This window comes from Centroberyx affinis, unplaced genomic scaffold (assembly GCF_046629955.1).
Source record: "Centroberyx affinis isolate AG114_WGS23_722 - 3 ecotype Tasmania unplaced genomic scaffold, CSIRO-AGI_Caff_v1 ptg001104l_1, whole genome shotgun sequence".
NCBI classification, from domain to species: Eukaryota; Metazoa; Chordata; class Actinopteri; order Beryciformes; family Berycidae; genus Centroberyx; species Centroberyx affinis.
In genome coordinates this window covers 134,330-206,418 of record NW_027279647.1, presented here as the reverse complement: position 1 = coordinate 206,418, position 72,089 = coordinate 134,330, and the positions used below count along the sequence as shown (strand labels likewise).

At 41.9% G+C, this 72,089-nt stretch overlaps 1 protein-coding gene across 1 annotated transcript; it reads left to right on the top strand.

Annotated features, from left to right (window-relative positions):
- The first annotated feature begins 12,483 nt into the window (after positions 1-12,483).
- pcdh17 (protocadherin 17) lies at positions 12,484-67,953 on the top strand. Its single transcript, XM_071523688.1, has 4 exons — positions 12,484-15,164; positions 35,511-35,569; positions 36,163-36,335; positions 66,607-67,953. The coding sequence occupies exons 1-4, from the start codon at positions 12,669-12,671 to the stop codon at positions 67,308-67,310; spliced, it is 3,432 nt and encodes a 1,143-aa protein (XP_071379789.1). The 5' UTR covers positions 12,484-12,668; the 3' UTR covers positions 67,311-67,953.
- The last annotated feature ends 4,136 nt before the right edge of the window (positions 67,954-72,089 follow it).

The window sequence follows — 72,089 nt, the reverse complement described above, 5'->3', positions numbered from 1 at the left end:
ACCACAGCCATCAAAGAAAAATTTTAAAATGTAGAAGTAAAAGAACTCTAAAAAAACAAACTTGTTTCAAAAGTGGAAGGACCTGAGCTTCACACCGTATTTCATAATGAAATCCTTAAATACTGCCCAGGGATCAGTGAGATGATTATTTTGTATATGTACAAGGTACTTGACTGACACCTGGAATAACACAATCGTATATCCTCATATATAAAAAAGCAGACACATTTGACCCTTAAAATTACATTGGCATCTATGTAAAGAAAAAAACTATGGGCTTGGTTTACTGCAGCATTCAAAATTCAAGAATTGCAAATCTCTCATTGGAACAGAACAGACTGTACCACAACACAACACAACCAATATCAGAATCACATGAATACCCTAACCACACTAATTAACCCTCATATGTGCATACATAACAACTAATTATTCTTGCTCCGTGGACTTCTAAGCATTTAACTCTAAGCGTTTGGCATGAAGTCTCTTACACAAATTAATAGGTACTGACTATTAAATCTACAAGCAAAGAATGTGCAATTAAAGATGGATGCCGCAAAACCAAATACGTCCCAGTGGGAGCGGGGCTGGGCTTTAGCATTCGCCCAGCCTTATTCAATATTTACCTTGCTGAACTTCAGTCTGCAGCTCATGGTCCTGTTGGCATAGGCACACAACCGAATTATAACCAAAGAAAAATAAAAAGCTGTATAAAAATGATACTGGAGAGAATAAACAAAAACCCCCAAAGGAAATTAGAATCATGCAGACATGAAGATAGACAACCAGACACAAAATTCAGAAAATCCATAGCAAATTACAGGCGTAGAGCACAACCTGGCCAAAGAAACAGGCTGTCACGGGTTGACAGCTTCTCCGGGAGGAAAGGTTGTGCTCGCCCTGGATGTCCTCTAGAACACACCAGTTGCACCAGATTTATTGATTTGATGACTAATTTATTGTTTCATTTCCATTCTTATTACCATATTGTCAGAAGTGTGCAATATTATATTATTTGTTTCACATTCTTGATTTGGCATTGGCAGTGAGTATTTATATATTTCATTCATAATAATATATTTCATTTAAATAATGAATAATGAATGAGGCAGGGGGGGAGGGGTCTTGATGTTGGTAATACACCCTTACAAATTGAAACTGATCGGTTATTACATAGAGTTATAATGGTTTTTTTTTTATAGAATAATGCATTGTAAACCATTATATTGTGTTTTTAAATAGAACATGAAACACAAGAATGCCATGGCAACACATAGAATGTTGAGCGCAGAAATGTTAGATATTTGCTTTGACATTATTGATTTAAATGGTTTGGAGATTCATGGTTCATGGTTAAAGGCTTATTAGTAGCAAATTGTTATTCTGGCAAATTGTTATTCTGATCTATTTCACAGAACATGAAGCCACCAAACTGACAATGACATGAACATCATGGAACCGATTTCAAAAGTTAGTTGTGTAGCCTTTATAAATAAACATGACTAGACTAAACCATAAGTTACTTGACATTCAGAATTCATTATTTTCTGGTTAATTAGCTCTGCTTTGCGATTTGTCTGTCAAAGCACTAGATTGGTAAATGCAAGGTGATGGTGAAACAGTATCAGTCAAAACTCACAATTCACTGTGCTTTTAAGGAAGTAAATAAAAATGTAATTAGGCAGATAGATGGATTGATCAATAAATTCATAGATAAACATGTTTGCATACATACATGCATATATAATGTGCTAAGTTTTGACTATACATAAAACTTGCTAAGTAATATTGACTGAATGCAAATCCAAGTGTTCAGGCTGACTGTGGACACATGATGATCTGTGATTCTCTTGGTAAATTGTTTTGGTGGTTGAAGCTGTAATGTTATGATGTGATGCTAAGACAGAAATGACATGATGAGTCCATACATTAATAAAATACAGGTGAGATGATAGATTTGGACAGGCAGGCTGTACTAATCTTACCACTAGATGGCGGTAATGTGTTTCCCACCTCCTTCTCTGCAACAGATGAATGATCTTTTTGTTATGCTTGAACCACTTAAAGTTCTATACTTACAGTTTTTCTCAATTGCTAACAAGCATCGGTCAGTACTGAAGCCACTTTTTCAAAACTCTTCATACAGTCTGCAATACCAACATGCATCTTGGCCAAACAGTTAATCTCACCTCCAAAACTCACTCAAACCACCAAAACACTTCATACATGTCTCAAAATAAGCTCGTTCAACCATAACACTGGCAACAATTCTCACTCAGAAAGCATACACTGTCACTCATAACACACTGACCTAAAAAACACTAACAACAGGGAGCGTTACATAAATGATTAACTTTTATCTTTGAAGTTTGAATGATTTTTCACATAAATCAGTATTTCATTATAGAATAAGGAATAACACCTTTTCACTTTATTGACTGTACTAAAGTATATGTAACAAGAATGAATCAGAAATGCAGCAATTTACTTCAATATCCTTTATTTTTTCTTTATCTTTGCATATAGTAATTTAATTTTTTTTTAAAAGTAAAAAGTTGAAACCAAAAAAAAACATTTCCTGAAATTCCAGGGCTGCAATAATACAGTAATTACAAAAAAAACCCACTTCAACAAGATGTATAGTTTTGTCTGTTTGGTAACGAGACTAAAAGCTTTCAGCTGTGTTTGGAATGATTATTATTTCATTTTATTGTAAATATTCTTTCTATATATGCTAAGATATTTCTCTCTCTCTCTCTCTCTCTCTATATATATATATATATATCTATATATATATATACCATATTGAAATATGGTTACTGCAGAAATGCACAAAATTTGCCATCATTCTGTTTGAATGTGTTTTTAACAGTTTTGAAAACAGTGTGTTAGCATTTGAAAAATGTGCTGCAAAGATTTTGCAGGTGGTGGAGTATGAATGAGAAAAGAGTTCATGGATTTTGGAAAATGTGGTCATTGAATGCATTTTGTGTGAAAGCAATGAAAAATGATTCACAGTTTGGTCCACATAGACTTCTGTTTCGCTGACTGTGTGAAGAGTTTTGACAATGTGACTTCAGTTTTGACCAATGCATGTTAGCAATCGAAAAAAACTGTAAATGAAACACATTTAGTTAAAAAAGGCTTGGATGAATTTCGTACTGTAACAAAAAAAGAACAAAGAAAAAAAAAACATTTCAAAGGCCCAGCTTAGTCTGGGCTGTGTGTTTCATCTGAAACCACAGAAGAAAGAGGAAAAAAAAAAACGAGTGGGATGTTGCCATGGACACCTTGACATTAAAGTATAGACTGCAAATGTTTTATTTTTGTATGATGGATGATGAGCATATGGTTTAGAAAGAACTTTAATCATGAATGGAGTTGTGATTTCCAATGGATAATAAATGCATCATGCCAGTAGTAAGCTATTACTATACTTCTTGTTCAAGTCAGCTTACTTCAGAACAAACAACTAACATCCCACGGATAACCATAAAGCTTGTGGTAAATATACTGAATATAGAGGCCGCAGCCCACATTTTGCATGTCACACATCCGTGCATGTTAATGCAAGAAAAACCTGTAGGTGCTTGATAGTGTCGAAAGGTTGTCTCCTGCTGTTCTGTACATCTACTTATGAGCGTAGCCCATATGCATACTTCAAGGCCTTGAGAGTCTACAAAGGCACACAGCGGCTCTGAGGGAATCAGGTGCTGCACTCTCAATTCAGCATGAAACACATCTAAGCACAGGCACCGCACCGCTCTATGGGGATGGGTTGGAGTCTTTGTTTAGCTTTCAACCACTTTGATATCTCCTGGTGAGGGGGTTGGGGGGATGGTGGTGGCAGGAGTTAGGAAGTGAGAGACAGAAAAAATACAAAAGTGAGAGAGAGAGACTGGGAGAGAGAGAAAGAGAGACAGAGCGAGGGAGAGGGAGAGAGAGAAAGAGAGACAGAGAGAGAGAGAGAGAAAGCAAATCTGGTGGGAGGGAGGTTGCGGGGTGTGACTGCTCTTGGGTTGATGGGAGACAACACTTTACATCCTGTCTTGCCTCTGATGCCCAGGGTAATAACGGGGACAGCGATGGATTACTGGTTCAATACATGTGTTGGCTTGTTGCTATTTATATACTGTGAATACACAAGAGACAGCAGAAGGTGACATAATGAATGAAAAAATATAGTTTAGTGTCACCCTACTGTAATCCTAGAATATTAAATGGTACTTACTTTGACATTATGCATCAACTGTAATAGTCTGCACCATAAATTAAAACAAAATAACTTTAATTAAACAATCTCAAACTTGCCCTACTGTTTTAATATGCAGAAAAGAATCTACAATTATAAACCACTACCACTAGTGCTGCTGCTACTACCACATGCAGTGCGTGATGTGCCATATGATGTACGATGATGTGCTATAAACGCAGCTTTAAGTTGATATGTAAGAAAGCTTCACATGATTCAAACTGAGATACAATATGGAATTCTCCCTGAGAGTGAATAGAGAATCCAGTCAATTCTTTAACTGCTGTTTTCAGAATGGACTTATTCCTGACACCTCTTGAGAGCACAGAGGCTTGATGTGTTGAAGGAACCAAGCAGAGTCACTCTGCATTAATCTGCATGCCTGCTCACTGACAAAAAAAGAAGATGTCTAGAAATTTTCAGATTATGTCTGGAAACCTGGTCACCACACTAGCGCACTGAAGTGTCACTTCTGTCACCTTTAATGAGTGAGGGAAGGTTACTGTGTGTGTGTGTGTGTGTGTGTGTGTGTGTCTATATGTGTGGTGTGTGTGTGTGTGTGTCTACTCCCTGACATACGAGCTGACCAAAGAGACTGCGGACCAGATGGACCCTGATGCGGATGGCTTGATCAAGCGGAGCGTTATCAGACCACCCACTCTGGCTGACATAAGCTGTGAGGGCTAAGCGTATTAGGAGGCAGGGGGTCCACTGGGACTATGGAGACACTTCAGAGTAATAAACTCATCAGGAGAGAGACAGATACACCTGTTCACTACAGGGAGACTGAGACAGAGGGCACCAAGAGGGAAGGAGAGAACGGGGAGAGAAGGAGGAGTGGTTGGAATAATCCAGGGACAGTAAGAAGGAGATAGCAGCTGAGGAAGGGCGAGACAGAGATACTCAGATATAGAGGGAGAGACCAAGCCTGGAGACAAAATCACCTTGGTCAAGACAAACGGAGCTGGCCTAGTTCCAATCTAAGTCAAGCCCAAGATCAAAGGGGAAATCTCAAGGCCCTTACCATGTAGCATTCCTCTTGTCTGAATGACAACGCTACTGTTGAGTAAATGAGAACCAGGGAGAGTGTATCTTATGATTTCCACATGATTAGATGGAAGATTAGTCATCAAAATTGAGAGAAATAATAAAGACAAGACCTCGAAAAATCTACTCAGGGTGTGAGACAAGTGAATGTCTTTCAGAACGCAACTTCAAGAGCGGACTCATCTGAGACCAGAACGATACGGGTCCGGGAAGCGGGACAGACAGGCAGTCAGCCAGAGAATGAAGACTAAAGTTCAGATATAAGGTGAGATGAGAAGTGAAATAGAGGGAGAGAGAGACCAATCCACTCCCCCCACATACAGTAGGCCCAATGCAAGACAAATATAGACACTCTACTAGGTCACCTATATAAAATTGGTTGGTAATTTTCAACAATCCTACAACACTTGTTCTTTCTGAATTTCCAGAAATAATGCAGTGACCCAATATGATTCTATCTCCTCTGTAGAAAATCACTTTGACCCATTTTGATGTAAAGTAGTCCATGCTCTTATTTCTGTCTTTTATCATAAAAATGAATGAATTGGAGCAAAACAGAGGAACTATTATCTATATGCCTTTATAGACAATGTACATGCAGTGTCATTCTCCAAAACATTTTAGTATTCTCACTTGTAAGTAAGAGCCACATGAACTGGTACTGATACTATACTAAAGCATCATAAATCCTTGTCATGTTTAAGGCTTGACTAAATGCACAAGCTAATTACTCAGTTGCAACAGTTTAAGAAAACCCTGATATTATTTAACACTTCTGTGGAGGTGCTGAGGCTTTTAAACACAATCAATAATCACACACATCATGTTGCCAAGTTGCAACTCTAGCCTACACATTACACATAAATGTAAATGAAGCAGACTTATTCGATGAAAGACCATGTATAACACTGACAGCATACTGCGCTTCTAACATAACATACATTTGTGTTGCACCTTCACACCTCAAATGAATACAGCTTAATTAGTGATTATGGTGTACTTCTAAAGCAAAACAAGGAAATCTAAAGAGAAAATCACAAAGTATAGTTGAAATTACAGTTGAAATAACTTGTTTGCGGTGGGTTTGCAGGAGCACAAGGGGAGGAAGGCATTAACTGTGTTCCAAAGAATAGAGCCTCTAGTCTTTGCTTAAATGGATGAACATATCTCACCTCACATCCTCAGGATATGTACTGATGGAACCTACAAAATTGATTTGGGTTTGGGTCCTTCAGGAGTTATTCCCCAGTATTGGGCTAGCTTAAACCAGGAAAAACTACTATTGTGAGAGAAAGCCTTTTTTTTTCATTATCGTAACATAAACCATTTGGTGGATCCTTTCATTCAAAACCATTCAAGACCTTACAAGTATCATGGGTGCATCTGGATCAGATGCTCAAATAGCAAGAAAACCCCTGAGTCTGGCAGTGTTAGTATCATGCTCTACCCATTGAGCTGCACAGGATCACAACGGAATGGTGTAATGCACTGTCCTTGGTCTGGAAAACTCAGATATCTAAATTTCAATGGGCAGATGAGTCTTTATTAGACAGAGTTGTTTCCCATTGCCAAATTGAAAAGAACAGAGCTAATAATCCTGGAAATAAGTGTTGATGAAAAGCTGTTGTCTGTGTGTTGTTTCTCAGGGGGCTTCCTCTGTCACTTTGGTTAGCCCTTTTCAGTGTCTGATAAACACCTCTGTTTGTTGCTTTAATTAATCTCTCCAACATTAATTAACAAAACAAAAGCATTGCAAGGAAAGGTGTGAGTGGGTGCCAATACCAATCATTGCCCAGGCTTGAATTTTTTTCCCCGAGTTTTGAAACTGACAAAACAATAATTAGAAAGTCCCCATTGGAGCTTTATCTTACACCTTCTGGTAAAAAAAAATAATAATAATGTCAACGGTGTTGAAAATCCAACAAGTAAGGATGCAGCACTTTTAAAGGGAAGTACGATTCACACTGGTCTGACCGAAGAGAGGCAGGGGAGGACAGATGGCTGATGGAGATTTTAAATGTAGTGGACGGTGATCATAAACTGTGTGCGTGTGTGTGAGTGTGTCATTTGGTGCCAGGCAAAAATTTTAAAACCCGCCAATGCCAAAGAGAGGTGTAGGTCTCAGCTCCCACAGTCTCAGCCCTGTACCTGGCTCTCCAGGTGGGAGAAGAGGTGATTAAATGCATCTCAGGATGAATAAAAACACATTGACAACATCACAGGCACGCTTCTTATTACCGTGCCATTCTTCTGTGTCCAGCCTCAGCTGGCCCAACATGGGTTGGCTCACTGTTAGCCAGGTGATGCTGGGAAGCCATAGGTGGCAGCTGAACCCATCTCTCACTCTCTCATCTGTCAGAAGAGAAGACCGCCATTCCACTGGCAGCATGCTGTGAGGAGCAATGCATGTATCCAACTCCAGCATTTCATTTAATTCATTTAAGGCCTCAATGTAGAAGGCACACGTCAAGTCTTTTCCAGGAAATTCGCTTGTGAAAAGCCAAGGCTGACAACAGTGAAGCTTATTTTTTTTTATATAATCTCTTTATTGGTTTTTGTGTACAAGCAGATCAACTTATAAACATCTTGCTGACACAAGTCAACAAAGACTTGCACTGTGGTAACCCAACACCCAGCCCTCCGCCCACAGAAACCCAGCATCCCTAAAGTGAAGTGTATTTTGAGGCAGGATCTTTAAGAAGGGGAGCATTGATCGAGGAAAATTTCTCGGGACATGCAAGCAGTGTAGATCTAGTAGACACAACACACACACACACACACACACAGAGTTGATGTTGAACAGAAACATCCGGTCCATTGACCCCTATGAGTAAAGCATTGTTTTCTTGAGGCTGGAGGGAACTGCTAAGCCAGGTCATGGATTTAAGGCTCATCAGTTTCCCAGCTGCTCTGTTGCAAAGATAGCAACAAGGGAGAAGGGTTGTATTGTGAACTTATACTGGAGATAAATTCCTGTGGCTGGAACTGCAAACCCCCACCATGCTCATCAGTGCATACCTCTCTTAGTCACGTAGTGCTCCAGTCTCACTCTCAGTACCATACAACGGCTGCTGCAGCTAAGTTATGTCTTTGCAGAATGAAAGCTAAAAATCTCTTTACAAATTTCCACAATACCACTGTAGTTCCAGCTCTCACACTATGGAGCGAGGAAAAGAGTTGTAGTCAAACTGTGTTGGAGCCCAATATTTCATTTCTACTGAACCACAGCAACTGAAGTGAACCATGAGGTGCTGCCCTCACTTTTCCTCCAACATAATAATTGAACTGTGTGAGGAGGAAGAGGAAGTGCAGATTCAGACGGCAAGCTGGAAACATTTGTGTGGCAAACAAACCGCAGGTGAGTGCCGGGCGGCCGCTGTAAATAGGAGGCAGTTGTGAAAGTGGTGACAGCTCTCCTCTGCCATGAGTAAAAGTCAGCGCCGACTGTATTCCTGAGCGCCCAGACAGAGACGGTAGAGAAAATGCTCATGAAAAGGACACTAAAACTCAACAAAGTCCTTCCCTTCATGGCTTAAATTTCTTTATGGTGGAAGAGTGAAACACATTTTTCATCGCTCGAGGGAGGACAGAGTGAAATCAGAGAGAGGGAGTAAGAGAGAGTTCAAAAATGGGTTAAACAGTGTAGGCAGGAAGAGGCCCTCTCTCTCCTATTACCACCTGAAGAAAGACCATCGCCATTAGATTGAAATTTAATTTACGAAATAGTGTTTTAATGCAGCTGTTCGCCAGCAGCCCGTTCCAAATACGCTTTCTGTCAGTGCATTTCCTGAGGGCCATTTAATTGGGCTAATGAAGAAAGCTGCTAATGGCTGGGTTTATCTCTCGCAACACTGGTGACATTTCATCAAGGCAGGTGATTTTCCAGCCATTGTTTAAGCTTAGTGTGTAGCATACGCATGGTTGGGGGGAAACAAGCTAATGTGTTATTTGGCAAAATGATCAAAGCCTGTGGCGGGAATGATGTGGTCTCGAGGAAAAGGATAATTCAACTTTATTCAAGAGCAGATTGAATTATTTTCTGATTGCTTCCACACACGCTGCTTACCATATTTGTAAAAATCATCTTACTTAAAATATCTGGCTCACTGCTACCCAGCACTTGGTCTAGTGTTCTGTAATTCTGGGAACACCCGCACAACTTGATAACTTCTTCAGAGGAAGGTACATAGATACATACAGTAAACATCTAAATAGACACACAGAGATGCACAGACAACAGGCACACACATACACACACACACTGTATGCAGATGTAAATAGTGATGTGACATTTAGCTTCATCGGTTATTAACGTCTTGACATTAATAGATCAAACCTTCTGGTTAATAATGAGCTTTGGTGGCCATCTGACTAACAGATGATCCTGACACTCCTGTCACTCCCTCCTGTCAGAGAGAAAGGTCAGCAGGAAAGTCAAGGAGGCTGAGACCCAAGTTTATACATGGCTGGACTACGAGATTACATTGAACAAAGCTGACTTATGTTTAAATATTCTTACCAAATGAAGGGTGCTGTTTCAGTCTGCCACTTAATTGCAGAGCAATGACCAAATAACAACCATACAAGTCAATAGTGGACTATAGACACACAGACAGACAGACAGACAGACAGACAGACAGATAGATAGATAGATAGATAGATAGATAGATAGATAGATAGATAGATAGACATTAAAATTAAGTTTGCAATGTTTTTAGTATCATTTTTAAGAGGAAGAGAGTACTGGACCCCACTGTCACGTCAAATAGCTGAATGGAATCATTTTGATTGCAAATTAACATGCAATTTTCTATAATTCAATTTACCCAGTTATTAAACCTTTTTAATTCGGTCGGTCATAAGGCAAACCACCGTCAGTGTAAACAAAATTGATTATTTTCAGAAAAGCATGAATCTATTTTCATGTAAGGTACATGAGTTTGACTCTGCTTATTATGATGTAGCCTATTCAATGAGTATGATCAGCCTAAAATGCCCCCAAATAAAAGTTGCACTAATCCCTGAGATGAGTAAGCCCATACATGCCTGAATACATGAAATATAGTGAATTAAAATTAATTGAATTGATTTAATTCATTGTATTTTTATTATTGTTGAATATTTATGTATTCTTTTTATGCATTTTAATTCTGATTAGTTATTCATTCTCTTCATTCTTATGGCCTACACTTCATCTCTTTTTGTTTTTTCATGTAGCCTATCTCATTCTCTATTTCTTATCTAATGTCTTACAGGCTATATCTTGCGTAAAGCACTTTGAATTGCCTTTGGGTACGAAATGTGCTTTTAAAATAAACTTGCCTTGCCTAAATGAGGGAACTGACATTTCAAACGACTTCTACTGGACTCCTATAGCCTCTTGGCAAGGAGTCCAACGCATGTTTGCTTTATTCCGAACAACAATGAAGTGTGATATTTGAAAAACAGCTGCACCACCGGTGAACCACGGGCCACCAATCATTTGTAGTCTGCACCTAAAGCGGCTTTTGAATCCCTCCTTCTTTCCCCACCTCTTCAAATTCATTGGTTGGCAGAGGAGCAGCGACAATGTTTAATGCACCATGCGGTGTCCGGAGTTCAGTCAGTGAGAGGAAGCGCTCTATGTGGTGAAGGCTGTCCGACGTGCACAAAATACCAAAATACAGCTGTGTTTTATATTCACGAAAATAGCCCTTTTTCTGACAGCTATAAAGAGACCCGGGGCGGAATGCGGCGTGGTTGTTGACCACCTCTTCAGCTACTGTCGCTCTGTGGACTTTTACGGGGACGGCGGACAAGGACAAAATGCCACTGCTGGAATCAGTCACCCAGCGCTGTTTCGGCTGGGATAAAAAACACTGACCGCTTCTCCGATATCCTCTTTGGATCTACCTTATTCCTCATCTGGATTTTTTCTTTCTTTCCACATCGTATTTCTCCAAACAATTTCCTTCCCCCCTGAAGAACGGTGACTCACTGCAGGCACCAGGCGAGCCGCTGCATCCTAATCAGACAGCGGAGAGGACTTGAGCTCATTGACATTACAGTCATACTTTTCTGGAGCACTTTTTTATATTTCCACTGCGCTGCACTGTAGCCTGCGTGTGCATCGGAGGCTGGTGGCTTTTTCCCTTCACAGAGAGGGGAAAGGGGATACGGGTGGCACTGAAGTGGTGAGGGAAACTCTCCCTGAACCCCGCTGGAACTGTCTCTTTTCATCTTTAGCATTTTTTTTTTTTTACTATTACGGCGGTTTTAATTTTTTGGTAAGTTCATGCTTTATCTTTTCTTTTTCTCTTGGTCTCTGTTGTTTCTGTTAATGTACCACTGCGAGCCGTGTCTGGCTCATTTCTAAACGGTGGTTATTTCACCTCCATCCCTATGCATGAGGATGCAACAGCTTCTCCCAAGGACCATTGTATCTTGCAGAGAGAGAGAGGGAGAGAGAGGATGAGAGGGAGACACAGAGAGCAGCAACAGAGAGAATTAAACGGCTGTGCTGAGATGTTGGCAGCTCATTTTTGAATTTTCATAGGGCTCATTTTAAATATCCGGATTATGCGGATTTGTTAATGCGTGTAAGAGGCTCATTTTATACACACTTATTCAAATAGCTGCCACAATAGGCCGTCTTCAGTTGTACGTCTGCAGTGTTACCACGTTATTAAAGTTGCCCTATTACAGTTTCCAATCAGCATCCTCGTAATATCTGAATGGGCTATTATCGCGTTTGGGTCAAGTCGCCCGTTGCACAACAGAGATAGATTAAAATACTGTATGCTGAATGTTGTGCTCATCATAATGTAGTAAATAGCCTACAAGAGGAGTCATTATTGTCCTGTGTATCAGGGCTGCGCCGAGTCGCTTCCCAAGGTTAACTAATTGACAAGCTTCCCCCATAATTGTGGAGATGAATTACGCATGAGCTGTGTTTCATATTGGCTCAGCGGTGGATCTGATTTCTTACTGGCAGAATGGCAAGTGTAGCTCAGCCTCTTTTTATTTGTTTGACTAATCGACATATATATTCTTTTCTATTTTCTTTCTTAGGTGGTATGAGTGAACACTTACAATGACTATTCTGTTTGGTGGAGACCGGATTGCGATTATTGCTCAAATGAGTCTGGGCGCTCAGCTGAATATAAATTAGGTGCTCAGCACCACAGATTGCTGGAAGAGAGAAGGATACAGAGACACAGAAGGCGCAAAAAGACAATCCGCGAAGACGATTACCAAGGCCTCACATGATGAACAGAACTGTTCGTTTGATCATGAATAAAAGAAATACCAAATTTGGTCGGCATATCAACAGGTCGAAGGAAGCGTAAACACATCACAAATTATAAGCGCTCTTAAACGGAACGGGGGGATGTATCTTTCTATTTTCTTTTTCCTTCTCTTATGGGCTCAAGCCCTGACGCTGAAAAACTTGAATTACTCTGTCCCGGAGGAACAGGGTCCGGGGACAGTGATTGGGAACATTGCCAAAGATGCCAGACTCGGACTCGAACAGACGGGGCAGGGACAGGGTAAGAAAGCCAACTTTAGGGTGCTGGAGAACTCTGCCCCGCATCTCATCGACGTGGACCCTCAGAGCGGACTGCTGTACACCAAGCAGCGCATCGACAGGGAAACACTGTGTCGGAGAAACCCCAAGTGCCAGCTCTCCATGGAGGTGTTTGCCAACGACAAGGAGATCTGCATGATCAAAATAGATATTCAGGACATCAACGACAACTCGCCCACTTTCCCCTCGGATCAGATTGATATTGACATTTCTGAGAACGCATCGCCGGGGACGCGCTTTCCCCTGACCAGCGCGCACGACCCGGATGCAGGGGAAAACGGCCTGAAAACCTATCAGATAACGCGAGATGACTACAATCTATTTTCTTTGGAGGTAAAATCCCGCGGGGACGGGACTAAGTTCCCCGAGTTAGTTATTCAACGACCATTAGACCGAGAGGAACGGAGCCATCACACACTTATTCTGTCTGCTACTGATGGTGGGGAATATCCGCGGTCAGGGACCATGCAGATCAATGTTAAAGTTATTGATTCCAATGATAACAGCCCTGTGTTTGATCAGCCCGCATATGTTGTGGAAATCCCTGAAAATTCACCCCCTGGTAAAGTGCTGATCGATTTAAATGCCACTGATCCTGATGAGGGCAACAATGGACAGGTAGTGTATTCTTTTAGTGGCTATGCCCCAGAGAGGATCCGGGAGCTCTTCTCCATAGATTCCAGAACAGGGGTCATAAAGATTCAGGGAGAAATTGACTACGAAGAGAGCCCAATTATTGAAATTGATGTCCAGGCGAAGGATCTAGGTCCCAATCCAATCCCCGGCCATTGTAAAGTCACCGTTAAAGTGCTTGACAGAAACGATAACTGGCCATCTATAGGCTTTGTGTCTGTGAGACAGGGGGCCATCAGCGAGGCAGCACCCCCAGGCACTGTCATTGCTCTGGTCCGTGTCACAGACAAGGACTCAGGCAGGAATGGGCAGCTTCAGTGCAGAGTGCTGGGTAATGTCCCCTTTAAACTGGAGGAGAACTATGATAACTTCTACACAGTGGTGACAGACAGGCCCCTGGACAGAGAGGTGCAGGATGAGTACAATGTCACCATTGTGGCCAAAGACAATGGCATCCCTCCTCTAAACTCCACAAAGTCATTCACCGTAAAGATTCTGGATGAGAATGACAATGTTCCTCGCTTCACCAAGTCTGTATACCTCCTTCAGATCCCAGAGAACAACATCCCCGGGGAGTTCCTGGGTTCAGTTCTAGCCCACGACCCAGACCTAGGCCAGAATGGCACAGTGTACTACAGCATTATCAACTCCAACGTGAGTGGAGGTGATGTCAACACCTACGTTAATGTGAATGCTGCTAATGGAGCCATCTATGCTGTGAGATCCTTCAACTATGAGCAAATCAAATATTTTGACTTTAAGATCCTTGCTAAAGATGCCGGCTCTCCTCACCTGGAGAGCAACACTACGGTACGCATCAGTGTTCTGGATGTAAATGACAACATCCCCGTCATTGTTCTGCCGCTACTCCAGAACGACACAGCGGAGATCCACGTGCCTCGTAATGTAGGCGTTGGTTACATTGTTACCACAGTGAGGGCGGTGGATAATGATTACGGTGAGAGCGGGAGGCTCACCTATGAGATCTCAGATGGCAATGAAGAGCACCTTTTTGAGATCGACCCGGTGACCGGGGAGGTGCGAACAGCCCACCCGTTCTGGGAGGATGTGAGCCCCATCGTGGAGCTGATCATCCGGGTCATGGACCACGGCAAGCCAACCCTCACCGCTGCCGCCAGGCTCATCATCAAAGCTTACAACGGCCCTCTACCTGGTGGAGAGCCACGCATCAATGAGGAGAACCGCAACTGGGACATGTCCCTGCCTCTCATTGTCACTCTCAGCATCATCTCCGTCATGCTTCTGGCTGCCATGGTGACCATAGCAATCAAGTGCAAGCGGGAAAACAAGGAGATCCGTACCTATAATTGTCGCATTGCAGAGTACTCGCACCCACAGCTGGGGAAAGGCAAGAAGAAGAAGATCAACAAGAACGACATCATGCTGGTGCAGAGCGAGGTGGAGGAGCGAGATGCCATGAATGTGATGAATGTGGTAAGCAGCCCCTCTTTGGCCACCTCTCCTATGTACTTTGACTACCAGACACGCCTGCCACTCAGCTCACCAAGGTCAGAGGTCATGTACCTCAAACCCACTGCCAATAACCTCAGCGTGCCCCAAGGCCACGTGGGATGCCACACCAGCTTCACAGGGCCAGTCACCAGCACTACAGACACACCTACTAACCGCATGTCCATCATACAGGTAAGACAAAATACATTCTTCTACTTGACTATTTAAAATGTGAGACCGTTTCAACATCGTAACCCTCAGAAAACTCCAACAATCTCCTATATCAACTTTCGGCTCTTATTTTGAAGAATGATAAAAAAAAGAGAAGAAAAAAACAGATTGAGAGAGGCAGAGGAGCTCAGAGAGAGAGAGAGAAAAGGAGGGAGGAGGGGCTGAGCATTAGAAGGATTAAACAGTCATTCAGTAGCTCTCATAGAGCAGAGCCAGTGACATCAACAAAAATCAGTTATCTTTGAAATTTGGGAAGATGTATGATGTCACACAACCGACATCAGATATTTTAAATTAGTTTTAATTCAGACGTTTTTATAAAACATAGAATTACTGTCAATTCATTCCTGTGGAAGAAAAAGGTCTGCAAGGGGCTGAGTTACAAGTAGGCAAGTGTGAAACAGCAGGGAGGTCTTGACAACTGAATATAAACTATTGACTGCTCCCACAGAGGTGTTACATTATCTTATAATATCATGATCCAACAATTAGCTTCTGTGGTTAAAAATATATTCAGCCATGCTAAATCTAATGAAAGAGCTCAATCAATAAAGAACTTCAAGTGTTTTCTTCATATTGCATATTTTCCCTCTTAAACCTTGTTAGTATTCCGTGGATTTATTCAGTCCTTGGTAGTTGATGAGTTGCAAATCTCCATAAACAGAGCCATATTGGCCATGCTAATCATTAAGAGTGAAGTTAACACCCATTCCTATTTTGTTGCAAAATAATGCTTTGTTTGCATTTTCACGGGATGAGAAGCTCACTCATCAGATCTGTATTTAAATTGGGTTGTTATGACAAATTTTCCCAATTATTGTAGTAAAATTCAAAAGGTATATTGTAATTAATGTGCTACAGTGATACATACCTGTACACATAAATAATGTCAGCAGTAACATGAGGTCATTCACAAAATTATATGGCTTTAATGATTTTTGTGGCTAGTTCTGGTGAATTTAATTCCTAGAGATTAGCAGATTATACTTACTTTATATGTCTTTGTGGGGAGTACTTGGGTGTATAAGCCTTAACGTGACAACTTCTGTGTCTCTTTGGCCTTAAGCCCATTAAAGTCTGTCGTGTCAGACTAGGATTGTCCTACTTAAGACAAAGTGTACACCACTAAGTATGCAATATTTGAGATAAAGGGCAGTTGGAGCCTGCTGAGCCCTTTGTCTTATGTCACCTGTTGTTCACAAATAATATAATGTTCTTAATGTAATGTAACGTGATAAAATAACAGATCTGTGGTCACTTATGTTATTCGGTTCTGTCTGTGACGTGATATTATTTGGTAGAACTAAAGTATGTCATTCTTTCCAATACATTGTGATGGACTGTATCTATTAGCTTTTCTATTAGGCTCTCTGCTATCTGCTATCTTATCCCACCATTTGCTCTGGACGTGGATGTGAGGATGACTGTGATCATATGTGACATGTTCCCACCAGGGAGGAAGGCCACTGTCTGTTGTTCCCACTCTCAGTCTCAGCCCTGCTTCTATTATGAGCCAGCTGCATAGGGCAAGGGTCAGCACAAAGACCGTTAAGGCTTCCTAATCAGAGGGACAGAATAATTGCTGGTCCATTCTGCAGGCTGTCTCTCTCCTAATGTAGCCATGATGAATTAGGCTGTGTGAAGCCGCCGTGCGCCCGTTTTGTGCACTTCCTTTTCGCTCCTCCTTCAGACAGTCAAAGGGAAAACAAGTAGGAGCAGCAACAACACATTCCTTGGTGTCTTGTTGTTTACAGAGGGTCCCCTCGACGCATCAGGCGCGCAGGGTGCTCTATTGTATTATTCAACAGAAACCTGTGTAGAGGGAGATGGCCTGGGGCATCAGATTTCTTCTAAAGACGTACAGAAGCGTATCCGTTTCCTCCCCCCCACCCTGCTTCTTTCCCCTCTCTCTTCGTGTGGACAGTAAGTAACCTGAGTCAGAGAAGAGTGGCTATGGGAAAAATGTCAGGAAACAAAGACAGAATTCCCCTTCCATCGATCCCAAGGCCTCTCAGCCTATCTGTCACTACAGTTGCCAGGGGAGGAGAGGCTAAATAGGAAAAATAAATAAAGAGATAGATAAAGCGAGAGAGCATATCCCCCGCTCAGTCAGTTTCACAAGGGCACCTTAGCGTTGCTGTCTTCATCTGCACCTAGTAGGGCAACTGTAGCAGCATGCAACTCCCAGTCTCTCTCCACACGGCTGCTGGCCTCTAATGATGTTTTATAGTGGTGCACTGGCAGACAGGCTGGGCTTGTGCTCTAGCTGGGAGAGGGGAATAATAGGAACATATCAGCAGAGCTCTGCTGGCCTTATCATTGTCACCACTGTGCCAGCACCAGGCCCAGTGGAGAGCTTCATTTCATTTGTAAAGAGAATTCCTGGGGTAAGGAGATGGATGATACGTAATGATGCCTAATTCCGCTTAAGGCGTTGAAGGGTATTACTTACTGTGGAATCAAGGTTAAAACCAATCCGGTGCAAAATTCCTCAATGCTCAGGAAGAAGGGATTTCAGTAATTCGCTCCAAAGAGTGAGCCTGCGCCCACTCTGTCTCGAATACGTTTGAGGATTTTGTCCCGCATTACGTTTGGCTTCAGCAGCTGTGCCGGGCGGGCTGTGGCCCTCCGACTGGTTTATAAGTTTCTCCTTTGCTATCTTCAGAGAGAAGCTGCCCTCACGGTACACACTCAGTTACCAAACATAGTATGGCTTCTGTGTCATGACATTTAAATGGCCCCTAAATCACCACATTGATTTGTTTTGATAAGAGTGTTGTAATTTGATTAGGTACAAAACCCTAATTAAACAGAATCCTGTCTCAGTGGGAGACCATCCATGTTAATATGGTGCAGGTGGTACAGAGGCAAGGGAAAGACAGAAAGGCTATAAAAGCTTCCTTTAGGTGGCGACAATCTGCCTTGATAGAGTGGCATTGAGGAGAGGGTGTTAAGGAGAAAAGGGGTTCTAGTCTCTCCGCTGACTTAAGAAGGTTCTTACTGCTCTAGTGAAATACAAATGTCAGAGATAAATACATAAACTGAAGACATGAAATCTACACTAACTCTTTCTTGAATTCCCTGCCTCTTTTTCTCCCACATGTTGTGAATGGCATTGAATCACTGAATTTATCAAGACAATTTTTTTGATCCTATGTTATCCATAATTCTTTCATAGTGTCATTGCATATAAATTACAACAGTCATGCAGAAGTTGCATATAACACTTTGTAATAGATTCAGGCACTGAAATGACGGTTCTCAAATTGACTGGCAGCCAAAAACCCATTGTCTAGATTTAAACAAGGCTGGAAAAAGCAGCTAAGATGTGTGATTGTGACCATTTAAGCAGCGCTATGCACAATATATAAGATAGATTTTTCACTCCTTTGATCTGTTTAGGTTGATCACATGCATGCCAACAATGCAGCTTGAGCAGATGTTGAATATGGATGCTTCCAGGAATGGTCTTACTCTGCATAATTTAGGGAGATTGTGATGTGTGTACATGTGTGTGTGTGTGTATGTGTGTTTGTGTGTATGAAGTCATTGTGTATTCCAGGCATGTGATTTAAGCCTTTAGCTGGCAGTCTCCGTGACAGAGCCCCTCTCTTCTATGAGCGTGACAATCTTGCATTTGTCCGAGCCTTGAAACACCCTTCCTTCAGCGCACACACACACACACACACACACACACACACACACACACACACACACACACACACATACAGAGACACACACTTATCTGGGCTTGGGCTGTTTTTAAGGATCCTGCCGAAAGGACTTATCAGAGCCTCTGCTCTATATTGTATTGAAATTGCTCCCACACTTCAATGGCCATTGAGGCAATGAATAGAAAAGCGCTCTTTATTTCATTTTTCTCCCTCTCCCTTCATCTTTAGATAACTCCACTGCTCTATATCTTTCTATACAGTGAGTTTGGTAAACCTGTATGTACTGGAGCCTGCTTGCAGACGGGGCTGAGCAGCGCAGGAACTCAGTGCACAGAGTCATTTATAGAAATGAGAGACAGTTCAAGAAGGCATGTGTAATTTGTGTACTCTGTCCCCCAGTCGAGCTCTTCTGGGCCACTAGGCCAGATTTGTTTTATTTTAGCTTGCCAGTACATTAAAAAGACTTTATCGGCTAGCCTTGGGGTGTATCTTCATATTTTCTCAAATAAACCTGCTGCTACTGTACATAACACTACACGCTGAAATTCTGAATTATTAATGGGCAGTTTTATTTTTCTTCATCTCCCCTAAGCTCACATGATAGATACTACTGAAAGGGAAGTGCAGTCAGGCCTCCAAATGTTGCTCTGGGGACCAGCGGTGAATTATGTTATCTCTATATAGCCAAAGCAGAAAAATTTTGTCGTTGAATGTTTCATTTATTAGCAACCATTATTGTTGTCGTCGTTTTTTTTTGGCTATGGTGTTTGCACGGGTGTTTGTCTCTCTTTCAGTACAGATGCACCAGTACGAGCAGAGTAGCGCAGAGCACAACACAGCAGCTATATTTGCTTCCCCTTCCATTAATAAATCATAGCGTTTAACAAATCAGAGGCAAGTGGAAGATGTCATGATAAACATCCGAGATCTTCTGCTACATATTTGTGAACATGGGGGGAAGAGGAGGGCAGAAGACAGGGTAAGTGGGAAACAGAAACTCCAATATTAAATAACCAGAATATGAGCATTCATCGTTCCATTTTGCATAATCTGCTTTTCATGTTGATGTTTTTCCACCGACTCTTCTTCATTTGCTTTCTTTGCTACTACAGACGCATCTGTCTAACAGAATTTGCAGTGTGTTATAAGAGAGAGAATTGAGAGATGTCCTGAGCGGAGATGAAACATTTTAAATTTCCGATAGCAGGACAGAAAAAAAAATCTCCTCTGGTAGAAATAAACTATATCGTCTTTCTGTTGTACCCTCACTTTTAATCTTTAATTCGCCCTGCATCCCCATGGAAAAAAGTGAGACAGGCTCAGGCTGAGAATTCAGTGCACTTCTTCCAAGATTTTCACAATTAATAGCCCATTTGCAGATACATAGTGCAAGTACACTGAAAGTTTGTATGAGATTGGAGGCAGCAGTGGAAGTGAATGTTTTATTTATTACAAGTTCTCAAAATCCAAGTAACCCTGATGAATAATTGAATATAAAGCATGTAGGCCTTTGACTATCCCCACCACCAGACAGACTTCTTCCTGTAACACTTAGCAAACTACTGTAGGGTCAAACTCTGCAGAGGAATGACTGAATTGACAGATGGATAGATACATACATTGATACATGCAAAAATACACAGATAAATACATAGATGCATAGACTCAATCATTCAGTAATTCACTCATTCCTATAGAATGTATAAAAGTTAGACAGAGTGAAAATTTGACAGCCACTAAAAATAGTTTCAGCCAGCGCTGTTGTGCATTTATATGGTAACAAAGCCGTATCTGTGCTGTGTAGTTCACATATTAAATTATTTGAACAGACCTCCCGACCTTTTAACAAAAGAATTCAGTTTTTGCAGTGTGGAGAAAGAGGAACAGGATATGAGACCACAATTTGACCTCTGAGATGGCCAGATTGGCCAGGCACATTAAACCAATTTGCTTGGTCAATAGGAGGCAGTGTATTGGAGATGACATGGGCACTATAATAAGACTGTGGATTTTCAGCGCGCATTCACTTTTGCATTTTAATGTGTGTGTGTATGTGTGTTTGAGTGTGAGTGGTGTGTATGTGTGTGTTGTGGTGAGGGCATCAGACAGAAAAATGGTTCATCAGGAATCCGCTGAAGAGTCATTTGCCTGATTCACTGATACCAGAGCTTGAAATTATGTCATTTTGTTTGATTAGAAGTGATGTTTAACTCAGTTTTCGTTCCACAGGCAGACTGGCATCCAAAGTGGTTTAGAACCAAGTCCTTATCTGAATCGTAATTATTTCGGGTGGATTTATCCATTACATTATTAGAACACTGTTGAAAGCATGACTGCTTTTGCTACATTGCCAGGCATTTTGTCTGTTGTGACTGTTTTCTTATGTGACAGTTAGTCTTGTTTTCCTGACCTTGCTGATACTGCGAGTTGCACACAATTCTGTAACATTGCAAATACCGCCTACACCTCAGATGGATATGTACATTCTGTACTTGACAAACCTTTCACTGTAGTGTGTTTTCTTTCTAAAATAGATCCATTGAGAATGCTCTGTTTTCTAGGAAAATGTGCAGGAATCTACCTCTAATCTACATAGAAAGCAACTTGTATATTTTTTGTGCACGGCCCTCAGGGGGTTTTGAACCTTTTGACCTTGGTGGATCTGGCTCAAACAACACGCACAGGGGCCAACCTATCATCAACAGAGGGCACAAAAAAACAGAACAAAATATTACCTTCCAGACAGTGGAGGGATCCAGCTAAGATTCAGCCGCCATGTGTCTGTGTATGTGTGTACGTACGTGCACACGCACACATGCACTTGTCCTACCACCAGCTGTGCTCTGAAGCACAAGCCTCGCTCTTCCTTTAGTCTTGAATGGGCCTCCCCGTAGGGGCCACATACACCCCGAGGGCTCTTAGATGCCCCCTGGGGTCCTCAGACTTACCGCTTTGAGCAGCAGGGTGTTGGATTCAGAGCTGTAGATGGGTGCAGATAGGACCGACCTCATGGTAATATGCACTGAGAGGCACCGCACAAAGAAGGCTACATGGGTGTACATGGCATGGCGATGTATTCTTTGAACTGCCAGCAGCTGGGTCTCCTTGCTGTAAATCAAACACTTTCAAAGTCAAACAAAGTGGAACTAGCTCTGCTGTGTCTTGGCGCCAGTCCAACCTGAGAGAGCTTTTATTTCTGCCACATCCTCCTTCACTGTGCCCCCTAGGCATGTGCTGTAGAGACAACACAGAGCTAAAAGAATGAGTTATGTGAATCTCCTCTCACCTTCTCCCTCATTAGTATGATTTCTGTCTCTCTTTCTCTCTCATTCTTTCACTTTCTCTTTGTCTTATACAATACAACACAACTTCAGCTTCATTATTATGTGATTAATTGATCAGAGGAATATACCATGAATACCATCTCATTTGGTCTAATCTCATCTAACTACTTGTCAAAACAAAGCATTGTAAAACAGGTTTAATGCCCCCCAAAATTACCCAAACATTAGATAACATTGCAGTATCCAATCTGGATGGAATAGCAATTTGAGGAACATTTTCTGCTCAGTGTATCCTACCAGCATGTGTGTTTGTGTGTGTGTGTGTGTGTGTGTGCGTGCGTGTGTGCGCGTGCGTGTGTGTGTGTGCGCGCACACTGCTGTGTCTGAGAAGGCCTGTCGCTATCTAATAGGAGAGATCCCACTGCCTCTTTTGTTTCCCCTTATATTTGTAGCGCAGTTTGAAATCTGACTCCCGTGTCTCAGGCCTTGTATGTGTCTGAGGGGAATTGACAGGCACTGTGTTTTGCGCCGGCTGTTATCTGTTTGTGGCAACAGAGCAGAATGAGTCGGCACTCTCAGACGTTGTTTCCTAAACAAAAGGCTCACTAAGTGGTGGGCACACATGATCTGTCGTCAAATCGTTTGGCTGTGCCTGCTCTTCAGGGTACTAGTGGTGATGCCGAGTGCTAATGCCATATTGAAAATAGTATATTTGGCTGGTCTAGTCTCTTTCTATTGTACTACACAGTTGTGCTCAATAGGCCCCTCACTGGGTCTTCGTCTTGGAGAGAAATCTTTTTGGGGCCTTTAGCATTCAGATCAATTGCTGGTCCGCTCCACTTCTTATTGATCTAAGCTCTGTTTGGTGCAGAAATATTTTATTATCTATGGCTTTGAGCATTATTTGCTGAAAGAACTCGGGTACACTTCAAGCAACCCCCCCCCCCCTCCCTCTCTCTCTTTCTCTCTCCCCCCACCCCTCTCCCTCTCTCTCTCTCTTTCCCCCTCCCTCGCCCCCACTCCTTTCCTTTTCTGATTCCCCCTCTTTCCTTCTGCTCTTGTCATCTCAGATAAGCGTTGCAATTGCTCATGTTACTGACGACCCAAGCCAAATTCATGATGATGAGATTATCTCGTCACCAGTGCAGAGTGTATATGTCTGCTGCATCGATCCGCACGCAGTCTTAATAAATGAAGTACCACGATGGAGGCGTCGGCTCAATGATAACTCTGAACAGATCTTGCTATTTATACACACTCAACGCTGTTGACATGATGAATGGAGCTCAAATATTCTGCCCTTATCCTCTCCTATCCTTCTCCTTTTCCCTCTCCTCTCCTCTCCTCTCCTCTCCTCTCTACCTCCTTTTCCCTCCTCTCCTCCTCCTTTTCTCTCCTCTCCTCTCCGCTCCTTCCCCTTTTCCCTCTCCTCTCCTCTCCTCTCCTCTCCTCTCCTCTCCTCTCCTCTCCTCTCCTATTTCCAGATTGATGGGGTGAAATGAACCCCTCTCTCACATTGCCTCCATGCGTTGTCTTTGAGGTCACACTGACATGCTGAGCTGATGTATTCCCAGGTGGAGAGACATGGGTGCTGCTGTGGGAGGAACCAATCAGATGGGCTACAGGGGAGGGAGAGCAAGAGAGAAGTGAGGGAGAGCAGAGAGGGAAGAAAAAAACAGTCTTTAAATGACTGAGGTTTGAAGGGGAGTTTATCTGTGCATTTGAAGGGAAGGTCAGTGGGGTTTAGAGCTTGAGATTATGTGCGATTGTTTCTTCTGTGGGCCCTCTGATTAATGCTAAAGCTAGCCTGACAGATTCTTAATGCAGCATGGACACACTTAAAAGAGTTTGAAAGGAGCTGGCTGCCCAGCGCTTTGACAACACAGCATTAACCCAAAGCCTTTTCTGTCAGTTTTTACCCAGGTGTACGGACACAATCCCTCCCTTCCCCTGTCGCTCCTGCGCCTGCCCCCTCCTCTGCTCAAATACCTCATCACCACTGACCCGATACACACAGATAGGTCACCTTGAAGTGAAACCAGACGTAGTCCATCTGCTGCTGTGTATGTGTGGGTGTGTGTGTGACAGAGAGAGACACAGAGAGAGAGCGCAGGTGTGTGTAGATATATGAGTGTATGTGCATGTATTGATATTAAACATATGTGTGCGTGCATTCTGTGTGTCTGTGTGTGTGTGTGTCAGTGTCTAACCTCTCAATTCTGGGCTTTTGGGAAATATCTGAAATCCTTTCATCCATGGAACTGTGCTTCCTGGAACAATTCAAATGGAATAATTTTCTTCTTTTATCTTTTTGTTTATGAGTTCTCTCTGTCTCTCTCTGTCTCTCTCTCTCTCTCTTTCTCTTTCTCTGTCTCTGTCTCCTCTGTCTCTCTCTCTTGTTAGCCCACAAACTGGAGCACTTTTTGTGGATGTTCTTATTTTAACACTACGTTATGAATCGCTCGCTTCACTAGTCAATTTTGATACAAATGCTAGATAAGAGGACTAAATAATATCAGTCTGAATGGGCAGAAAAACTTAAATGGACTGACATGCTCACTCAGATACTTGAATTGCTCCAAACAGTGAAGGGCACAGGCTCGCTTTCAAATTAAAAATCTTCTCAAATGAGTGAATTATTTGTTTGGAAATTTGTTTGATCATAATATTGCATTAAGTCATGAATCTAATTATTTGTATGCCTCCGTGCCAGCGACAGCCGTGGCCGGAGGCATTATGTTTTCGGGTTGTCCGTCCGTCCGTCCCATTCTCGTGAACATCTCAGGAACGCCTTGAGGGAATTTCTTCAAATTTGGCACAAACGTCCACTTGGACTCAAGGATGAAGTGATTAGATTTTGGTGGTCAAAGGTCAAAGGTCAAGGTCACTGACCTCACGTCCGTCCCATTCTCGTGAACGTGATATCTCAGGAACGCTTGGAGGGAATTTCATTACATCTGGCACAAACGTCCACTTGGACTCAAAGATGAACTGATTCGAATTTGGTGGTCAAAGGTCAAAGGTCAAGGTCACTGTGACTTCACAAAAGACGACAACCAGGACAGGGGGCCTCCTGTTCTTCTGGTCCACCACAAGCTCATTGGTTTTGCTGATATTGAGCTTCAGGTGATTGTCTTTGCACCATGCGATGAAGCTCTCTATCAGTCCTCTGTACTCCTCTGTAAAAATAGTCTCTAAGTGAAGACAGCATGTTTCTCACTGGAAATTATTCACTGGAATACATGAAAACTGAAAATACATATATTTTATGAGTCTGGACAGACATGGATGTAAACTGCAACTTGACTTGTTGGTGGAGGCATACAACCACGAGGCGGTTATTTCTAGTTTTTTAATAAATCCATATCTAAAGAGGAAAAACATAGTAGATCTAACAGATGAATATGCTTTTTTTCATTTAGCTTCATTTTTATTATAAATGCTTCTTTTACTGAAACAAAATCGTTAAGTGCTGCCTCATTCTCTGATATTGTGCACACAGGCAGTAATAGGTCATGAAAAGATTGCTGTAGATCAAGTGCAGTGGGCACCAAACTGGCAGAATAGCTAAAGACTGTCTAAAAGAGACTAGCCATCAATGAAGACTGGTACTGACATGTCGCAGATGGTGTCAGATATTAGGATAGGCTTGTGTTCTTCTGTTTCTTCAGTATAAATCCATTTTGGAAAAACAATCATATCGGTAAAAAAACCCCCCAAAAAAACCCCAGATCATTGCATCCTCCAAACGTAATTATTTTGTTACCAACGTTCTTAAGATATATAATTACCTCAATAAACTCGTTGGCTAAACTCTAAAATGCATGATGGTCAATCTGAAAACAAGGCAGTATTTTTTTCTCAGTTCCTGAAAAGCAGATATTTGGGAGATGTGAGGTTTTCATCCGACAGTGACAATATGCGTGTTTATACAGTATGTGTATGATTAGGCATATTACCTCTGTAACAGCTTTGGTTTTTACATGCGCTGAGCTGGTTTTGGATTAATTAGGGTGAAGAGAGGTCAACGCTGACTCAAGACTATGGAACGGCAAAGCTGTTGTAGCTATCAACGAGCAAAGACCTTATGATTAGTGTACACACCGAGACCACATATGGAAACCCTTTCTCTCTTTATCCCTGCTTTCCTCACATTTCCAGATATATACAAATTATTTAAAATCAATTAAAGCCTGTTGTCCCCTTTCACTAAAGATTAAATTTTTCCTGTACCAATAATTCCACACAGGACTGATCCCAGTTGTAGCTGCCCAGACCAGCTGGTTAAATATGTGTACACAAAACGTCTCAAGAAGGGGGGAAAACAACAGTGCTATTTTAGGAGAGCTGGCAAACTGCTGTGTTAGGGATTTTTGTGTGTTGGAATAAATATCTATGCCAAAAGCTACATTTATCATTTACCCCTGGGGCCAAACCGCCACAGATATGGATCGTGTTGATAGGAGAACAAACGCACTGTCTGTCGCCCCTCCTCTTCACAGCAGAAAAGTTTCCTCTGAGCTGGCTTCAGAGATGGCAGCTGAGAGTGAATTGGCTGGCGAATTGTTGTCTCTGTGTTGCATTTTGAAGAGACAAAGCTGGTTGGAAACGCAGCCATACCAAAGTAATATCACAGATGATAATTTTGCAACTATAACAGCACCTAGGAATCTCTGCGAGTCAAATTAACAGACGTTAAAAATGAGGAGAGGAGAGGAGAGGGAATGCCTCTTGCCCTTTTCAATTTGGGACCGAGCAAAGGGGTTTTTGAAGAAACAAGATCAGGACCTGTTACAGCTGTCCAGTGGAGTGTGATTTAGGAAGATTTCTTACTTCATCTCCGAATCCTGTTGTGTTTAATGGTTTCTGTCCTGGCATATACCCTTGAATTTGCTCATTATATTGCATTGTATACAGGTGCCACTGCACATAATAGTAATGGCTTAGGACACACACACACACACACACACACACACTCACGCAATGTCACTAATGTACATTCATGTATGTTTGTGTCCTTAAATAAGCATATCCGATTGTGTGTTCCACCTCGGAGCCGCTTGAAAATTAATGAAAAGCTGGTGAGTCATGTTGTTCTCGCTCAGCTGTTTCGGAGCGTCCTCGTCAAAGACGGTTCTATCGATTCACTTCACTAAATGCCATCTCCAACCTGTGCGCAATACAGAAACATCCCCTGTTCGACCCGCCGTCCGCCGTCACCCCCCAACACCCACACCTTGCCGCCAGTGACCAATTCCTCAGACCGGTAGCGGAGGATTATGGCGGGGTTCTCGCTCACTTCTTAAACCCCCAGCCAGCCATGTTTAATATTTGGGACTAATGTTCAAATATCTGGAGGTTATATGGATTTATACTTAATCTGCAGTTTTCTTTTAAAATATTTTTTTTCATTTCTTACTCTTTCAAACTCGGAGCTCTTTAATGAAGTTCATTCTTGGGATTGGTAAGCCTTTTATGTGGACATTCCATTTTTGTTCAGTTTGTCTTCATTTTTTTTTTTTTTTAAAGATTGTTTTTCCGGCGTTTCTGCTTTAGAATATAGCCTATAGCCTACAGTACTGTCGAGAGTGACAGGATGGGTAGGAGAGACAGACGTGACATATGACAAAGGTAATGAGCTGTTTTTGAACCTGTGGCATTTCAAGTATTATTTGCCTTAACTCACGGTGATTAAAGGAAACTCTAGTTTTCCTGTCATCAATCCAGCAAGGATAAAAATAGGCTTTGGTTAGAAGGGCATTTCACCCACAGCATGTCTGAACTTAATTACATCCCTGTCTTCACTGTAATTGTTTGTTCGAAGAAGATTTTCACCAGTCTTTAGTTCATTAGATATTTTGGCATAATTTGTTTTGATTTAATTTAAAAAGCCCTATGCAGCGTGCTAAGTAAAACAGCTTAACACGTGAAAACTATATTTTTTCCAACAGTATCCCTCCTTGAATGTTTAGACCACAATGTGTTTTTTCATTCTTACCATTTCACTGAGATTTTAGTCTACAGCTAAATATTGCAATTGCACCAAATTGTGCCAGTGCTACAATTATGAACTTGAAATTAATTTTGCTACTCACATGCTATTTTATTGATCTTCAGATTCAGCTTGCCTGACAAGAAATCTAATTGCAGGTGGTGAGCAGCCAGTTTAAATTTCCATCCCTGTATTGTGTGCTGTCATACTGATATGGGTTCCGTAATGGAAACGCTCATCTAATACGGACAGAATAAAATTTGCGTTATTTACAAACAAACAAAATAAAATCATTTGACAGGTTGCTGGAGTCTGGAGCCACAGTTGTGTTTTCAATGTGGCAGCGTATTGTAATCTTTCCCTTAGGGGATGGTGGTCAACATTACAAGGGTTTGTGGGTAACGTTATCCTTTAGTTAGATAAGGATGATTCATCCAATAATGGCTTAATCAGTCCATTAGCAAATCAATTACATGCATAGGAGTTAAAAACAGATTATTTTATATTTTTTTGTAATTTGTGGTAAACAGATTATTCTGTATTACTGTATGCTTATTAAGATGTGCCTTCTGAGGCGTTTTGTTTATGCAGGATTTAGTTTAGCCCATCACTTGATTTTCATGCATCACAAAATAGGCTCTTTGTAGAGTGTAAGATCTCCAGCACCTGTAGTGCGAGTGTGTGTGTGTGTGAGAGAGAGACAGAGAGCAAGAGAGAAAGAGTTCAAGGATGTGCGCTCTCGGGAGGTTTGCACTTTATTATTTTCTACGTGAGTTGATTCTCAAGATGATAATGACAGGCTTAAGAATGGAGTTTAACAACGCTTTGTTGACCAGCTCTCAGACTCGGGGTCTGTTTATCTGTTTATCCGTTCATGGATTTTTTTCCCCATGCTCTTTAAAAGTAATTTAGTCTCCAAAATTAAATGACAAACATCGCTATGAAGGATGAATGAGCTCTGCATAAGCAGCTTTAGAAACAGAGAAAGCAAACTGATGGACTCTTTCATAGCACTCTTCCAAGGCAGCTGCTCTGAAAGTCAAATGCAATTCTATTTTAAACCAGCTTTCCCACTTGTACATAAGGAAGCTACCTTAGAAGTGTGACCAAAGTAGTGATTTGTAGACAGAAAAGAAGTTGTTGTCTATGCATGCTTGTGCTCTTCCTCAATAGGAATAATAAAGAAGCAGTAACGGTGCAGGTTGGAGTAAATCAGCTTTGAAGTGGTGTTTTTGTCTCGTCTCTGATGATGAAGAGAGACAAACTCCGCCACTCCAGCCCTCCCTCTGCCCTGCATCCCCCCTTTTCTCTCTTTCGTCTTTGTTTCTCACCTCTCCTGCTTTTCACCTATAATGATTTGACTCACCTACTCAGTGGTTTGAATAGCAAGTGAACTCTTTCAGTGTGTGGCATTCTCCCTCACATGGAGTGGTTCTATTGAGTTGGAGGATGCTAAAAGAAAGTAATACCGCCGTAACGACTGGATTCATCTCCACTGGGCTCTTAAGTAGGCATCTCTACAGACATAATATGACCAACCAAAATAATATGCATCAATATCAGTGGCTGCATATTAATTATGAATATTGCATCTTTGCTGGTGAGCAATAAATATGAAAGGGAGAGGTCATGCTGATGATGCTACTGTATATGAAAACCTCCAAAGTGCTACTTATCCCTATTTAATGAGAAAAAAAGCCCTCATTCCCACCAAACTAGCATGAACACAAAAAATATAATGCAGTGCAGTTATGAATTATGGCAAACCATGACTAACAGGATGAGACAAGGTTGAGTTGGATCAGAGTAGCCTGAGTCACCAGCTTCCTGATAAAGCAGCAATTTATTAATCGCCCTATAGTATTTCTAAGAAAAGTGAACAATCACAATATTTAATGGCAACGGCAGCTCTAACGCATGTGAACATGGTTGGTTTTATATGGCTTATCTGGCTTCTATTAAACTTGCGGCACTAAAGTTCGGTTGAGTTCAGTGAGAGGTGAGCGAGTTGTTGTCTCCGAGGACGAACTGTCAGTCAGAAGGAGGTTTCTCTTTTAGCGGCAATTGTCCACAAAGCAGCAAGCGGCTATCGTTCAGTCTTCTTCTTCACCTTTATTTATGAAGTGAGGGTTTGCTGTGCGCTTTTTCAGCAACACTCTGCTTCATACATACAATTACACACGTTCACACCTGGGAGCTGCCCAGTATAACCGCATTAGAGTATTAGAGAGCTCATTGAGCCTGGTTGTTTACTCTAAGGCTGAAGGATTCATACTCGACGGCAAAATCATTTGTTGAAAGAAAAAGAGCACACTGTACTCTTCACCTGTTTTTACTACATACTATTTTTCTTGATGTGGGGAATTCACAGATAGTGCACAAACTGTGTGAAGTGAGCAATCACATATTTATCCTCTAAATAAATATATCAATGGAAAAATGGGCATAGTTCTAGAGTAGAACTGTGAATTTATGGGATCCTTTGGGAATTTATGGGACCTAAATGGCTGATCACAGAAACCAATTGGTGCTTTTTCTTTTCTTTTTTGGGGGGGAAGGCAAAGAAGTTAGACAGAAGTTTGAGTGCAGCATACCATGAAAATGGAAAAAGAAACCAAAAAAAACAGAACAATAAACTGCCCAAAAAGAATGTTCTTTTCCTCCAGACAAACCACTTCCACCTGAAATGTGAATCCCCCTTGAGTGGTGTGGTTCAGGGAGAAGGCATTCTAAATTGCTCTGACTGTGTTATCAGTGTACGTATCTGGCCATGCTACACTACAGACAGAAAGGAACCCCAAACAATGTTATGTTACCTTGAAAAGCACAAACACTGTCTCGGAGTGTGTCCGCCTGCTTCTTTCATAGTCTCCATTATATGCACAGCCAGGGTATTATTGTCATCCTTGCCTGAATATTTACCAAGATTTCCATTATATTCTCTATTTACCAACCTCAGTGGCACTTCCTTCCTTCCTGGAAGTCTTGGTCTTCCAACTTATTTGGGAGTTAGTGGAAGATATTTAGCAGGCAGTAGACTGTGATGGCATTTAGTTCACTTAAGCCCAGTGATTGATTGGCCTGTTATCTCCAGGAAGACATATAGGACCAGCTAATTAGATTTGATCACTTACAATTGCTCCTCAGCCAGTAGGTAATCAATGGTATCTAATTATTATCTAGTTCCCCCGCCCCTTTTTTCTTACTTCCTTTATCATCCCCTCACTTTGCATTTTTACTATCCATTTTTCTCTTTTCCGTTAATTTTTTGCTTTCGCTGCCTCCCCTCCATCTGCATTTCTCTGTGTATTTACTTTCCTCCAACCTCAATTTCTCCCTCTTTCATCCTTCCCCCACTCCCCCCTTCCCTTTTGGCTGTTGCAGAGCTACTTTGACTGTATTCCAAGAGAAATAAACTAGAGAGGTTGAGTTCCCCTGGTGGAACTGAACCATACACACACGCACGCATACTTGATACATATATCAACTAAAAGACTGGAGTCCAGATCTTCTTGGCTGACTGACAAGGTGAGGGAGGATTTGGAACCGCTCACACCTACTGACACACACACACACACACACAGGCACACACACACACACACACACACACACACACACAAACGCACACACACACACAAACACACACCACAGAGTGAGTGCTATGCATGTTTTTGGGAGACAGTAAAGGACAAATGCATGTTTCATACGTAGTGGGGTAGCAGGAGAGCGGGAGGCAGGAGTAATCTCATCCCTGTGAGTAAAAGAGAGCTGTCCAATGATGTGTGAAAGAGAAGCTGCAATTTGTCCTCGTTCACCACCCATACCTGAGATATCAAACACACACACACACACACACACAGAAACGAGGCCCCATAGAAGCGGACAGTGTTCCAAAATGCAGCAACAAGGCCCGAGAGTAGAATCACGCTCCAATATACTGGTCCCATTTGTCTCAATTGGCCTGCTGTCTCGTCAGTCTTAGGGCCTCAATGGGAATAGAGAATAGAGTACAGCTTTTCACACTTAACCAGTTAAGGTGAACCCTTACTGTACTCAGTATCTCCATGACCTACTTGCCCTAACTGGATAGACTACATACATCATTCACTCATTCATTACAATTCAACAAAAAAACCCTTTTCACTATTCTGATCCAATACAAACCAAACCAAGCTCCACTGAGCTGTACACAAAGTACCATGACCCTTCCCTTCCCTTCCCTTCCCTTCCCTTCCCTTCCCTTCCCTTCCCTTCCCTTCCCTTCCCCCAATACATACACTGACACACACATTCTGCATTCACATCCCACCAGAGAATTGCTCAGAATGAACTACACAGAATTCGTAATAATAAAATCATAGTGATTGGCAGCCAAGCACAACTAGTGTTAAATTGTGTTCACAGAAAATACTTGTAAAGTCTTTAAGCCTGAAGACGTGTATCTACTTGGAATATCCCATGGCTCAACAAATGATGCTTAATGAAATCAAGTATTATATTATGTCTAACAACTGTAAAACTACTAGAGCTCTTGCCCATATTTATCACCCCCCCCCCAATATCCTGTGTTCATTGTGAGCCTGGAGTGGCTAAGTACATAGCAGCCCATATTGGGCGTATGGCTCCATTAATTGGATAGTGGCCTGTTGTACTGAAAGGGCTGGGCAGCAAATATGAGCCAGTCTATTACACAGACAGGAAGAGACGGAGGCTTAAGATAGGCCTGGACTCTAATTGGCAGGAAAGAGGTTGCTATGAAGTGGCGTAATGTGCTTTTTATTGGCTGGCATGTGTGTGTGTTGGGGCGGGGGATGAGGGAGTCAGGGAGTGGAGGGGGGTGCATAGCACATATGCTTGTGTAAGTAGGACGTTTTTTTGTAAAAGGCAGCTCAGCAGCTATGTGTTTAAAAAAATGTGACTACCAGTTGAGTCTCGTGGGATTCAGTGGTTGTTGGTGTATCTGCAATTTGACACAGTCAAAGCTAATTGTATGTGGAATAAATGTTACATCAGTACAGGAGACAAAATTGTTTTCCAGATTTTTTTTATCAGAATGCAGCCAAGTGTCGTAGGCCATTACCGTTTCAGGTATAAGATATTTCAGCAGTAAAAAGCACTGCAGCAATTGACAAAAACTAAACGTTAAGAACATGAAGATGGTTTCATCTCTTTTGGTCTGTCTTTGTATTTGTTTCTGTAGTCTTTGTGTAGATTGTGATACAGATAGACTTGAGGTCATTTCAACTGATATGACATTCATAATGTGACAGAAATATAATGGTTGGCTTGTCATCAATGCTCCTTTGCATGAATATTGAACTTTTACAGACTGATAAACAACTGTACTGTGCAGATGGATATGATCTAGATTCTTCTTTTCTTTATGCACAGATAAGGGGATTAAAGGAAACTCTTTCAAGGCCAAACGCAATAACAATCAAGGAAAACAGTTTTCTGTTCCATTTCTATTCACCCTGATCAGATACAGAGGTGTCAAAGCTGAGTTGATTGAAAAGTGTGTCCAAGGATGAGTCCCTGGACATAAAAGTACAGAAGGGGCACATCAATAAAAAAGCTTCCATGCTCCCCTGTTGAAAAAAAATTCAGGCTTTTATTATTTCAATGCCAAATGATTTCAAACATTTATTCTTCTCTTATTCTATGGTCAGATTCCAGCCTTTGATATATTCTGTGGGCGTTTGCTTTTAATCTTGGCGAAGGTTGAGGTTGAATAGTGTGTTTAGGTAGAGATAAAGGTGTTGGCAAAAGCAGGAAAGGTCAGAGTACTGAGGTGGCCTGTCTGACCTTCACACACTCCTTTTCATACTGAGCCACCGCAGAGCAGAGATGACATTGAAATACTCTATCGACTGTGAGTCAAGCTGCGCATGTGAAAAACTCTGGCACAAGGAGACATTACTCACTAAATATGACATTTTACTGGTATCAATTCAGGAGAGAGAATTGTGGACTTCTGTGGGATAATTATTTGTATTGCTGTGATGAAATACCTCTGCAACAGTATGAAAGCTATTTCTCTTGAAGGTTAAGACATTTGTTTCTATCATTCCTACAATCCATATGCCTTGATTGAAGTGGCAAAGTACTTGAGTTTCTTTGCTAATTACAGTATAATCAGAAAACATTAACAGTTTCAAGTTTATTTCTTCCTGTGTCCTGCGTGACTTATAGAAGTATCTATAGATTTGATTGCTTTGTTTTTGTTGTTTTCATGATAAACTACCACTTGCAGTGGGTAACAGAAGAACAGTAAGGGTGACAGGCATGTCTGTAAATGCCAGAAAGCTCTCTGGGACTCTTGTGACCTTTTCATTATCTCGATTAACATGATTAGAAGTCCCAATATACTTTGATAATGAGCAAGAGAGACAGACAGGGAGAGACAGATGGAAAGACAGAAAGACAGACAAACAGACGAACAGCCAGCCAGAGAGAGAGAGAGAGAGAGTGCCAATTTGATTGATCCAGACTGTATTAGCCAGCTAGCTGCAGTGCTGAGGATTGAGCAATGTTTGTGCAGTTTATTGTTGACGCAGTGTGGAGCTTGTACCATCTACCATCCCATTATATGTTGTTGACTTAACACCATACTGTTTTCTTGTGTGACTGTGTGTGTAAAAGATTACCATGTGTGTATGTGTGTGTGTGGGTGTGTGCGTGTGTGTGCATGTGTGTGTGCATATGTGTTTATGGTATGGATCCATGTAACATGAAGCCCCCCTGTGTATTATCAATGAGCCCCATGTCAAATAAACGCCTCATGGTTCAACATGTGCAAGCCCCAGTGCTTCACAAGTAACTCCTCTCTCTATGTGAAAATAAAAATGTGCTGTTGAGTCTCCGAAGGCCAATAGTTGCAATGTTCCTGGCTCACAGAAATGTTGTAAAAGAAACTAGCAAATTGTAATTTGATTTGAACAAGAGTTCTTCATCTACCGCCGCTATAGTTCGGTCATTGTATCGGTTCCATATGCTCATCAAGCCTATTGTCTTATTTACTGGTTCAGTTCTCATTCCTTCTTGATCCGCTTCTTGATTATGGGGAACCTCTTCCTAATGGGTGGTGGCCAGATATGTTCAGCTCTGTTGTCCACTGTTGAATGTCTAATTAACCTGTGTTATGTAGTCAGTGAAATGTTCAAAACTGAATGATATAGAGCCCCCCCCCCCCCTCCCACCTTTACCCCTCACACCCCCACACCCCCCACCCCTACTCTGCCCTCTACCTCATCTTTATTCTGCATTATTAATCATCTGTCACTGGGAGATCTTGTTTCACAGCAGGACACATCTCTGTGTAGCCCACTACATAAATTCTTTTCTCTCTCCTTCACAGACGGACAATTTCCCCGCTGAGCCTAATTATATGGGTAGCAGACAACAGTTTGTGCAGAGGTAAGACTTGTTAAATGGCACCTATGACCATCACTACCTTTCTGACCTCCATTGTCTTCTGACCAATAATCCCTCTACTACCCCTAACACCTACTGTACCGACAACTAATTGCCCTGACACAAGGGAGGGAGAGGAAGGGCTTGCACTTTTATTTAGGTTTGAACATGGTCATTTGTTTTCTAAAATACTCTTGTCAGCACAAAATCAGTCGTTTGTTTTGCAAAACCCTCACTGTGCACGTCTTTCATCATTTGGTATCTCTTTTAGTGTAAAGTACTAAAAGCTGATGAGCGCTAATGAATTTGCTATTTCTTTGTTTTTTCTTTTATCCTTATTCCCATTAATATAACTTTTTTTTATTGGGTGGAGAGGGTCATTTGTTTCTTTAAGCATTCGGGGACGGTCATGATTTTTTTTTTTTTTTTTTTTTTCAAAATGATTTTATAAAGAGTGCCATATTCCTCCATACATACTCTAATAAAGAATAAACGGTCCCTAGACTTCCACTGTCACTAATAAAGCTTTGCCCACACTACACCTTAGCCATAGACCATGCGCTCATGCTTTGATTTGTTTTTCTTTATTTGTCTAGTAGTTCAACATTCAAAGACCCTGAGCGAGCAAGCCTCAGAGACAGTGGCCATGGTGACAGCGACCAAGCCGACAGTGACCAGGACACCAACAAGGGCTCATGCTGCGACATGTCTGCCAAGGAAGCCCTCAAGATGAAGGCTACAGGTGTGAAACCGCCGCCTTTGGAACAAGGTGAGTCCTCATTGGCAGATCTGACTGCCTGAGTAATGAAGGATGCTACACAAGCCAAACACACTTGAGCTAATTGGTCATCAATCCATTCTTGGCACTGCCATTATTTGTACTTGCCTGAACTCTCACAATCTGAACTTACACTTGTCTCCTTCACTCTCCCCTACTTTGTTCTCTTTACTTTTCTCATTTAATGTCTCTGTGCGCGTGTGTGTGTCTGTGTGTGTGTGTGCGTGTGTGCGTATGTGTGTGTCCGTGTCTGTGTGTGTGTGTATTTGCGGGTGTGAGTATGTGTGCATTCTATACACGTCTTCAGTTTATCAAAGCAGACAAGCCCATTATGTTTTTATAAGCCCAACCACTTCAGCCTCTCCATTTAGTCCCCCTTCCCTGAGCACCCGTCCCTGAAACTTTGATAATGGAACATGGAAAATGACTTAGTGAGCAGCAGGCGATGTAGCTTCGTAGTGCGGTGATTAAATATGAATAATTATTCTAAGCGCTGTGGGTCGGGCAGATTACACATGACATGTGTAGAACAATAACTCCCCAGATATGAGTTTCAGATGCAGTCCCCCTCCCCCCAGCCACCTCGAGTGATTAGTACAGGGTCAGGGGAGCTAAGAGAGCCAAGAGCATAGGTAAAGCCTCTCTAAGTAATGGGACAGGAGATATGGTATATTTTCCACTGTAGCTACATGCAGTCATGTAGCGCAGTCTGGGCCATTACCCGCTTGGCAAAACAGATATCCCTACAGAAACACAAATTCACTAAAATCTGTACACCAAGAAGAATGCATCTCAGCGACTGGATCCAGAACTACAATGCTGTATAGGGAACATGGATTCTCTATAATGGTGCTATTAATCCAAGGAACAGAAGGGCTGTTTTACTCCTTGCGGAAGGACAATGACAATTTGTGCAACACTCTGTGCTGCAATATGCATGTCTGACTAGATAGCATTTTTTTTCCTTTTCATTGGGTTTTAGAATGAAAAAAGTCACACGCATTGGCAAGAGAAATTGGCCAATTAAAAAGCTCCATATGTTTCTCATTTTGAAAATGTTCCCATTTAATCGTCCATGAGGGACTGGAAGAATCACATTTATACACACAACACACACGACAAAGTGAGTTAGCTCAGGGCAGAATGTGTCGGGCAGCTCGTAAAGTCAAACTGTCCCAGACAGACACAGAGTCGGCCAAAGAGTATTACTGCTGCCTGCTCCTGCCAGCTACTGCCAGCTACTGCCTGTCTGTCTTTGAATGGAATCCACCTTTCTGTGTGTTGTCTTCAATCACTGTCCCTTAGACAGTGTTGAACAAGAGATTTTCACACCCATACACCAGTTAGTAGGCACTCTCTCTATCTCTCTCTCTCTCCCTCTCTCTCTCTCTCACACACACACACACACACAAGCCCACTGCTATTGGAAACTCAATGAAAGGCTGTAACCTACTCTCACCCGTTTTTCACTCATCACTGCCCTCCCATACACACTCACCCTCCACTGTCTCCTCACCCCCCACTCCACGGCTCCCCTACCACTCCACCTCTCCTTGTTCGGATAAATCGATTGATGTGAGATAAGACAGTTAACTGGCTGCAGCTGGCTGTGTTTAGCCAATAACATGAGGGCTTAGCTAAGCTGTGGGGGAGTGCCGGGGCAGGAGGCCGAGGCGCGGCGCACGGGGAGTGAGGGGAGTGAGGGGTTTTGAACCTTTTTCTGGCAGTGCTCCAGTACATCTTTGTTAATTGCGGAAGACAAGGGCACGAGTCGCCCACTTAAAAGCAGCAGCGTGTGATTCACTGTGGGTTAATATTTTCACAAGCAAGAAAACAATATTTCTGCTTCTTGATTCGACTAAGGAAGAAAAGAGTATGTCTCTATGCGTGTGTGTGTGTGTGTGTGTGTGCATATACAACACAGGGAAAGACAGTGTCTCAACTCACCTGTTCAGAACAGTCCACTTGTATGTTTATGTGCTCCTGCCGTTTCAGCAAGCTACCTTCTGTTTCAGATGAATTGCAAGATGGCCACCTCGTGCTTGGTAAGCTCAGGAATAGTCCCCATCTGCCACTTTTTCTTAGGTAGACCCACTTGAGTACAGGCAATGAATTATAGCCACATTATGGCTAATTAATGAGGCTTAGTTAAAAAAAAATAAATAAAACAATGGCTGAATGGAGGTAAACATCTGAGATCAAATGATATATGGTATAATGTGTGTTTCTGAATCTAGGTGTTATTGTGTTTGGCTGTTGCTGTAGTTTTAATATATAAAAACACACACACATGCACACATGCACACACACACACGTGTATAAGCCACAAGTGAAAAAGAAAAGGGAGCTCGTCAGAGATCTTTATGCCTGCCTCCTTTGTTCCTGCAGGCTTGTTTTCTTCACATCTCAGCACTTAGCATCTACTTCTTAGGTTGCTCTCTTTCTCCCTTCCATCCTTCATCCCATGTTAAGTCCTCTGTTCCTCTTCAAGCATAGCCCTCCCAATTACTATCTCCCTCGCTCTCTCTCTCTCTCTCTCTCTCTCGCTTGTGTTGTGCCTGTCTGTGTGTATGTTTGCCTGCAGGGGCACTGCCAGGACACTGTGGCCTCATTCACTGGCACAGTATCAACAGGACTACAAGTGCACAAAGCAACTAGCAAGTAGTTCAAGTCCCAATCGATCCCTAACCCTGCTGCAGTTCTTAGCCTTTATAGTCACTAGGTTGTAGCCTATATGCACCCTGGTGTGGCTCTCTCCTTTGTTTTTCTGTGTTCTCTCCATTCTGTTCAACTTTTTTCTGTCTTCTTTCGTTTTGTTTCACTTTTCTCCCTCTTTCACCATTTCCCTCTCCTCTGGTAACATAATTGGGTTACAGTGTCATATCATCAGTAGAACAAACATACAACTCCCTCTTCCCATGCTCATAATTCATCTTCTTCTTCTGTGATGTTCTGTTGGGTTCCCTTCCAGACAACATAATCTAGACTCCTCTGCACCAGGGGCCACTCTCAAATTGATTAATTAGGCCTAGAAAATTGGTAGCAATGTATTAATTAAGCTTAAGTATATCAAATGCATTTTTGCCAGTTTTAATTGGTGATTAATTGATGCTCCAATGCGCCTGCAGCAGACGCTGATATGGGTTTGTCTGGCTCCGCCAGAGTGGCTGGCAGCACATCGCTTGCCTCTGTGGAGATGACTGCCATAGCAGCTATCACAAACAGACAGGCAGCAGTGGCGTAGGGAGATGTTGCCCACTGATAGGGCTGTCTGAGGATATGGAGAGAGAGGGATGACAGAGGAGGAGGAGGAGGAAGGAGGGAGGAATACCATTAGACACAGTGTGACTGTTCGAGCTGACCTGTCCTAATTAGCTGTGATTGGAGTGTGATAATCTAATTGCCTCACACCTTGTTTTAAAGGGAGGCATGAGGGAAGGACAGAGGGAGAGAGGTGGGAGGAGGAGGAGGAGATGCTACAGGGACAGTGTGGATGGAGTGGCTGCAGAGAGATGTGTTCCTCTGACATCGCAGCAGAAGGTGATGCTATTGACTTTCCTCTCTTATTTGTGGCAGGATAATAGGAGTCCCCACCCATACACCATCCCTCAGAATAAGGGAAATGTCAAGCATCTTCAAATGCTCTCACACACACTCTATGTACATAAATACCCAAACAATGATGTGAACACACACACATACTTACACAAACAGATGACTGTGTTGGCAGTGTTTATAATTGTTACTCACTAAAACCAAATCTTTCTTTGTGTGGGGATAGGATTTTCTGGAGAATTTGTGCTAATTGCTGAGGTGATTTTTATCCAGTGTGAATCTGAAATGTCAAATGTAATTTGCAAAGCCACAATTTGACAGTTCCCTTTATAATACTTGCCTTGTGAAAAATCACAGGTATTATTTTAGAGAGATTATTAAATAGATATTTCAAAGAGTTTTGATTTGTTGTTGAAAATTAATTTTAACTATAGTGTTTTTTTCATGTATTAGCCACTAGATATATTAGAATATGGTTTAACTGACTGCCTACATCAAGAACGCATCATGTGGGTCAACGGGCGTGTCGACTTCAATCTCAGGACACCTTAGTAAAAAGTAATTAAAGAGGGGCTACATTTCATGAGACCCCCTCTAGTCCTGTAGAAATAGAGCTTATGAATTTGGCCTGCTTTCATCATTAGCATTCTCAATTAAGTAGGGCAAAAAATTAAGTGCAGTATATGTATTTAAAAGTAAAGTTATATAATAATGTATTTAAGTCTTTGTTGTGGTACTGCACTTGCAAGCAACAAAAGGGTGTGAAACTAAAGGTCGCCAACCTCCAAAATCACTGGAAAAATGAAGTCCTTATGTTATAAGTTGCTTTAGATAACAGGTTTTCTCTACCAGTTCAGGCAGGGTGCAAACAAGACTAAATATTGAGGCTTTAATCCATTTAAAATATTTACCCATCTTCCCTTCAGCAATGTCTGCATCTGAAGATTCTAATAGCATTACTCTACTTTCAGAGTCAAGTCAGAGTCTCAAGTCCCCACAATCTCTCTCTTTCCTTCTCCTTTTATCTGCAGTAATTAATTCTGAATCATATCTGAAACTTTGATTAAAAAGAAAAAAAAATGCAATCCCAAGATTAATTGACTGGTCAGAAGTCAGATCAGATGCCCTTTTCACACTCGTAGCCATGGCAACCTCTATCCCGCTTACTCTGGCCTTCAATAAACCTTTATCTGACTGTTGGAAAAGGCCATTCCATTCAACATCATTCATATTTCATGGACAGATAAATGCAGACATATTCTTCATAGAGAGGGTAGTTATGTGCTACCTCTTTGATTTGTTAAGAAGGTGCTGAAATTGTATTCTTAATGCAGCAGGATCGGCCTGTTTTGACTTCACTGTTGACACCTTAGTTGTTTTGTAACAAATGGTGTGCTTGAGGCTGCACAGTGAAAATAGATAATTGTATATCGCAATTTTAGGATTCCACGATTAACGATATTGTGTTTTGGTGATTTTGACGTGTTTATTATATTTTCAGCTCCCCTGAAAATCTCTGGTGCATTATATCAAGTGCTTCCATTGCACCTGACCAAGCACAACCTTTGAATATGCAACGTGCAACTATGTAATCAAAACAAAATTTGAGAAGCAGGCAGACAAACCTTACATAAAGCATCTTTTTAAAGCATGTAGTTACAAGCAAAGTGGAAAAGAATGGAAAGGCTTGACGTTAGAGCGGAATATCATTCTCCCGAGTTGCTTTGGTTTTAAACCAGACGACAAACAAGTAGAGATTCTGTGCAAAGTTTGCCTTAGGGTTGTAGCTGCGCCCCAAGGTAAGAAAGGAGTAATTATTAATTTGAATTTTGTAAATAAGGAGTACAGGAAGGGTCAGACAGTGAGAGTGAAAACAAGGCTTTCTGCTGCTACTTTGAGAAATACTGCACTGAAAAAAGTGAAAAATACATGATTAGATGCAAAAGTGCAATAAAACAATTGTTTCCTGAAACCAAGACAAATAATCATGATCACAATATTTATCAAATTAATCCGAATTATAATTTTTGCCATAATTGTACAGGCGGTGCAGTTAATGTAGGGCACAGATACACTTGCACCCACATTCTCTCTTGCAATCTCTCTCTCTCTCTCTCTCTCTCTCTCTCTCTCGCTGTCTCTCTCTTTCTCAGTCTCTCTCACACACACAGATCTCAGTGACTTTGGCCGAAAGGTGTGTTTATCATGTGACTGGCACCGGTTTTACATGCCAGTAATCACATTTGCATGGTTTAGCGATACTTGGTGGCTCAGAGAAGCTGAGAAGATCCTGGGGTTAGTAGGGATAGACACACACACACACACACACATATACACACGCACACAGGCAAACAATTTTATCTACATCCTAAGCAATCTGCTTTCATGAACGCTGGGTTGACTGACTTCAAGCAGTAGTACATCTTCTCAGTCAGCTTTTAAGCTTTGAAATTTCTCCACATGCTACGTTTGCATTCAAATCTCCAAAGAAAGATGAAGGTCAACATCATTAGATCCTTCTATATGCGTACTGTATGATAATCTTTTGGCCATGTGATCAAGAGGCTTTATTGCAGTAAGACATAAATTCCTCCCCAGTATTTACTAAATGTATACATCATTTGTGACAACAACAAGTATAGCACAATAATTCCTCATTGATTTACAGTCAGGTTAAATCATCAACATAGAAAAATGGAGAGCTTGACAAATGCTCCTTTTTTGTATTCCATAAATCAGTACAGCAAGAACTGCATTCCACCAGGCTTAAAGCACAACCAATTTTTTTTTAGTATTATTATTATTATTATTATTAATAATATTTTTTTTTTTTTCAAATGAAAGACCTCATATTAGCATATTAGCATAATACACTTCTTTGAACCCTCTGTTGGTGTACCTTCCAGTGTGGAGAGGGGATTGTTAACGTGCCGTACTTCACACAACGTTAAAGTAATTGTTCCGCAGGTTAATGGACAAACATCTGCTGAGAGAGTAGCTTCAGTTGAAAGCATTTTAATTAGCCAGTTTACAAACATTGCTCTAAACAGGTAGCATATGGAGGAGTCATGGTTTCATGTGATGCTATCACATCTGTCTGTTTAAACGTGATTAATTGAGGCCATCAGAGTGTGTTTACACCCATTGTTCCAATGAAGACACATGCACGTCTGTGGCTCCTGTAAACCTTCTCATCGAGCAGCGTGAGCAGGACTGTCGGTGTTGCAAAGCTCCTTTATGCCTGCCGTCGCTTTGGAAGAAGATCCATGGTTTCTTGTCAACACTGTCTGCTTGTAAATGATCACATTGATTCTCAACAGAATTTCAACAGTTTTTTTTTTTTTTGTCAGCATCTCTTGTGTGTTAATCTCAGTCCACCTTAAAGAATCCATCTAAAAGTCTGCAGTGTGGCTTTAGGGAGGAGATTAGAAAAACAAGCAACATCTGAAAACAGCAGCCAGATGCTCATGTTTCTTCTCGCTGTTTGTGCGAGCAGTTGGACAGAGAGGATTTGTCTCTGAGCCTTTCATCTTTTCCTGCTCCTCATCTTCTCAGCTCTCCATGGCCTGTCCCTGGCTGGGCTGATAGGCTGATTCATGGCAACATCACCAGCTACTTTCCTGGTGGGGAAAATGAGAACCATCAGCAATCTGGACTTCTGCAGGACGCATCACTCAAAGTCAAATAAAATTTCTGTGTGTGTGTGTGTGTGTGCATGTGTCAGTGTGTACGTGTGTTTGTTTGTGTGTGAGCGCTCACGCACACGCAGCACTCAGACACACACGTGCTAGATCTTGTGTTCACCCCATTCTTAGAGGATATGGTGGAATCGCACAGCAGTGAGGCGATTTGCAGCTAAGCTAGTTGAATCCTGTGGAAAGCCTAAAATCTTTTGGGGTAAAGGGAGGGGAAATATCACAGTCTTAGGATTTCTTCCCTCTCATTATGGAAGATTTAAAGGGATTAGTCTATTTTCTTTAATACATGGAGTTTTATTAAATTCTATTGTTATGATTATGATTCACGAAGGGTAATGTCCATTCTTGTGTCCTCCTCCCCGCGCCGAGTGTGTGTGATACTGCACAGGGCGGGCTGTGGGGTGTGATTTCCACCTCTAAACCCCCGGCCCGCCTGCATGGTGGCTCACCCCCTGATCCTCATTCAGCCAGTGAAGCCTGTCTCAAGCTCTGTGGCACCACAGCATTGGAGAGGATTGATGAATATCTCAGACTCTTACCACTTGGGCTATAAATCTCTGACATTATCCCTTCACCCTAGTCGCTGCAGTGAAAAATTATGGCATGTTTATGGAAGTAATGAGTAAAAATATGTCTTATTTCACCCTAAGTACCATTACCAGCCCCCATCATAGCATGATTAAACTTTGAGTCTGAGAAATCTGTGTTGGGTCCCGTTGAGAGTGTTATGAAGGGTTATGGAGGTTTCTCTGCCCACTGTCGTATAAGGACTGCTGGCGCTCGATGCTCTGAGCTGCCCGGCCCCGCTCCTCTCCCTCTGCTCTGTAATGAGAGCATTACGGGGTATTAATCCAAGCGTGTGCTCACTCATATTAGACATTGAAAAAATACACAAAGCCATTAAGTGCTGCAGAAATGTTATTCAGGGGTCATTTGAAACAGTGTTATGCGCGAGTGTGAGGATTAGTTCAGAGTCATGGAGATTTAAAGTTAATTACTCTTTCAACAATATTGTTAAAGTTCCATCCTCCGTCAGGCCTGGTGAGGTCTCAATGATGTTTTCTGTCGTTTCTTTCACTTTGTCCGGTCCAACAGCACCTGCTTAGACGATACTCAGGTTTTACATGCACAGGATTAACTGTGTGTCAACTGTATACTTGGAAAACGTTAGAGAGAAAACAGTTTTTTTTTTGTCGTAGTTCCTGGCAGCAGCGTGAACTGCAGATAAATGTGCTTGATCATCTGCTTGATGTAATGCACCATTGTGTGTAATAGAGCTCAGAAAGTGAGACTAGGCAGTTTCATTAGTTTGCATATTTTCATGTTTACAGTTTACACATGCACACAGACTTGCTTACTGTAAACACACCAGTAACCTACATTATCCCCCGGAGTGCATGTTTTCATTCTGGTGAGAGTCAACTGCTAAGAGTCACTCTGTCAAACTGGTTCTACCACATAGATATACTGCATTTCCTCAAACCAGCAGGGAGAGAGTAAATTAATTTTCTTTATCAGCTCCATCATTAAAATGACAGCTATGTTTCTATTTTGACTTGTTCTCTTTATAATCACATGAGCAACAACCTTGTAAATGTGGCGCCTGTGCTATAAATGAAATTAATTAACATTGTGTGGCTGTCCCCCATGGCGATGCAGCCAAGGTTTTTTTCAGGCTGCAACCTCTCACTGTAAAGCTTTGTTAACTATGTGATTACAGCATGCTCAATTAGGATGTTATCACAACTTTTGAGGCTGAGATATTTTAAGATAGTGGCTCTGGCTCCAGATACAGAGAGCCGAGATAGCGCTGCAGTTCGAAGCTTGTGGGTTGTACCAAATGAGCTCTTACTGAAAACAACCAGTAGGCGGATCAGTGAAACAAAATAAGTATTTTGGAGCATCGTGCGTGTGTGTGTGTGTGTGTGTGTTTGTGTCTTTCTGCCTGTCTGTCTGCCTGTCTGTCTGTCTGTCTGTCTGTCGTCTGTCTGTCTGTCGTCTATCTGTCTGTCTGTCTGTCTGTCTGTCTGTCGTCTGTCTGTCTGTCTGTCTGTCTGTCATCTGTCTGTCTGTCGTCTGTCTGTCTGTCTGTCTGTCGTCTGTCGTCTGTCTGTCTGTCTGTCTGTCTGTCTGGCTGGCTGTCTGTGTAGCAGAGATAACTGAGGGCTGAGTGGATATATTGTAGATGATGCTGCTGCTCTGCATTTGCACCGTCCTTGTGTGGTTTTCTTTGCTGCATTCAGAATATCAATGTGAAATTCTTAGCTATGGACTGTGAAATGACTATTCATTTCCGCCTCTCTTAGGGTTAGACTGAGGGGCACTCACAATGAAAGTTAGATTGTTGTCGCAGCACCTCTCTAACAGTGTGTGTGACAGAGCAGCAGAAGAGCTGTTCTAATATCTGCTCTCCATGGGTGAAACATGTTGTCCAGCACAGCAGTAGGGAGGACACTACCGAGGAGATTATAATGATACAGAGCATCGTCACTTCCTGGACCAAAGCCACTCCACTGCCATCTGTCCTCTGTCTATGGACAGCAGGGCATTTGTGCGTGTGAGTGTGTGAGTGTGCATGTGTGTGATGTGTGTGGTGGAAGAGTTACTCTAGACATGAATCAGTCACGCTCTTCTACATATGCTGTAATTGTGTCTTTTACTGCCACCCTATTATTTTTCAATCATATAGAATATCATCCTGGACTCATACAATGCCTTCTATCTTACATGCCTCAAACACTTCATTACAGGTCATACATGTTTCTGTGAAAATGTCCGATAGCAGCCAGATCAGTGCTTCTGTCAGTATAGTATTTAGGGAGTCTCATGCTTAAGATTAAGGCTCTGTGACATTCACTTGTATATGTTTCATAAATGTCTCTATCTGCAATAAAATAGGTTACAGAGTTCGATCGGTATTTTTCATGGGGCGCCACATCAAGAATTAACCATGCCTTCACAGGCCAGTTGCATTTTTTATTACAACTGGCTGAGGGTTATTTCATGTTCCTCTATAGCCTAACCCTGTGTCTAAATATCAAATAGAACGACTTGAAAATGGTGGACAAACCAAATCCAGTAATTAGACTTTCTTGCAAAGAGAAAGAACGAGAGAAAAGAGTTATAATTGTTAATGATGTTTTATTACATATGATGAATTCAAACCTGCTTACACATTGAAAGGAGTTGATTTTCTGATCGGCTGGCAAGTCATGGGTGGCTCTGATCTTTTTTCACTTGCATTTTCCTCTGATCTCACCATTTGCATTTCACTTGCAATTTCATCACTTGCTTAATGAATTCTTGTCTTGTGTGTGTTATCTCTTATTTTACAGCCATTTGCCAATTCCAAAACAACTCCTTCTAGTTAGCACACTGGTTAGCATATTTGTCATACATATTTGTCCCTCAATAGCTGCCTACCGTTATCTGCAACTGACAACCAGGGATATCAAAATAAAAGCCCCCAACAGTTTCTAATCAAAAATCTAATTGAAAACTGAGGGTTTTGCAGCTGAAATGTTGCACTACTTGCAAGTGCACTGTTGTTATTAATATTTTTGTTTCTTATGGATTTGTTGGGCCAGTCAGAACCAGCTGACTGGTTCATATTTTGCTGATGTCTGAGCTACACAATGCTAACTCACAAAATTCTACTTTGCCTTTTATTGTGCTCATGCTATATTGGATTCAGCAACATTAAAAAGAAAAAAGATTATTTGATCAATTCTATGCAGTTAAATACAAACTGGAAGAAATTCTTCAATTTTGAATGATTACATGAAAATGAAATGCCTGGCAAAACTTCCCCAGACAGTGAATTCAGCATAACTTCCATTGAGTCAGTAAGTTAGATGTGAAGGGCCCTCTGTCCGGCCCGTTTCCTTGGCTGATGTGAATGAATATTTGTGGTGCCCTGGGGCATTGTTTCCCCATGTTGCACTGCATCAGGGACCAGAGAGATAAATGGGCCTGGCCTGTCCAAGGCATCAGGACTTCTCCTCTGTTCAACCATAACTAGTAATGTCCTCTCATCCACAGCCTGCAGTGGTATAGATAATGGATTCTATAACATGGGAGCAGTAAGAGAAAGGGAAATGCTAAAAGAAAGAGAGGGGGGATCATGCAATGTCAGTGGATCGAATGAGACGATGAGGAATGTTGGCAGAAAAGAGGAAGAAAAGAGGAAGAGGTTAAGAGCACATAGAGCGGTAGAGGTAGGACAGAAGTGTGTGAGTCAGAAAAAGGTTTAACAACACATGTGCACAAGTGGATGGAAACAGTGAGGACATTTAGAAAAACGAGAAATAGCAAATAGGCTGTAAGGAAGGAAGGAAGAAATATGGCCAAGTTAATAAAGGAGAAGCCCATGGATGGATGGATGGATGGATGGATGGGTGGATGAATGAAGAGGGGTGGGACAGCAGGCTAGCTCCATGGGAGATTGGCTTAAGTAGCGTGGTGCCCAGCTTCCTGCAGTCAATGAGCCGCTACCAGTTCAAATTGTAATCAAAGAAAAAACTGTCAACGTAAACACTAGCACACTCCCTGCTGAGACACGCCAACACGCAGTCACGTGTATGTGCACACGCACACACACACACACAGACATACTTGCACATACTGTGACTGCATAAATGGATTGTCATTAGTTTGACCCCTAAAGCTATGTTATAGGGCTTATCGCATTCACACACTAACCATTATGGTAATAGTGCTTGCTGGTTGCTGTGTTGATAGCTATAGATGCTAGTGTAAACTAGCCATATGAAATCCATCGAATGTTTCTGTTATGTGTGTGGCACTGCACTGTAGCTTTCCCTACAACATAGTGACGGTGTGAGAAGAGAAAGACAGAGATTGAGAGAGCGAGTGTGTGTGTGTGCCTTTTTGACTGTGTGGACTGTTACTGGGAGTGTTTTTCTCCGATAACCTCAGTTTGTTACTTTTTGATCCTGGTAAATTAAGATAAGGGGCTTGGTTAATTAAACTGTCACATGGCAATACCTTGAGGAATTGCGAGGCCAACGCAGCTTTAATTGGGTGGCTGCTATTGTCCCGGCGCTGCCTCCCTTCTCGGAGAAGCAGCCCCACAGAGTGGAAAAACACCCTCCTGGCTACTGGCAAGGGATGGAAGAGCGGAAGGAGATGGGGATGAACAGCTGAACAGAGAGGGGGGGGAGGGGGGAAGATGATGATGTGATCTTAACTACGTAGGAAGAGGGAGATTGCGGGAATTCAGAGATCAGTGATCTGATGTAGCCCCCTCAACCCACATATGGTTAAATCCCTCACCCGCTGTAATGGACACGTGATGAATGATAATAATAACTTCAGGGATGTGCCTGTGAAGGGTCCGTGACGTAGGGTGAGAATCAGGTTAGACCCAAGATTAAAGGGTTTGAATGCAGGTTGTAGCAACGCTTGAATGAGGGTTGCATAAGTTATACATTGTTGTAATCTCTACAGTGCATTGGTTGCAAGGCAGGTCTCCAAAGCCCCACGGACAATGTCAGCAGGCTTGAGCTGCATCTGTAATTAACAGCATCCAATTAAGAGTCGACCTCAGCATATCACCTCAGACCACAACAAAGATCCATTATGGAGATTTGGAAGGCGTTGCAGTGTAAACAACTAAGTGTGATAGATCTTCATACAGTGCTTATGGGCGTTTGCATGTTCTCTCATGCACCTGATTAAAATTCATAGCATGGTGAGGTAGATGGTGGGACATATTCTGGATGTGTAGTGTTTCTGCGGACGTGCGGTGCTTCTGTGATAGGCGTTAAAGGGGAATACCACTCAGTTGATCAGTACATGTATGTTATTCCTATGACGTAGCACTAGATTTTACTTTCTGATAACATCACAGGTTCATGCATTAGTTCTCTGGTATCTCACTTCAGGAGTGAGTCTTTCACGTAAAAAATATATATATATTGATTGAATTCCACCTACTGTTGTCTATGCATCATACTTTACCAACAGTATTTTAAATGGCTGCAGTTGTATCTGATACATTTTTACAAAATACACATTGATGAAAAGTAGGAATGGGGTGATACATTTATCTCACGATACGATTCGATACACGATATGAGGTTCACAATTCAACACAACCAAGATACGATACAACAAAGTCTGACTGTGCAGAATTATGTGTATTTCTGAGCCACAAATCTTTCTAGCGATGGCATTGGCTTGCTAGAATGTAAACAACAATTTAAAAATGTCATTACAAACTGTAAATAATATAATTTGGACAGAGAGCTTGTGAAATTGTTATGGGCAAGCTGTCTCATTTGTGATTACTACAGCAGAATAAACTGGAGCTAATATCACGATTAATTTTTCTGCCTCACGATACGCATTTTTGTCTTGCGATATATTGAATTTCGATATATCGTCCCATCCCTAATGAAAACATGTATATGAGCAACAATGTAGGCTAGTCGTTTGGGCTGTCTCGTGCTGGGGAAGTGTTCTGGATCCTGGATAGCGTGATGCACGTTCTATGATGCTTTGAAAATAGTTGTCCATCTGTCCCTGAAGGTGCTCAAAATCTGCCTTGATTAAAAAGTGGGAAATCTGGGTGATCGTCTGCAGCCCACACACCCCACCCTCCGTCCTGCCCACTCCTGTCCCCTGCGCTGCCTCTCATCCCCTCCCAAGTGGGGATGAAAGAGGATGAAGTTTTGAGCCTAGGGATAATCTAGTCCCCTAGATTGTGATAATGCTGCTCAGGATGAGCATGTGGATGAGATTGCGTGTGTGTGTGTGTGTGTGTGTGTGTGTGTGTGTGTGTGTGTGGTCATGTCTGTGAGTATGTGCTTGTGTGTATTGCTTGTATGAATGTACTTGTGTGTCTGTGTGTTTGTTCTCACAAGAGAAGAGGCAGAGAATAGGAGAGGGAGTCATTGAATAGCACACATAACACGAGGGAAAATGCGAGAGTGGGGGGAAATACACACTCTTACTATTGCTGTATCCAGGCAACCACATCAGAATTCAAGACATATCAAACAACAGGTGATTGCCACCATCTTCCTATTTCACTCTGGGCTGCTGAATTATGACCACCTCTACTTCAATATGAATAAATATACTCTATTTTCAAGTGACTGTAGAATTTGACAAATCCTACCGTATACAAAGGATAATTTCATTTCGTAAACCTTGTTTACCAAGAAAACACATTTGCAGTGTGAAATGTCACGAAACAATTCAAATATACGGCCTGAAAACGGTCGTTGCGGTTTGGCTTTGTTTGTGTTCTTTATGAATTTTTCTGTTACCTTACGACTCAAAAACAGTTTGTGGAATGACAGTGCGGTAAGCTTAAGCTCTGCTGAATTCTCATTTTAGTTATGAGTTCCCCGTCGTTCCGCATGGTCTCTTCCCACCCTCATCTGTGTCTGGTGTTGGCGTCCAGCTGTTCCATCAGCACGACAAGTGGCTCAGGAAACTCCCTCATTGTTCACTGACCAATCGCAAACACACCAGAATGCTGTCAACGAGCATTTTCCACCCAGTGGTTTGCATTCGCCTGCACCTGTGGTTTTAGCCCAGAGGGCAAGGGATGCAGGAGGGGGTTGGAGAATGGGGGAGAATGGGCACTGGGGTGGAAAGGCAGTCGGGGTTGGGATTAGACTGTCTTTCTGTCTGTCGAGATTAAATGAGATAGATTCGTTGTGAGTTTCCCCATTTTCTCTTGTTTTCCTCAGAACGCATCAGAGGACAGCTGAGCCTTACCAGCAGAATTTGCATTTTTACAATTTGCATGAACTCATTGGTGCTTGGAGGCAGTAACTTGTGCTCGTGTGTGCATGTACGCATGTGTGAGTGTGTGTGTGTGTGTGTGTGTGCATAGCTTGCCATTCGGTATTAAGCAAAATAAAGCACTTGCCCAAACATGAAAATGGTAACGTAATGGTAATGTAATGGATGTGAATCAGAAAAAGTATGTGCTCAATTCATGGAAATCTCTCAAAGACCTCTCACTGCTGAAATCAGGACAGCTGAAGTATATGATGTCCTAAATATACTGGAATGATAAGAAATTACTCTCACTCCCTCCACTAGCAACATATGTAGCAGAGTATCCCTTACATCATGCCGCAGTACAGAGACTACTGTGGAGAGTGTACTAGAATAGATATACCCTGCACTGCAGTGCCTTGCTAGCCTGGGTTGTGAATCTTATCAGGCAGAATTGTGATAGTGGATTTTGTGTGTGTGTCTGTGTGTGTGTGTGTGTGTGTGTGTGTGTGTGTTTGTGTGTGTGCATGTACATGTGCCTGTGTGTGTGTGTGTGTGTGTGTGTGTCCAGGCCCCTCTGGAGTCCATTAATCCCAAATCTAACAGACTTACTGCAGAGGCAGCCTTTGATGTGTGCTGAATCCCTCTCTGGAATATTGGATGCTGCTTCCATAATATTCACTTCCCTTTCTCTCGTCAAGAATACATTGTTTTGTTTTTCCCCGGTGATGGTGGGATTGTCCAGCAGGACAGGTGGCTGCTGTGTTATGAGTTTGTTTACCATCCAGGTGTGTTTTCACCAGTTCTCTGATCTGTAATTTTACATCTCTGAGCTCATATAATCCCATTCTTATCCCGTGTAAGCCTTCTAATCTTTGACCCTAATCTTAAACCACCACAAAGAATTGGACAGCATGGATTGAGGAGAGTTATTTTTCTCACCTTCAAATTCAATGCATATATTTCACAATAAGAGCTGAGGTGCACTAGCCTTTGGGTTCTCTTTCTCAGGAGCTGAGAGGTATTTATTGCTATATATTTCTATTTATTTGTGTTTTATTGCAGTGGCCTGGACTTGAACCCAGCCTATTTTAAAGCCTTGTGCTCATAACCCACCAGTCTCAGGAGTGAAACAGATGGAGAGGCAAAGAAAGTATAAATTAGATAGTGAGATGGAAAACACATTTCTATTTGAAATGATTATCCCCCCTGATGGGCAGACTAATAGACCTTTATTGCATTTCCGTCAGAGTTTCTTTTAATCTAATCATACTTATAAACAGATGAGTGAGAGTGTTAGTGTGTGCGTGTGTGTTTATCCATACTGAGAGTATACAAGCAACCAGTGTCTAGACGGCAAACACCAATTTGGCTGGGGCATGGAGGAACATCAATGCTAAAGCAATGTTGCTGAAACACGAGGCATGTTCCTCAGTCTAGCATAGAGAGGAGATTGTAGTGACAGACAGACTGCGATAAGAGAGGGGGAGGAGGTGCAGTAGAAATAGAGGAGAGGTTGGCAGAGCTCACTGTGGCTAATACATCCAAAGTGTGTCAGTTAGCTCTCTAAATGTGTTAGGCCCCGGGGCTGAGAAAGCCAACACCATCGACTCAACCTGCCTCTCTCCACCTCTCCACTTAGCCTCTGTTCAACGCCCGCCAATATCCTTAGGGGAGCTGCACTGCTGTTCATTGGTACAATTGATCAAATGCCTACATGCTAAAGTGTACTGTTTTCTTATTGCGCATATTAGCCTCATGAGTGCATGTGCTGTAGGATGAACCTACAGTGGTGTCCTGCTATGTGCCATGGCGAGTAGCATGACCAGTGCTGTGTCTTCACAATTATTTTTTTTTTTTTTCCTTTTGGCAGTTGTTGGCAACTGTAAGCAACAGGCAGTCAGGCTGAGGGCTGGGCATTATCAAGACCTCATCATACGATTCAATTTCAGTACTACATTTGATTTGATACAATTTGATACTTCACACAGCATCAATGTCATGAAATTGCATTGCAAATTTGCAGTGAATTGATATAAAATATAGTGTATCTTTTTTTCATTGTGATACATGATTATGTGCATTACCGATATGTATTAGGAGACAAATAGAGCCAAAGACTGATTTTAATATTTCTATTCCTCTTTATTAGGCAAATTAAATAAACAGCTCTCACTTCCGTGTGTTGTAGTGCTCTGACATGAACTGGAATGACAACAAACACACAGTGGAAATTCACAACTCTTAGTGCTCTAGTGAGTAAAACAGTAAAATGAAAATATTTACACACTCTAGGAAGCAGGCTCAGTTCTGTCAGTTTTAACCCAAGGCTGTTTGAAAACATCTGACTGCTGTCTAGTCAGGTGTTTGCTTACATTCACTGTGTTACCACACCAGTTTCACACCGAAAGGCGCAGCGCACAGATGCTGTTGCTTTTATTGAATGAATGTCTCGTTTTTGTTTTTGAATCCACAGTGTGCCCAGACATTTGCCTCGAGATTTTCTGGTGGACTAATGGCACCCCTCATTACTGTTGGATGATGTATTTTGGTTAAGTAGGGGCTCTGTTACTTGTTGAAGCAGCAACAAAATGATCAGTAGTAGAATTACACCTGTTGTTCTTCATTCCGACTCATATGTTTTTGTTTTGTTGTTTTCTGTGTTCAGCATTGATTCTGATCTAATTTCTGTTATTTTTGTCACAGTCTTGCTGTTGCTTTTTGTCACAGTGAGGCCCTAAGTCAGGAATAGCCTTCAACTATGTGGCTAACCATGACAATTCATTCTACTGGATCTCTATCCCAGCTCTGATTGCATTAGCTTTGAGTGTCATGGCTCCCGACATGTTGCACCTTCCCTGTCTTTGTACAGTTTGATCTGTTTGAGCCATTAAGGGCAGGGTATTGACAAGGGCAGCAGGCTGTCGAATCTAGGGCCGGCGGCATTTTCCTCTCCCTCTCCTCTTTCCACAGTATTTAAATACACACGCATTGTAGCTGTTGCCAAGGAGATGGGTTAGCTGCTTGGCGTGTGAATGATGGCCCTTTTCTCTCTCTCTTAACCTTTGTACTTCATCCTAGAAGAGAGAGTTCGAAATTAAAAACACTCAAGGTCAGTGGATACAATGGAACCCTAATGCATCCGTGATGGCAATACTATGCTATCGTGTGTGTGTGTGTGTGTGTGTTGTTGTTGTTGTTGTTGTATTACAGTGATGGTTCTGTTGAGACGGAGAATCAGAAACACGTTTCCTAATCCGTCTAAACCAGTACACAGGGGAATGATTACTTGCACAAAGCCATGACACCCTGAGTTGTTCAAATCCCTTTGTGGAGAGAGAGAGAGAGAGAGAGAGAGAGAGAAAGAGAGAGAGAGAGAAAGACAAACTGAGAGAGAGAATAAAAGAAAGTGATTTAATTCAGCAATTGTGACAGGATTGTATGATGTCTGGTGGATCTTGTTATTGTATGGATTGTCAGAATGAAGCCTCAACAATGTTAAATGTGCTTATCCTTGTTGTTTCCAGCCAGTTATCAGGACGGGGCCGGTGCACCTCAGTTGAGGGGGTAAATCCAATCAGTTTAAGAATAGATCCCTCAAATCAAACGAGTGTTGGAAATAACATCATTATAATAGCGTGCTTTAAATGTAAGATTTTGTTGGAGGGGAACACTTCAAAAGATGACCCTCTGTGAATTAGCAACAAAAGGTTTTCCTTCATTCTTTCTGTAATGGGCTGTTTTAAACCTGTTTTCTCCTTGGATAGAAACAGGATTTCTGTAATTAGCTGGTGAGTCATAGAATCTCTAGGCTTAATTTTTAAATTCTCCTTCCCCCTTCTTCTCTCTCTCTCTCTCTCTCTCTCTCTCTCTCTCTCTCTCTCTCTCTCTCTCTCTCTCTCTCTCCGTCTATATCTCTTGTTCCTCCCGTCTCTGTCTCTAAATGGGCCAAGGCAACTTCAATGCTGTCTACTGGGGGAAGGAAGTAGATTAAGGCTATTAACAGGCAGAGTGATGCTGATCAGCCTTTCTAGTCTCTGGTCTCTCGTCTGGTCCACACTGCGCTCTCTCATAAAGTTAATCAGTTGAAGACATCTTTCGAAGACAGTGTGTTTGTTTGTGTGTGTGTGTGTGTGTGTGTGTGTGTGTGGCGTGTGTGTGTGTGTGTGTGTGTGTATGTGGCGGGTGGGTGGGGGGTACGAGAGAGAGAATGCGAGCCAATTTGTTTGAAATAGCCACTTTGATTACCACAAACGCGCACAAATAAATTCTGAGGGTGTCACACAGCGACCAAAACGGCAAAACATGTGCACCCCCCATGCACAGATGCATACATAGTAAGTAGAACTAAAACATACTGCAAGCATGCGGTGTCTATTTATGTAGCTAATGAGCGAACATGCTGGGAGATGCACACAGACTTAAGGAAAGACACGCGCGCGCACACACAAGCACGCTAAATTTAGATGACAAACCCACCATAAACCCGGGCTAAAGAGGGAAGAAATAAACAAAAGAGAGAAAAAAGCAAGGCGGTCCAGAAGCATCCCCTGTCACGGTGCAATCCCCCATGTCCTAATTACACAGGCTTAGAGGGAACGGAGGATTAGCCACTGATTCGCCACGCTTCTCGCCTCGTCTTCTAATAAGTCCCCTTCTTGTCTCCTTGCCACCCTTTGTGCCACCCTCCGTGACTCTCTCCAGGTGAAGGTAGCGAGAAACCATGCACCTCTCTGTCTTTCTGGCTGTCTTTGTTGCTGCTTGTTAGCGTATCCGCCTCTGAAAAAACCCCCACATTATCCTGTTCTAAATGCAGTCCGTACAGAATACCTGTTTACTTGGCTGTTTTCACCGTTTTGTGGGCCAGATTTAGACACGGTACATAACGTGACAGAATAATACAAAGTATATGCTTATATACTCATTTGCCTTGTTTTGTGCTGTGCATGCATGAGTGTGTGTCATTCATGGTAATTATATGATTTCCATTATTTTTGTACGTTTTTGTAGTTTCAGCTAGTCTTCAGATGAGATTTGTTTTTATTTTTAATACAATAAATGTTCAGTTTTAGTTCATTTCATTTTAGTTAAAGCTATAGTATTAACAGTCATAACTATATTGACTGTGTTGCTTGTATCTGTTTTGTGTATATACTGACAGAAAATGTTCATATATGCATAGTAGGTATCAGTGTATTGCTGTATTGATGTAGTTCTGCTAGTTGATCAGAGCCAATTCTTTATAAAAAAGGATTATTTTGCTGCTAAAATCTTAGTCTTAATCTCTTGGTCTAAAAAAGTATAAGAAGTATAAGAATAATTCATTTTAATTTTATTTAATTTCACTTAGTTTTGGAGGGTCACATTTTCATTTTAGTTTAAGTATTTTTCCAAAATGTTTTGTTTGGTTTTTTTTCACCTGTAGTTTTAGTCTTGAATGTAGTTTAGTAACCTTGGTGGCGTTCCCTTTTTTACTAGCAGGGATGGTCCTAGCGTTCTTCCTCTCAGCTCCTCTACGTCTAATGGCTTGCCTGTGGCTGCTCTGCTGCAATTGCTCCACCATTATAACACTTTAGCAGGGAGAGAAAAGAGAGTTGCGGAGCGAGCTGTAGCCAGAGGAAATGTGAATTATACAGTGTCTTAAGTCACAGGTTGGGAAAGGGGCTTAAGGTTTTCGATTGGCTGAAGCAAGAATCTTCCTTGACTGACCTTGCAATATTTATTAGAATGCCTCTGACTACTATGAGCAGTGAATGCCCCAAGCCGGTGTATGCACAATGAAAATAAAGAAGCTAAAGTGGTGTATATTCAGCATTACTTTTATTCTCCTTTATTGTCCTGTCTCTAGCTAAGACAGCAGGTGACTGAAGAGCACATCAAATTTGAGTGAATAGGTTACCTACAAATGGCAGCAGTGGGAGTTTTCTGAAGAGTGTTGTCACACTTCATAGTCAAGCTTACAGATAAACATCTGTTTGGCTGTTCTCAGCGCTTTTTGGCCTTGGATAGGTTCCCATGCACGTTCATTGCCGTTGAACCTGTTTGTTGAGGTTTTTTTTCTAGGCTGAGACCCGATTGTCAACAGATAACAGAGAAATGTTGAGGTATTTTCTTTTTTTCACACGTTTGTCTCAAAGTCGACCTTTACAAACAGTTAAAGCTAGCTGAAGCCTTTGATCATTGAGATTATAGCAGGCAGCCAGTTGCCATGTGATACTGTATATAAACACAGTTCACTGATTCTCACACATAAGCATGTAGTCGAAAAATAAGTTTATGTTGTATGTTTATCAAAAACTAGTATAAAAGAATTCAAGTACAGGCTAGCCTCATCTTGCACACCTACAAACATTGGCAGAGTATAAGCACAGATTCCTTTCCGCTCTGTTCAAACAAAAACATGGACACACATTCACACACACACACACACACACACACACACACACACACACACACGCACACATGTACACATATGCACACAAACTTTATATAACCAGGTGGGTCACTTAGAAACAAACTCTTATTTACAGAGACCACATCATGCATTTTAGGGCCCTCATTGCTGAGAATCTGTGTTGAAAGACAAGTGCTGTTTGAGAACATAAACCTGCATATCCAAATGCTTCTCATCACTACAACCCGCTGACCTTTCTCGCCACCCACAGTGCACATCCCTGCTTGCTCATCATTGATTAGGCTTTGTGTGTTTGTTTTTGTTTGAATATGAGCTTATTCTCCTCTTCCTCCTCCTCTTGGGTTTTATCCCCCGCTCTCCTATGCATAAATACTCTCTCCTCAGGGTGTTCCTTTGAACAACTTAGCCAGGCATTAGCTGACGGAGAGGCCTGCAGTTTGTGAGGGAATGCCTAAAGAGAGGATGTGTTTGATCCAGAAACATATGTCCTTGGTTCAGTCTCAGCATCGTCAGGCACCGGGCTCCCCCACTGCTGCCGCCAAGCATTTCCTGCTATGCATTGGTATTCTCCAGCCTCCCACTGTGATAAAAGCTATTACACTGGAGAGAAGTATCCTTCTTATTGCGCTAAGCCACCCGCAGCACAGAAAAATCCAGACCTATTCCCTTAACACACACACAAACACTCACAGCAGAAGCTTGCATTAATAACTGTACGCTGTTAACCAGCAATTTAACATATAATGTCATAAAATTGCTTTTGATTAGGACACAGCTACATCACTTAGATACTGTTTTCTTGATAGTGGGCTGTGCTGTAACATATGTCGCCTGATGAAAACATTACCAAGAAAAATCGGGTTGAATAAATGTGAATATTAAATCACATCATGGGCATCATTCATTGTTGTTGATAGGTTGCATACAGAGCAGTACTATAAGACGCAAGTCCCATCGCAAACTTTGATGAAGCCAACAAATCAACAGTGTCATGAAAATACTGTTGTACTACAATTTCCTGCAAAAAAAATGCTGACAAAATATACTGCCCAACTGCAGAGACCAACCTGCTCTGTTTCAGAACCAAAACTAAATCAAAAGGAGCAATACGCTTGAGCAATGTTCCCATTTTCACCACAACAATGTTATGTGAGGAGGAAAGACTATAAACTATCTCCATGTCTGATTTGATGAGAAATATCAGAATATTTTCATCACTTAGGGTTGGTATTATGATAAAGAGAAAGTCACACCAGAACATGTAACAGGGACTGTAATATACAATCTGATTTTCTCTTACCAAATGTCGGTTCTTTTGGGAGATTTAGAGTTATTTCCACAATTGTAAAAAGTGACAGCCTTAACAGCTACCTCAAAAGTGAATACCACATTGATTGCTTTTTCTATAGGGCTCCAGGACAAATCAGCATTGCAGTCTGCTTTATAAACTGATTTGTAAGAAAAGAAAATCAAAAACTTTCTAAGCAAACCCTGTTCATCTGAGACACAGTTTGCAATTTTCTCTTTGTTTTTTTTACCTATATTGAAAGCTATTGTTTGGTAGACTGGCGACCTGAGACGTCACCAGATATTTACTAAACATTAGCCTCAGTCAGGGTGGAGGCTCTCTCGCCTGTGCAGTTCAAATATTTAGCTGCTCTGATTGGCTGAGAACTCGGGGGGTATGGATCAGATGGGTTTGATAGCAGCGGATGAGGAGATTGCACACAGAATAAGGCACACACTCACACACACTCACACTCACACACACTGTGAGCCCCCTCAGGTGAACAGGTGCAGTCATGGTCTGTCACAGATGCTCGGCGCAATTCGTCAGCTGCCATTCCTCCTGTCCACCTCAGGTGGGTTGGGGGACTTTCACCGCAACACAACACCTCAACACACACACATGCACACACAAACACACACATACGAACACACACTCTCTCTCAGGTCATCCTCTACTCCCACACCTCAGTAGCTCCTAAGGCTATCTAATGAGCAACCAGGTGTGCGTGATAGTGAAAAGCTAACCACCACTGTGATGTATGCTAAATTTTTATGTTTGTAGCTTTTTCCTCTGCATCTTCCGTTGTTTTTGAACTTTGGGGAAAATCAACACTCTCCCACACTTCCAATTTATGCCATGTATATCCAGCCTGCTGCTGCTTTGCTAGCAATAGCCTGTGTGTACAGCTCGCTTCGTTCCTCCTTCCCTCCCTTGGACCCACTGTGTGTGACAGAGGGACATTAATCACAGGCCTGGGTAATAAAGCGAGGAGGGATGGGCATGTAGGGCCAGGGGGGCCAGGCGCCTGGAGGGAGAAAGGGGTGTTTAGGGAAATCACACCGTGCTTTATGACACACACGGATACACAGGCACACTTTTACACTTGCAGCTTTAGGTGCACATCTCTCACGCACAATACCAGACCACCGCACACACACATGCGCACGCACACACACACACACACACACACACACACACACACACACACACACACACACACACACACACACACACACACATGGCCTGGCTGCTTCCGCACTGACATTCTGAGAAATTAAACAGAGGAGAAAGCAGCATGTGAAAATTGGGTGGGCAAAATTGACTCAGGATCTAAGGAAAGGTGACCTGTTACTTTTGATTAGTTTGTGTTGAGACAGAGTCATATATCCCAATGTGTGATGTTACAGAGCCGTGCCCCTCGTTAATCAAGTGCTCATTTACTGAAAGACTTTTCTGAGAGGAAAACAGAGGACATTTTGTTGATTTGGAGAAAGAGCAGAACCTTTTTATGGCAGTAGAAGGGGCACTTCCAGTCTTGCTCTGGCTGCTGAAATGGCTGTCTGATGGGCAGAATTTCATGATGCTGGGTTTTGATATGAGATGATGATATAGATGGAGCTGTTTGGTTTTGATTTCAGGGTAAATGGCAGCAGAACACACTTAAATGCCTCATGGGGCTTAACTGTATCACAGAAAACTTTTAACATTTCTTCAACAATTTGCTGTTTTTTTTTTTTCTGGTTCCTTTGGGTTGTTGCAGTTTTTTAATATCGCCCTCATTCCATCTTGACATTTTACAAGGGGCAAGTGTGTGTGTGTGTGCGCTCATGTGCCTGCATGTGTCTCTGTTGTTGTAGTTTGTTGTATATTTTTGAATGTATCTGCACTTGCATGTGGCTCCGCAAGGAGTATTATAAAGGGTAGGTTGAAAAATGAGATACCAATAATAGATTGGTTTCATGGGCTTGTTAATGCACCACAAATACACCAGAGCCTCGCCGAACTACATCCTCATGGTCAGGACACTCAGCTCACAGACTGCAGAGCGGACAACATTGTATATCGGACAGTTTTTCAAACACAAAAATACATGCATCTCCAAATTAAAAAATGTCTGGATGGAGACTCCATTTCCATTGAGGTCGTTAGTCTTAAAAAATACAGACAGAGGCATAAACAGCCTTCATTGAAACTCCCTTAAACAGACACATTGCAACTCTAACTCTATTTTATTGTGTAGTTTCCTCATTATATCTGAACAAAAAAGTACATGCGCAATAGAAAATTCAAATTGTTGCATGTCATTCCCCTCTCTCACTCCCATAATTCCTGGCTGTCTCCACTGTAAACTGTCCAATATCTTAAAAGAACATTGAAAGATGGCACAGGCAGTCTGTCAAACCTGACCTCTACCGAAGGTGATGGTGTTAATCCTTTAGAAAGTCTATAGGAGAACTACTGAGCAGCGTCTGCTGACACGTCATCAAAATATGACCAGCAAAATACTTTCTATACATCATCTAAAAAGTGACTTACCAGTTAACATATATTTAGATATTTTGTTGAATCAATTAATATATACTGTGTGGTTCCAGAGGTGAGGGTCTATTTTTTTAAATTATTTTTTTTAATGAGTAGCAGACCACTTGGTATAGCTGCAAACTTACTGGCTTTTAACCAAAACGAGCATATGCTTAGTGCTTAGTGTTATTTACAAACCCTTCCAAAGAGTCCATGAAAACACAGGAATCCATAAAACTTCAAATATGATTCAACATCAGGCTGATGCGTTTCGGCAAATTAGCCTTCATCCGCTAGCCTGATGTTTGCCATTAATATAAATATAGGGTATAATTGAAGTTAAGTCTCTTCAGATTTTTTTTTAATGTTTTATGGAGTGCCGCCAATCCGTTGTTTTTGACTCAGTGGAAATTGGTTTGTAACTTTTGGCTGAGTATCCAACCTAACAGGAGGAGGTGCCCCTGCTACACGTTACATACAATCCCTATTTGAAACAAACTGTGCAAATATGCAGTGCGGCATCACACTGCATATGTTGGTTCTCCTTTACAGGTAACACAAATACAAACACACCTGTTGTCTTTTTTCTATTTCACATCGCTCCATTTTCGTCAGTGCTGCACTTACAGTCAAGAGACCTAGTCAGAGGCATCACTTGAGTTATTGGGGGTTGGAGGAAGTGATGGCAGGTAACACACCAGTTGGTTGTCCCTTTCACCTCAAGGTAATATGTGTAGGTACTCAGCTTTGCTTGCTTTGCTGTTGCTCAAACATTTCTTAGAACTTCCTTGCTACTGTAGAATTGCTGTATGTTTTCCAAAGAAGCAGCAGAAAGTACAAACATAACTGGCAGCTACATAACTGCTGAATCTAACTCACTATTACCCAGCCTTACTACTGTGCCCTAAAGCAAGGCAATTAACCCTGCTACAGGTAGTAAGATAGCCCCGGCTGCTCTCTGGTGAAAAAGCATCCACAAATACAAAAGAGTGTGGAGTTAATTAAACTTTTTTGTTGGCAATAGAGGTGTAATAGATATCCGATTTCAATCAGGGATTCAGGCCAAGTGTCTACAATAGGGTTGCAGATACAAACATCCTGTGCCTGCCTCCTGACCGGGCAATTCGATCAGTGTTCTTCTGACACCTGCCTTTTGAATGGAGCTGAATCTTGCCTCTTCTCCTCTTTCTGATGCCTGGGATGTTTTGGTCATGCTTTACACTGAGTAATCCAAAATTCAATCCTTCTAAATACTTGCTGCATATCAAAGCTTTTTAGCCCGCCTCTTTCGTTTGCTCTCATTTGGTTCAGGTCCAATTTGTTTATGAGATGTGCTGTCTTTTTCACAGGGTTTCTTTGCCTAGAAGATAAGATTAAAGGGCAAATTTATCTTCTGCTGTCCAAAATTGAGTCAGACAATATTGGTGTCCATGATTACAAACTTGATAAAATAACGGATGCTGAAAGATAAAAATGCTGTAGGCCTGTTGTGAGCACAGATTGATATCTTGAGGTTCAAAGTGGGATTTTATGACATAAATAACTCAGTATATTTTGATTCTATAATTACACCAGAAGTAAGAAAGCTGTTTCGCAAAAAAAAAACATTTCCTCTGATGGATTAAGGATGTCTACTAACAGGATATTTAAAGGAGTTTCAAACTGAATGGGTAGTGTATGTGGGTCTGAACTAATGGAGAAATAATGTAATTAGCAAAAAAAAAAACATCTGAAATATCACTCACTTCCTCAATTTCCTCATTTAGAGTCAACCATAATGAATAATGCAATTAAATGGAATGCTAAATTGGACTGAATGTGGACCAATAAGGTCAAATATAAGTAAAATCATCAAATCACATCACTGAATGAGAGGTATCAGATTGTTGCATATTTCAGTGTATCTCTGTGTATCTTAAACCATGTACAATATTAAGATATAACTTGTGCGCACCCCTGGTAGCCAAATCATCATAGGCAAATGTGTCCTTGGTGGACTGCTTCTATTGCCCATCCTAAGAGCGCCGGGGGAGTAATGGGGGAGAGACAGAGGGAGAGAGGGAGAGAGATGAATGTCACCCCTGCTCTCATATGTCATATTGTTAGCCATAGATATGAGGAGAACGCCTCAAGGTTGAACGTGGAGCACCGACATGAATAATCTATCAGAGGTTTCCTCCAACTAAATGCAGGAAAATATGTCTGCATGGATTATTTATGCTTTAATATGCACCCAGTGAATGGACAGTCACCTCTGAGAGCATGAAGACAGTGTTGGGGCCAAGTTAATTGTGTTTGTCTGGAATGCACGCAAGCTGGGTGTGTGAAAGGCAGCGGTTGTCTGGCTTTTAAGGTTGGGTACATGTAGGATCTATACTTTGTGGCTTGGTGATGGATTATAGTAATAGAGTGTTCTGGTTGGAAAGTGTAGTCAGGTTTGTATTATTTATGTACAAGCTTTCGACCAAATCATTGATCTTTGTGCCTTGACATGTTGTTTATGTTTTTTTACTCAAATCTCAAATCACTCTTGCGCAAACAAAGGCACACATACAAATACTTGTGTGGGTGTGTGCCGACACGTTCTCTCACCCCCTCACCATTTAAATGTACTCCATCTCAAACTGGTTTGGCCTCCGCTGTCCCGCTCCCCCTATTTCCTCTCCAGATGACTGCTCCGACATGGGAAATGTCAGGCTCTCTTTGGCAGCGCTGTTTGGCCTTCTTCAAACATTTGTGAAGTGTTAAGCTCATCCCTGCAGCTTAGGAGCGCGGTCTCTCAGGAATCTAGGCTGCTGACCTGCAACACTGCAAAGACAGCCTAGCCAAGTGCACTCAAGCACATCCACTCAGCCCGGTCACTCGCATCAACGAAAAAGATTGTATTAGTCCCAAGTTTGTGGTCTTTAAAGCAGCGCTCTGCTGGTTACAGGCAACGGTCTCAAGATGCTGTAAAGGTCTATACGCCCTTTAATGGAATTGATGGGGTGGCTTTACAGCACCTTACAGTAATGTTCTTGTCTTATCACATTTATATGAATAATAGTGGCGATGCCTTTCAGCTCTCAGTTTAAGGCAGTAGATGCCCTTCCTATAAATGTTGCCTATAGAATAAAGCCTTAAGTGAACACTTTCACTTTCACCATCTCCCTATGTTAAGATATATCACTCAAAACTTAACCTATATGGTTTAAGAGTTCAAACCACGACAGATTTGTTGCAGGAAAAATATCTTACATTGATTCAAAAAGTGGGTTGGGCCCTACCCTTAATATATGAGGTCATTGCCTCATTGCAGAGACTCATTCAACAGCATCAACATTATAACTGTTTAGATTCAATTGAAGAGGTGAAAGGTGAGACCATGCGGTTCTTTGTTTATTATAGAAGGATGAAATTACATAAGTCTACATCCATTCTTTACTTGAGATAGTGTAGTCTGCCACTAGTGATGCTGGGATTTTTAGAAGCATCAAGTCTGACAATAATAGAGACATTAAGATGCTGTGAATAGGCTTCCCTAATGTTTTATTCAGCCTAACAAGGAAGGTTGCCTCAATTCTCTTTCAGTTAGTTTGTTTTGTTCTGAAAAGTGGACTATGACAAGCGTGTTAGTGTTGCATTGGTATAACAAATTAGAAGAGCAGTGCTCGTGTGCTGGGTTTGGCTCCACAAACAGGCAGAGATACATTACATATCTCAAAACTAATATGCAAAAAAGATGGGGCTGCTGCATTTGTTTGTGAGCCTGTACATGCAAAATTTTGATTTCATTGGAGAGCAATGCTACATGCTGTGTGTGTTATTGTGTTCTCAAGCATTGTCTTTAACATTGTATTTTGTATTTTTGTAAACATTTTCATTTGTTTCACTAATGGAATGATTGATAAAGGCCAGTGAGGGCAGCATGCTGAGATGTGCTAGAATGACACCTGTGTCAAATAGCATTCGCAAATGGTCTGTTATAGTCCATTTAAATAGCAGATACAATAAACTGAGTACCAGGAATTTTACGGAATCGCAGATAAATATTTGAAAGTCAGTTCAGTATATTTTGTTGTGACTGACCACTTACATTACACTGCGATGAGAAGCGAGGTCCTTGTTGTACCAAAGTCATTAATATAAACTCTTAGGATCCAGTCTTGCTGTCTATCCTCTCTTAGTTTCATCCCACCCACCAAATGGAAAAATTCCATTTGTGAGACAACAGATGCTCATTTTTTTTCTCTATTTTTCACCTTGTGCCCAAGTGGAGAAAAAATGTGCTCCTCTTTTTTTTTTTTTTTTTTTTAACCATGTTCTGGATCCGTTTGACACAGGCATGAACACTCCCATAATCAGCCAGAGTGTGCATCCTTCTGAATAGAGATGAAAGAGGGGAACACACACACTCTTTCTCTCTCTCTCTCTATCACACACACACACACACACACACACACACACATACAGCAACAAGGAGAAACACACAAATAAACAGGCACAAACACATAGGGAAGAAGCACAAGCCATTTGGCACAGTCTCCCTGTCTAGGGAGGGCTTCAAAGCTCACTGACATGAATTTATGATAACGGCGCTATGCCTTTGCCAAACCTCAACTGTTGTTGTTTTTCTCTCTCTCCCTCCCCATCCCTTCTGTATGCTCTGCCATCCCCTTGATCAGAGCTTTGGAAAATGCATATCCACCCAGCAGGTGTCCCCCAGTCCCTTGGAAAGATGTGTGTGTGTGCAGGCCCATATGTGTGTGTGAGTGTGTGTGTTTGGGGGTGTGTGTGTGTGTGTGTGTGTTCGGGCTGGGACATCCTCATCTGGCTCTTCTTTTCACATCATTTCATTAAGCTAAGCTCTCCTTACCCAACTTTGGGCTCCATCTCTTTGTGCAATTTAGTTCAATTACATAATAACATTATGATTATATTACATTACCCTCTCATTGTGTGATTTAATTGTATTCTGTGCACAATACTGACATATATGCTTCACTTTCCTCTCCAACCATCCCCACCCTTTATTTCTGTCCACAGATGAGGATTGCGTGAATTGTACGGAGGAGTGCCGGGTATTGGGTCATTCTGACCGCTGCTGGATGCCCCAGTTCCCAGCGGGAGGTAACCAGGCAGAGGGCGTGGACTACCGCAACAATCTGTTTGTGCCAGCGGGGATGGAGACCGTGCCAGAAACAGAGACCTACGAGACTGTCAATCCCAATGGCAAGAAGACTTTCTGTACTTTTGGCAAAGAGCGGCGCGACCACACCATCCTGGTTGCCAACGTGAAGCCCTACTTGAAGGCGAAACGTGCCCTCAGCCCCCTGCTCCAGGAGGTTCCCTCAGCCTCTGGCAGCCCCACCAAAGGCTGCTCCACCATGTCTCCTTGCTCCTCAGTCAAGAGCCCAGCTGACGGGGCCGAAGGCAAGCCTCCACCTGCCACCTGCTCCGGCCACTACGGTCCTCCCGACGGTCAATACCTGTCACCAACCAAACAGAGCAGGGACCAGGGGTGCTACCCTCCCTTGCCTCCCTCAGACCCGGTGGCCAAGGTGCTAGCTGAGGCCCGGTCCAGGATCAGCCAAGAGGCGGTGGGCTCAGGAGAAATGGAGTGTGTGCTGGAGCAGGTGGAGCCCGACGTGAACCGTGACGGCATGGACGCTGACCAGGTAGTGAGAGACATCGACAAACTATTGCAGGACTGCAGAGGAAGTGAGGCCACCGGCACACTCAGGAAGTGACACAAAGAATTGCAAGAAAAGGAAGGAGGGAGGGAGAGAGAGGAGTAGGAAGCTATTCCAAAAACTCTCTCTCGCCAAAACTGTCACCAAAACAAATCAACAAAGGGTAAATGGCTCTTACGCTGGGAGCTGTTATCACTGTATTTGTTGTTGAAAATTACTGCCATTGGAAGGACAATGGGAATATTCATAATGTCAGTCCTTTGGCACCAGTTTTGGTGCTAACACCACCACAAACAAAATAGGAACTCAGTAACGGATTGGCAAACAAGGACATCTGAATTCTGCTGAATTTATAAACTCTTTTTGTTTTGGATTCTTAAGTAAATGGCAGAAGCTTATGCTTCTGGCACCTCGCAAGCTATTATCTAAGTGCCCACCAGCTCATAAGTGTGTTCATGGTCTCTCGTGAAATCCTACATATCAAAGTGTATGTAGGTGGATTTCTGTTATGTGTGATTGCCACAGACATTGAAGGACGAAGACTATTTATGGTCAGACATGACAATCGATACAGAAACAGAGAAACCAAGTCTGGTCTAGTTTGGACCAGTGAAAGACCGAAATACACAAAACAACCTTATCTTTTCTGACTTTGTAACATTGGTGTTTAACGTGTAAAGGATCCTGTATCTGAAACGGAGAGGTTGGTTAATCAGGGGCGTGTTCATTGGGGTCGGGGATGGACTGGGGGGGTGGAGGGGCCTGAGTGTCCCACTGATGGAGAATTATTAACAGTGTAACCATGTTTCACCTGTCATTTGTAGCCACATGTGTAAGCTGTGTCTCTCTCGCCCCTCTATTTAAACATTCATGTTCCTGACTGGTGTAGCCGTACACACCAAATTTACACATGTGCACTACACTTTGCGCGCATGCGCGCACACACACACACACACACACACATATGCACTAATGCCCCTGCAGACACACAAACACACACACACACCCACACACACACACACACACATACATGTACACAACTTGCCATCTGTGTAATCGTCTTATACATGTATATCATCAGCTTTCAGTCCCTTGTGTACAGTGAATTACCATGTGTCTGACTATGCCTTAAGGCAATCACAAGCTTGTATAAAAAGGGACATTTTTCCTCAACTGTGAAAAGATATATCTATATGATTATATAGATGACTATATGTATGAATCCATGTATAGTGTCCAGATATTAACAAAATATTTATACATTTTTTAAGAAAAAAAGAAATGAGGAATTTCAGCAAAAAGTGTCCTGGAGTTTAGGTGCGGTTAAGAGCGGGGTATTTATTCAAAGAACTGCAAAGGACACTGCCATTGTTTCAAAGAAAAATACCCAAAAATATAAATAAACAAGAAAATGTCCCTTCACATTATCACTATACATAATATCATTATATGTGTAAATGTATCCAATTTAAATGTGTTTACATCAAAAAATTGACATATTTTTATTGATTTTACTGCAATTTCTGTGCATTTGAGCCAAATTGTTATGTGTACAAAAGCTATATTGTGTATTTTATTAAATTAATATATAGTTGTGTTGCAATATACATGGGCTTATATTGTATTTGGCAAAAGTTGCCTTAGTAGCTGTCGAACTCTGTGAGTTTGCTTTAGTTTGGGTTTTTGTTGGTGTTTTTTCCCTCTCTATTCTGCATCTTTGCAGGCTGGCTTCAGTGCTTTTGAGATGTCGCCTCTTTTTACCCTGAGATCCAGCTGGATCAAATACAATAACTGTTGAAAGCTTAATGAGCCAGCTGATCTAGAATACAATTCAAACCAACTACAAAAAAGCAACAACCACAAGACAACAGTTTGAATATTTTTTACTGAGCAGATTTTTACAGGGCAGCTATTTTCTTTAACAATAACTAGTATGGGTATTTTGTGTTCATTATGTTTTTACTTTATTTCCAAAAAAGAAACCTGCCATATGGAAGGTGGAGTGGTTTCCTTGGTGATCATATAACTGCCTTACCGTCTCTGCGGAGAGCTTGTTGTATCTGTGGAGCTTGTGACTGCTTATGAAGCCCTGGTCCACCAGAATGTGCATTTTCTATAAAGGACCAAAAGAGGTTCTTTTTTCAGCAGTCTGTGTTGTTTATGTATGTACTCCTTCACTATACATGTTAGACTTCTCATACTTTGCAGAGAAACTTGACATCCGAAACTCTTTCTGAAGTTACTTTGGATTTGATGTCTTTGCTGTTTAGGTACATGGTTTATATCAACCAAGTGTCTTCACATTCAGGCTTTCTTAAAAAAAAAAATGATACAAATATTTATTTTTGAAAATCTTGGCACATTTCGGCCACTCTCTGAAATAAATGGGAGGTGCTTTTTCTAATATTCACTGACAACAAGACAGGCAGAAAAGTAGGCTATTATAGTAGATGTGTTTTGGAAAATGTGACAACCACCACCAAACCCGTGTAAGATGTACCCAAATTGAGGGAACAGTGACTTTTTCATCCATGTGGCTCCTTGTGTGTTTATAAAGTGTATTTGGGTTGGGTTGACCTCTTGACAGCAGATACAACACATTCTATCCTACAGACAAGCGTCATATCTCAGTACTCTGATGTTATTTCCTTTCTTGCCTCTTTTCTTAATCCGCACGTGATCCATGTTTGGACATTCTCCGCTATGAAGGCCCTGGACCCCTGTGTCTGTGAGCAGCTTTGGTTAAGTGGCAGAGACAAGGAAAGGAAGACATTTCTGACTATTGGGCCGCACCCTTGTTGTGTAATTTAAAATTGTTGTGCCACCTTGGGGGAGCTAGCTAAATGACAGGCACCTTTGCTAAACACTTTTGCATTACAAAGACATATCTTGCATTCCCTGCCATTCTGCTGTATCTCCTGCCTACTTTCCATTTTTTACTTATTTCACTATTTATTTGCCTATTTTTTCTCCTCTTCAGCTCTTTGTTTGCTCGCCTCTGAGGAGCAGAGTAACTACTGCCTTTCTTCTGCACGGTATTTGGGTTTGGTAGGTTTACCCTTGCTCTTTTCCTGGGAGATGGCAGAGGCTGTTTTTAGAGTGAGATTGGAGGATACATTGGAAAAGGAAAACGTTTGTTTATTTTTAAATTAGATTTTTTATATCTCTCTCAAACACAGCCGCATAAATCAAACAAGCTGACATGCGCATCGTACAAACAGCAACAAACAATTAAAGTGTGCTCTTCATACAAAGTGCACACTCCTACTGTGATCCTAACAACATGCCACTCAAACAGTTCACATGTGCACACACGCACACACACACATCTGTTTATTTGGCAGCACACTCCGTTTAATTTCAATGGACAAGGTAAAGACTGTAAGAGGGTAAACCACTATTCAGACATGTGACACTTCCACACAAGTCTTCATGGTTTATTTTCTTTCTATCCCAGTGCTTAGTCTTCATGCTGGTTCAAGTATTCTCTAGTCTTGTGTGTGTGTGTGTGTGCGTGCGTGCATGCGCTGTTTTCATGCCTTCATTGTTTTACAACACAATTGCTTTCCTCCCTTTTAATTTCTGTAACCTCTATATGGTTTGAATTCCCACTGTCACATTAAACCATTGCTGCGCTCGTCCTTTTGTTTGGGCATTAATTGAAAAATAGTGCTGAGGTCACCCCGGGACTCTGTCTTTTATTTTTCTGGCTGCCACAAAGAGTCACTGTCACAGTTCAGACATATTGAAAGTGCTGTCCCCTCTAATGGTGTTCCCCTGGCCTGGCCACTATCCGTACGCTCTGGCAAACTGTGGGCAGGAAATGAGCTGGGTCCAGTGGGGTGGAAGGTATTCTTTAAAGCCATGGCCCTCTCTCTCAGGCTATTTGCTGTCTAATGGAGCAGAGGCTGCTGAGGTCAACACATAGTTGGGGATCAAGCATAATGTAAGGCCTCTCATTATTGTCTAATTACACACTGTAGGCATGCGGAAGGATTGATCAGTGCATTAGTCAAATCTAGAGTGGGGTATCTTCGGCCTCTCGAGACTGTTGGTTTTACCAAGTGATTAGAACAGGGCCCCGCTGAATGCGGCTAATTCCCTCTCTTCTCTGACTCACACTGATGCAGGCGGCACAGACTCACATACAGCCACTAATTCACACACATATTAAGACAACATGCCATTTTGGTTAGTTAAAACAAGCACCCAATGTTTGTCAGTGTCGTCCCCTCACCCCCAAGCCCACATTGATATCATAGGGCTCCACGCTACAATGGGCAACTGGTGAAAAGACCAGAGACATTCATTTGTATGGATTATCTCAACTGCTATTGTCTAAAGGCTGTGTTCATTGTGATCTATCTGAAAAAAAAAACATGAAAAGATCAAATAAAAAAGCTATTACTAATAGTGTTTGCTCTTGTCCTTGTATGAGTTGGTCAAGGAATGGTCGGTCAGGCAAAATGGCTTTGAATGAATTTCTTCTCTTCCCAAGTGATATCTTGTATTCGTGATATTTATGTTTTCTGAAGCATCTTTGTGGTCTTTGCAATTTTTCCTTGTCTAATAGGATTGCTTTGTTTATTTTCATACCACCAGCTTACTTTGGAAAAGAAAAAAAAGGGGCTTTTTCAATTGCGCTCTTTGGTGTTTAAATGCGCATACGCAGGCACCCTGCATGCACACACACACACACACACACGCACACCCCTTTAAAGTTTTGCTTTGGGCTAGCGATTCTTGATTCATCTCATTAGTTCACATTCTCGCCACACAAAAGATTACTGCTCATGTTGTGTTTTTTCTAGTTGCTGAGAGGCAAATAAAATGGCG

Bases quoted from the DNA above. Each gene is read 5' to 3' on its own strand.
- pcdh17 (XM_071523688.1), top strand. From the start codon at position 12,669: ATGTATCTTTCTATTTTCTTTTTCCTTCTCTTATGGGCTCAAGCCCTG. The intron at 15,165-35,510 runs GTAAGACAAAAT...TCTCCTTCACAG, and splicing joins ACCGCATGTCCATCATACAG to ACGGACAATTTCCCCGCTGA. The intron at 36,336-66,606 runs GTGAGTCCTCAT...TTCTGTCCACAG, and splicing joins ACCGCCGCCTTTGGAACAAG to ATGAGGATTGCGTGAATTGT.